Source organism: Rattus norvegicus, chromosome 5, assembly GCF_021556685.1.
Source record: "Rattus norvegicus strain SHRSP/BbbUtx chromosome 5, alternate assembly SHRSP_T2T, whole genome shotgun sequence".
Lineage (NCBI taxonomy): Eukaryota > Metazoa > Chordata > Mammalia > Rodentia > Muridae > Rattus > Rattus norvegicus.
Window position 1 is genome coordinate 71,995,428 of NC_141538.1, and position 72,089 is coordinate 72,067,516.

The following is a 72,089-nucleotide window of genomic DNA, read 5'->3' on the forward strand; positions in this document are numbered from 1 at the left end:
CCACTGTGATCATTAACTGTACATCGAAGTGTTCTAGAAAGGGAGCTGAGCGCACTCTGTCCTCATCTGTGTTTCCTGATTGTGGATGTCATGTGACCACCTTCTTCAAGCTCCTTTTGCCTGGACTTCTTTGTCACTGTTGGGTTTACATAAGTTATTTTTGTCAGTGTAAATTATACAAACAACATGAAATGAACCCAAGGAAGTGGGGAAATAATCTGGATGGAATATTTAGCAGAATTCCTTATGTGTAATAAAGGAGCACAAAGAAGGGTTAGAGTGAGTCAGTGACAGCTGCTAATGAGGTAAACGTTGTACTCCATTCTTACAGAGTCTTATTTATTTTGAGACAAGGTAATGTGCATCCCAGTCTGGCCTCAAACTCACTCAAATTGCACAGAGAGTGACCTTGAATGTCTGAAGCTTCTGCTTTTACCTAAGGGCTGGGATTACAGGTGTGTGCACGTTACATTGCAAGCTTTAGAATTTTATTCTTTCTATCTGAAACTGCATGTGACCTATAGCTGAGGAGAGGCTTGTTTTCATAGTATAGCTGTTTCTCCCCAGATGACATGTGGAGTCAGATATGGTGCGAAGGGCTCTCTGCAGCATAAAGTTGGAATGTTATTCTGTGGCAGATGCAGCTTTCCGAATGCTGCAGTACCATTGATGGCATTACACAATCAGTTCATTTAGCTCGTGAGGAGTGTTCAAGGTCTTCAATACAAGATCTAAGGAAAACCACCACTAATACTAACTTGCTGAACCCTCAAATATTGAATATTTTGTGAAATAATATATATATGTATATATATTTATATTAGTTGGCTCTCAAAATAGCAGTGCCACTGACAATATCCTAAATGGCCATCTGGGCACAGCTCAGGCTGCACTATGACTGGGTAAATAGGATTGCTAGCAAGTAAACGAAAACCCAAACTCAGCGTTCCTCAGAAATCTTCTGAAGCAGGTTTCTGTTTGTCAAGAAAAGCCATTACTTCCCTTATCTGCCCTGAAACAGCCAACCACCAGAATGGGTATCGAGTTTCCAGTCAACTCAAGTCTCCAACAGATCAAAAAATGCCCACGCTAGTCCTCAGGCTGTTCTGACTCCCACCCCACCTCCCACCGCTCTAATTCCCAAGTCGTTCTGTTCTGGCACCTCTCTCTCTCTCTCTCTCTCTCTCTCTCTCTCTCTCTCTCTCTCTCTCTCTCTCCTTCCCTCTCCCTCTCTGTCTTTATGACATGCTTCTCTGTGTAGCTTTGGCTGTCCTAGAATTTGCTCTATAGACCAAGCTGACCTTACACTCCCAGATTCTTCCCTGGCTCTACCTCTGAAGTGCTAGGACTAAAGGTGTGCCATCACCACACAGCTCACCCCTGTTAGGATTTGTCTCAGCTCCACCCCAGTAACCTGGCAATAGCCAGGTGTGCCTGACTCACTATAAAGGGGGCTGTACACCCCTCCTCTCTCTTGCCTTCTAGCTCTAACTCTGTCCTCTCCTCCCTTCTTCCCTTTCTCCCCATTCCCCTCCACCTTCTCTCTCCTCTTGCTCATGGTCGCCCTCTACTTCTCTGCCCTCCTGCTCCTTCTTCTCCTCTTTCTTTCTGTGTCTCTAATACCCTCTCAACTCCTGTTCCCATATCCTGAATAAACTTTATTCTATACTATACCTGCTGGTCCCTCAGAGAAGGAATTCCTCAGCATGGGCCCACAGCACCCCCTTTCCCACTCCTTACCACATATCCATCAAACATATTCCCCCCATATCTCTCTCTCTCTCTCTCTCTCTCTCTCTCTCTCTCTCTCTCTCTCTCTCTCTCTCTCTCTCTCTTTTGGTTCTTTTTCTCGGAGCTGGGGACCGAACCCAGGGTCTTGCGCTTCCTAGGTAAGCACTCTACCACTGAGCTAAATCCCCAGCCCTCTCTCTCTTTTTATAAACACAATAATCCCTTCTTAAAATTGATGAGGCTTTGGTTTTTCTGCTATTCTCTCTAGCCACTCTCTGAGACACAGCCCCAGTCCTTTGATTCCCCAGTAAAACTTTCTTTCTACCCACTGAGTAGTCTAGTTTGGTCGTTTCACTAAATCCTGGCTTACACACACAGAAATAATAATAATTTGTTCATATTAACCAGTGTTTGGTCATTTTTACTAGGTGTTTGACATGGAGGTATGTCAAAAGGTCTATCATAAAAGGAATATATGTCAGCAAAAGTGTATAAAGAGTTAAATGAATATGTAAATGGTGATAAGAAGATAGATGGAGATGTAATATATAAGTCCATTAGGAATACCAACTTTGAAGTTCAGATGGCACATTAAATGCTTCCTTTGAATATTTGTTCTTTAATTCACCTATTCATTAGCAAAATTTTCAAGTACTTCCTTTTGTCATCAGTTGGTGCTTGGCTACAGTCCTGCAAGAGATGGAAATCTGAAGAAAAGCGAAAGTAGAAATATAGTTTGAGAAAAAATAAAAGGCATTTTCATAAAATGAAGTCAAGGTTAATAAAAATGTTCATCAAAGATGTTTACGGAAGAGAGATCTCATACCTGACACAGTAATTGAAGAACCAACCTGCCTCTAGCCTAGTCTTAAAAGCCATCTGACATTAAAGACAAACTAGGTCTGTTTATGATTAAACTTCTGTTTTCTAAGTTGCACCTGTAACTTTAACCATAAATGTTTTTCTACTGCCTGTTCCAGGAATGGCAATCATGTCATTGTTTCAAAAAGTTGTTTATAACCATCTTGCAATACTACCTTTGTTTCAAAAGCTTATAAGACCACCTAGACTACCTGTTGTTTTGACTACCTTGTTATGCCCACCTTGCAACCCTGTCTTTTGTTTCAGGTCATTGGAAATGACTTGTTATGTCTATGTTCTGCTCCTGTAACCTCGCCTATTTTGCCCCCCAAATCTCCCATTTGGAAGATGCTCTACCTTTGAGCTATAAAAACCTTGTCTTCCTCACATCCAATGCTGACCTCTTGAACCCTGCCTTTGGAGGAGGCAGCCTGTGTACACAAATTTTAAAACGCTTACTTTAATTGTTTGCTTTAATTAACTTGACCATGATGATTTGGGTTGGTGGTCTTTCTCCTCCCACCTTTGGGTTTAACAAAACAAACACTACGGTTATATAGAAAGAACAGAGACTGACTACTACCAAGTCTTGGAGTTTAATTTTAAAAAATGAAGCTAGAATTTGAACAGGAGATATTTTGACTGTGAAGGCCTACAAAATTGTATACACATAGTAGAAGTGTAACTGTCTATCTTGTGGAAAAATATCTGTGTAGAGTCTATCTTAGATCTGGTGAGAACTAAGTTATGTAACAGAAAGAAAACAACTGGTAGAGGGAGAGATCGGTCTGATATTGATTTAAAGAACAAACAAACAAACAAAAAACCCAAAGAAACTCAGTAAGGGGTCATCATGACAGAATAACAATTAAGAGAAGATCAGGAAGAGACACTAGCATCCTGGTAAACGGAAAGAGTACTTGACATAGCAAAGAGGGACTACACAGGGAGTGCTGCCTGGAAGCCAGCAAAGAAGGACATTGTGGAAAGATAAATTAAAAAATGGGTAGAATCACTAGATTTTGTTACTAATGCATAAATATATTTTCATAAAAGAAGGTACCAGACTTCTTTAGTAATTACTAAGGTTTTAGGAATAGCTATACGAGAGAATGTGAGAACCTATAAGTCAGAGTCTGCAAGCAAAACAAAGACCATAGATGTTCTTCTTAAACATGAGCCCCACCTAGTAAGGTCATTTGATTATCCCCTTTGTGCCTGGATCTGACCAAAGAATCAAAATAAGGAAGTCATGCCAAAACCCAAACAAACAAAAAACAACAACAACAAAACAAAAACAAAGATGAAAAAAATGAAAAAAGTTTTTAAAACAATAGCATCATTGAAATGATAATGCACAGGTAGGTCTAAGCACAGCCTTTAAGTGAAAGAATGCAATTGCTGAGAACTGGAAAGGTGGCAGAACTCACCATGTTCAGCAACCTGAGGGTCCTACTATCCTTTAGGCCACCTTTGTATTTAAATGAAATGAGGGCAGGACCACTCCAAGGTATGGTTGAGAAGGTTTTTAACTGTAGATATGAGGGAGGACAGTCAGAGACATCTGCAAGACTACAGAGGGGGAAAACAGTGACCTGAACATGGCCAGTAGACTGAACCCACCCCTAATTGGAGGGGGTAGAAGAGAGGAGGAGACACAGGTGAGAGAAGGGATCAAGAAAGCCAAGGGAACCAACAGGACTAAGAAGGGAGAAGAGAACAACACATGGCCAAAATGGCAGGTTTTCCTAGGAAAGAGAAGCTGGGGGAAGGGAAGCTAAATCAATGGACTGGAGAGGTTTAATGGGGGCTTGGTGAGAAGAACTGAGTGGGGCCCTAGGTACCAAACACCTAGCTAGCAGCATGCACTTTGGTATGCTAATGGACACCTCAGTTAGCCAACTGACAGTGTTCCTGTTCTTTCCCACATGACTGAAAGTCTACACACTCTTCAGGGGTCTGCAGTTTGAAGCATTCCTAAGCCCAGGGTAAAGACACACGAACACTGGCGTTTATACTATCTCCTCTGTAGTCTGTTACCAGCTGTCTCCTCTCCAAATTAGGGAGTATCACTGGGTTTGTGCCTTTCATTCTCTTCTTGTGACATTGAAGGCAAAGCTATAAAACTTTCACCTGTTAGTGATTTCTCAAGTGCCTCTGGAATGCACCAAGGCTGAAACTGATGAGATCACAACCTTTGTGAGCAATTTTAATACAGTTCTGATGGAAGTAAGCATCCCAATGTCCTTATGCAGAAAAAGTCTATTCAGACACAGACAGATATCCAAGTTTCTCTTCTGTATGTTGACTTAGATTCCTTCATCCATAGGAAAAGTGGATCGTGTCATTTTCAGGAAAATGGTTGGAATACGAGGTCATCTTGTTAAGTAAAATAAAAGACTTAGAAAGACAAATACTATGTCTTCTCTTTTATCAGAGGGTCTCAGCTTGTGGGTTGCAAATAACCCTTTCACAGGGGTTGCATATCAGAGATCCTGCAATCAGATATTTACTTCACAATTCATAACAGTAGCAAAATTACAGTTATTAAGGAATTTTATATGTAACAAAATAATTTTATGGTTGGGGAATCACCTCAACATGAGGTTGTATTAAAGGGTCACAGCATTAGGAAGGTTTTGAACCACTATTTTATATGCTTATATTTGGAATCTAGATTTAAAAAAATAAGAAAGTTCTCAGACTATTTAGAAAGAAGGAGGTTAACACCAGTGAAGAGGGATAGACATTAAAGGAGGGGTGATGTGAGCAAAGGAAACACAGTATACATGTAAGAACATGCCACTATGAAACCCATCATTTTATATGATAGAGCATAATAAAAAAGTGCACTTAAATGCTTATATACTTGTACATTCTTATGCATTTGACTTAAGGATATTACCTAGCCATTAATCTATTAAAGTAGTCAACATATTAATAATGTCTGTCTTAATATTAAATTTTTATTCCCCACTAGGTTATACAATTTGGAAAAATCCACAGATTTTAAATTTGTGTAAAAATCAAAATTCTTTATTCATAAAAAACTGATCAAAGGAATATAGTAGAGCTTAAGGTAAAAATGTATAATTCAACAGAGCCAATATAAATAAATGAAGTCGTTGGAGTTCAAGAGTAATAAGAATTATAGCAGACAAAATATCTTTATTAAAGTGATGTTAGCTAATTTCACAGGACAAATTGACTGATACCATAGGAAGGCAGGTAGTACACTATTATAGATAAATGTACTGTTTCTTAAACAAAATTCCCTAAAACTTGGCTAAAGTTGGATAACACTTTCAAAACAAAAGATTGACACTTGGTCATTTAAAACTGGTTCCAAATTGCTGTAAAGTCAAGAGGACAATGTTAAAATACATATCCATAGTGCTATGATTTAGACCTCTCCCCTTAATGTTCACATTCTAAAATCCTACATCCAAAGCAATAGATTAGCAGGGGGAGCCTTTCAGACAGTTGATTAGGGATTTACCTTTATAAATTAAGCCTGGCAAAGCCTGTACCATTCTAGTGGGTCTCAACCTTCCTAATGCTTTGACTCTTTAAGATAGTTCCTCATGTTGTGGTGACCCCCAACCATAAAATTATTTTTGTGAATATTTCATAACTGTAATTTTGCTGATGTTATATGAATTATAATGTAAATATCTATGCAGCATATTTAATATATAATTCCTTCGAAAGGATCATTCAGTACTAATCGGGTTGTGATCCACAAGTTGAAAACCACTGCTCTGGAAAGTAAGGACACCTCTAAGCATGAACTAGGAAGTAGACTTCACCACCCATTGACTCTGCTAGTAAGCAGGACTTAATACTACTGTCTGCATTAGTTCCTGTCTCCAGGTTCCTGCCCTGATGTCATTGATGATTAACTATAATACAGAAATATAAGTGAAATTAACTCTACTGCCCCAAGTTGCTTTTTGTCATAGTGTTTCAAAACATCAATAAATAAAAAAATCTAAAAGATAATCACCTACAACAGAAGCCCCTTTAAAAAGCTAAGCCCCAGCAGTCCACCTGCAATGGCCTGTGTTCCCAAACTTCCTTTATTCCTTGGGGACTCCACAGACCCTAAGACAACTCAGTCTTGTTCTCTCTCCCTATCCTTTTGTGTCAGCCTGCAATACCCGGGGTACTCTTTAGGTGAGAACCTGCCGGCCAATGCTTGCCTGGAGGTTCTCAGGTTCAGGAATGTGATCTTCACTTTCCTCCCTGTACACCACTGTAAATTTCCCAGTCTCATTCTCAGTCCTGTAGCAGACCATCTGCAGGGGCCTGCCTTCCTTCTCTGACTTGAGTTCCTGGAGAATCAACAAATCTTCCTGAAAGACCAAGCTTTCCTCCTTCATGAGATGCTCTCACTGCCCATAACTCCCCCACCGCCCACCAAGCCCCATCCCCAAGCCCATCCTAGTCCTTCCAAACACCTAGAAACACTTTCTCCCCAGGACCCCTAGTGGTCCCACCTGGCAGGGCATAAGAAGCACACTTAATACATTCTAAGATCCAGAAAAGGCAACAGAAATCAAGGAACAGAAAAACCAGGTGACAAAGACAACACCTAGAATTACAATCATCCCAAACCCAGGTGTCTAGACACCAGCATCAAAACACAGTGAAAAAAACAAAAAACAAAAAACAAAAAACAGTGAATAACAGCTAGAACAAGAGGTCATTACCAGAACCCAGCTACCATACTACAGTAGGCCATGAGAAATGTTTAAGCGAAGTACATGACCAGGACTTACAACTATTATGAATATGGTCAAAGATCTTTAAGAGAAATTAATAAACTAATTTTATTAATTAATGAAGTCTATAAAAATGAAAGCCAAGTGAAATGAAAGGAAGAAAAAAGCTCAAGACAGGAGAACGGAAGTACAATCATTAAGGAAACTCGAACTGAGGGAAATCTGGAAATGAAAAACTCAAGCAGGAACTTTAGAGGCAAGCTTTACCAGCAGAATACAAGAAACGTATTCTCAGGTATTGAAAACAGGATAGAAAAACATAGATTCCTCGGTCAATGAAAATGTTAAATCTAAAAATAAATAAATAAATAAACCCTCCTGACACAATCCAGGATAGTATGAAAAGATAAATCCAAGAATAATAGAAATAGAGGATGGAAATGAAACACAGATCAAAGGCACAGAAAACATTTTCAACAAAGTCATAGAAGAAAAATTCTCTAACTTAAATAGAAGGAGATGCTTGTCAAGGTACAAGAAGCATAAAAACACCAAATAGATTAGACTAAAACAAAAGTCCCCTAAGCACACAATAGTCAAAACACTAAATGTACAGAATAAAGAAAGAATATTAAAAGCTGCAGGGGAAAAAGATCAAGTAACATATAAAGGCAGACCTATTAGAATTGCATGACTTCTCAATGGAGACTCTGAAAGCTAGAAGGGCATGGACAGATGCGCTGCAGACTCTAAGAGACCACAAACACCAGCCCAGACTACTATACCCAACAAAACTTTCGTTCAACATAGATGGAAAAAATAAGGTATTCCATGATGAAGCTAAGTGTAAGCATTATCTATCTACTAATTTAGCTCAACCATGTCATTGCTGCTCTAACTACAGTACCCAGAAACTGGAAGCATCCTAAATGTCCATCAACAAAGTAATGAATAGAGTGGTTTGTTTACATAATGGAATATTAATTAGTGTTAAAACAATAATGAATTTGGCAGGTAAATGAAGCTAGACAAAATCATCCTGAGTGAAGTAACTCAGACCCAAATAGGAAATATGGTATGTGTTTGCTTATAAGTGGACGTACCTGTTAAGTCCCCAATAAAGAAGCTATGATCCATATAACCACAGAGGTTAGGTATAGCATAAGGGACTAGGTGGGAGGAAAGTTCTCTGGAAAAGAGCAGGTAATTGTATTTTATGGATGGATGGGGTGGAGAGGTACTGCAACAGGAGAATCCAACGAGCAGGAAGTGAGAAGAGGGCCATAAAGGAGGGGATTACAGGATGGCACACTAAACCAAAGGGCCATCAGTGAGAAGACATGGACATTCAATATAATACAGGCTTCTTATACACATATGTTTAAGATATCTAAATTGGAATCACCTAGTAATGGGGAAGACAAAGCACCGATTAGACATCTCTCAAATGAAACCTCTAACGCTGGTAATGGAGTTTTCCACCCAAGGTACTGTATAGAAACACCCAAACAACATGGGCTATTGGTTTCTCTCAGCTGTTGTTGAGTCCCAAATGCCAAAGACAGAACCTACATGACGCACCCAACACAGAGAAGTCAAGCTAGTGCCTACCTAGACCCTTCACCCCTACTGAATAGTATTCATAGTACGGGAAGGCACTGCACACTACCAGATCAGAAAGGTAAACACCAACCCAATCTCAAATTCTCGTGTCTACAGTAGTGACCTGCCTCTAAAATAAGCTGGTACAACAGTGGCACAAAAGTTTCGGGAGTCACCAACCACTCCCTGATTGAAATTAATGCCCGCTCCATGACCAACACTGCCTGGGAAGCCAAGAACCTGAGGCTATGTAGTAAATGGATCAAGGGGGAAACCAAATATTACTGTTTTGCTAAAGCAATATAGCAATAACAAGACTCCTAACAACAGTGAAGCTTCTTCCTACAGTAGATGGGAACACATGGAGACCCACAACTGCATAATGTGTAGAGTAAGGCCTTAGACACTCAGCCCTAAATGGGATGTCTCCATCAAATCCCTCGCCTTATGGGTCAGTGAACTCTGCAGAAGAGGAGGCAGAAAGATCATAAGAGCTAGTGGAGATGGAAGACAGCAGGCAAACAAGGTCCCCTAGACACAGCAGGACTGATGCACAGATGCACTCACAGAGACAGTGAGGGGCACTCACAGTGGCGGCATGCATAGGACCCACACAGTTCTAAGACAATACTGAGAGGGGAAATGGAAGCAATCCTCCATCCCAAACCAGAAGCTTATCCAACTGACAACTGCTCTTAGAGCAAATATTTCTTCCAGTGAAGTCTGAGTATACAAACCACACTTAAGGGTAGTTCCACTGCCTAGCAATAGACAGCCAACACGAAACAAATTTAATGGTATTTTTAGAGAGTTTTTGCCCCACACTGCTTTGTCTGGACATTTCTGTTTAACCTTAAAAATCTTTTGCTTAAGTATGATGGTTTCTGCTTTTGTTTTTATGTTTTGTGTATCTGTGTGCAAATGTCTCATTGTGCTTCTAATGCTCTTTTATCCTGTTTAGGACAAATCCTATTGGTTTTTTTTTAATCTTATTTCATCACCACCACCACCACCACCACCATTATCATCATCATCATCATCATTTTAGATGCCTGTTTACATTCTAATAAGAGAAAAGAAAGAGTGTGGATTTGGGTGAGTGGAGGACATCAAGAAGTTGGGGGAAGAGAAACTAATCGGGATATACAGTATGAAAAATTATATTTTCAATTGAAACAAAGTTAAGTCCTTCCCTACTTAGTATTGATGCTCAAATATAAATCACCCCAACACGGTTGTTGTTTAAAAAGTATACACGTTGTTAATGGGAATCTGTTCTAACTAGCAATGTAAAATTATCAGTTGTAGAGAATAGTCTAAGAGCACATGCTCTGTAGTTAGGCTGCCTGGAACAAAAATCTGTCACTTACAAGTCGTTTAACCCAATGACTCAATGAACTCGATCTGTACAAAAGGAAACAAAACTCATAGGGAAACACTAGGATCCCACGTTTGTTGAGGAATATTTTTGACAGCCTTTGAAACACAGCTACCCAATCCATAGAACTCTGTAAATACGAACTGCCATTAAGAAGCTTCAGCAACATTTCGTAAACCAGTAAGTCAGCCATTGCGTATAATTACACAGGTTTTCGGCATAAGGAATCGTACAGACATCTGCTACCCAACTCCACGTATTGCAGGCATATGGTCCCCTCTGGAAACTGGACCTGTTTTGTGTTTTTGTTTTTTCAAAGCCGGCGCCTTTCATTCAATTAATTACAACCTCCACTTTCCAGAAATCTCTGTAGTCCGTAGAAAAAGAAGCTTCAGAAGATTTTTCTGGCCAGTGTTAGTTTCCACACAGTAATCTCCGAGCGGGGAAAAAAAAAAAAAGCGCAGACTTGGAGGAGGCGGAGCCTGCGGACCTTAGCCAAGGGCCCGGGACCCGCGGCCTGAGAGGGCCAGAAAGTGGGCGTGGACGGTAACGAGCGAGGCCCAGACCAGGAAGAGGTGCTGCCCGGAGCATGCCTGACGCGATGTCAGCACGACCTAACTGCATTTTCACTTTCCAAGCTCACAACGGTATAGTCCCCTACTTTCCAATATTTAAATTATTATGTACTGTCTGTGTGTCGTTTCTGTGTTTTCCCTTGGGGCAAAAGATGAAACTCTTCAGTCAGGCAGATACAAGGCACCAACAGAGAGCAGACGCGTCGGAGGTGGGGTCCTTTGCTCGCGCCGAAATTCAAAGAAACAGTTCCGGCACGGTTGTTGGCTACGGCGGATGCTGTGGCCGGGATGTTGGCGTTCTCCCGGTAGCTCCCGAATACAGGTCGGGTGACCTCGCTGCCCGCCTCCGCGTCGAGTCGGAACTTTGCTGGTACCCCTGGCCGGCCACTTGGTGGTTGGTGCGTAGTGCGGCCCTTGGCCGGGCCTGGTGCCAGGCGGGAGTTGGGGCACTGGGGAGGGCAAGATCCTCAAGAAGGGACTTCAAACGATAATTAGGGATGTTGATTGTTGTTCATCCGTAAGGTGAATCGAGAAAGGCTTGGGGAAGCGAGAGAACACGGAATTTTAAAGCGAGTCTGTAGAATGGATTCACTTCGTCCTTAAGGTCCATCCACTAACTACCCGGATTCTGAGAATCGAGCGTTCACAAGAGTTAAGGTCGAATGTAGGCAGAAAGCACAGCGGAACTGAGGATGAGTTGCAAAGACGGATGAATGCCGACTAATGTCATCTTTTATTGCCATGAAGGAAAAGGAAGGAGAGGATGGGTGTTGAGTGCTATTTAGGGAGATCCAGAAGGAGTCATGTAAGGTGACATTTATGCAAAGTCGTGTGCAGTAAATAGTATCCAGTCCAGTGGTATCTGTGGCAAGGAGAATGAAATGCAAAATAATCAGTAGTCTCTGTTAACTACAGTATTATTAAAGTGCAACACGAGCCTAGGAAGTGGACAGGAGTGATAAAGGTGATTTTCAGGTTAAATATTCAGCTTCCTGGCAATGACAACGGTTGGATGTTTTAAAATCCCAGCCAGCTGATTTTAGGAGAAAAAGTAGTTTGGCAGATGTATTTTTACTTTACATTATTGTGCATCCTGTCATATTTATGTGATTTGGGTTTTTTTTTTATTATTATTAACATTCTACTTACATGATGTTATTTCTATTTTATACAGACCTGGCCTGTAGCTTGCTGCCTAACAGGCTTAACCCAAGACAGTATAAAAAATGTATGTTAAATCAATCATTCTCGAAGGATTCAAGTCCTATGCACAAAGGACTGAAGTCAATGGTTTTGACCCCCTCTTCAATGCGATCACTGGTTTGAATGGTAGTGGAAAATCCAATATATTGGATTCCATATGCTTTCTCCTAGGCATCTCCAACCTGTCTCAGGTAAAGTGTAAACTTTTTGACTTATGTGAAATTTGGCAAGAGAATCTGCTGATCTGTGGGGATTTTGGATTTTCTTCCTTTGCACATTTGTTCTTTTTGTGAATTATGTTGTGCTGTGGTACAGCCATTTAAGCAAACACTATTACTATTCCATGCTGTAGACAAAAAGATAGAAACAGAGGCCTTGCCTCAGGTTGGTCCTCTTAGCCCTGTTACTTCAGGTAGTCTCTGTCCTCAGTCTATACCTGCTCTTCTTGGAGGGACTCTAGCTGACCTTTCATGGAAACATGGCTCTGGCAGACTTTGCCCTTCTCACACATTCCCTTTGCCTTGCTAAAAACTGTTAGATTGCATTCCTGAAACTAGCTACCAAGGTCCAGCCACTTCCACCTCCTGAGGCTGACTACCAAGGTCCAGCTATCAAAGTATTGAAACCCAGCAGTCAAAAACCCCCCTTTGGCTCACCTAACTAACATGCCCAACCAAAATTAACCAATTCATTCTAACATGGGGGTGTTCCCTTTTCTGCTTATAAAGTGCCATTTGCCTGTGGACCACAGGGGTCTCCTGTCTGTCCAGAGGAAGTTGTTGTCTCTACCCCCAACTCCAGAACTCTCTCTTCCTGTCCCATTTCCCCTTTTTCCTCACTCTTCCTTTATCTCCTGTCTTTGGCTCTTATTCCCTTCCTTGCCCTTTGGGACAAATACTCTCTTATGTGCTGAGAAGATTGTCTTGGGGTGTGGTGAGCCAAGACTGGTCCTTTCCCTTGTGCTTATAGTGCCCTTTTAGCGTGAACTAATGGATGGGGTGTCGAGTAAAGTTCATAGACACTACTTCCTTGAGTTTTGAAATTAACTTTGGTTAGTAAAATTTCAGAACAGAAAGAAAGAACTGTTGAAAAGTACATACTATAAATTATTATCTGTAGTACTTGTTTTTCTTGCACACAGATGTGACTGCCTATTTTTACTTAACACTACAGAGTTTGGTTTTCCAGCGCAAGACACACATTGTTAATCCTACACTTGTACAATATGATGCTTTGTCAATGAACTTTCCTTTCCCTCTCTAATTACAGGTTCGGGCTTCAAATTTACAAGATCTGGTTTATAAAAACGGACAGGCTGGAATCACCAAAGCCTCTGTTTCAATCACTTTTGATAATTCTGACAAAAAGCAGAGTCCATTAGGATTTGAAGCTCATGATGAAATCACTGTAACAAGACAGGTGAGTAGTGTCAAAGATCTGGATGACTTATGTTGTATGACATTGTTTCTCAGGAGATTTACTCACCCCAGATGGGAAACTAGCAACAGACCAAAGTATGAGTGCCACTAAAGTTCAGCTTGGTAAACCATTGAATTGTACTAGGGTTACTTACAGGATTTGGGATGAGGAATTATTTAGAGGAATAGAAATGACTCAAAGACAGCTGCATCATCCATGGTGACAACTCATAAAGCTAGGAACAGAGAATACTGCACAGCCTACAGCAACTCCACAGATGAGAAGAGTATCTTTTCTAGTATCTGCTCTAGTTTAGACAAAACTCAGTGGGTCCAAAACTCTTCCAGGCAACTGGTCTGGTCTCAGTGGTGTTTATACCTTTTCTCTTCTCAAGAATCTTTTTTTGCACTTCAGCTTCCTTGGGGGAGTCAGCTTTTATTGCTTGCCCTCACAGGAAGGCACCTAGTGAATTTGGTTAGTTTCAGGGACATCCTGAAGCTTCCTGGAGTTGTTTGTTTACTTTTGTTCTGTTGAAACTTCCTTGGGGAATGGACCATTTCAATGTTGGAAGAAACTGTTTCATAACACTTTTTCCATAATAAAGCAATAACTCTCAACCTGGGGATCAAATGACCCTTTCACAGGGTCACCTAAGACCATGGGAAAACAATATTTACATTGCAATTCACAACAGTAGCAAAATAACAGTTATGAAGTAACAAAAATAATTTTATGGTTGGGGGGTCATCACAACTCCAGTACCTGTATTAAAGGGTAGCAGCATTAGTAAGGCTGAGGACCACTGAATTAAGAGGTTCTCTGCAAGACAGCTCAGCTGATCTCAGCATCTTTAAAGCAATTGCACTTTGCAACCAATCTTACTTTACAGTGTCTCTCAACAGTACTTCTTACATAAGCTTCATGGGAGTGGGCAGTGAGTCTGGTCAGCTCCAGAGATTTCCTGAAGGTTTTAAATGGCTTACTTCCTGAATCTTAAGGAGCTTTGCTATAGGATGGAATGTTTCACCTCCATTTAGATATAGCACCCTGAGTCTGATGAAGGAATGTTGTCCCTTGGAGGGACAACAACTTACAAACTTTTCAAATCTAAGGTGTTTGGCAGTATTGCTCAGTAAAAACTGCCTGGGCAGTTCTTAGGAATACTGACTAGAATCCATTAGAATATCTTTCCTGTAGAGTCTTGGACACCTGCATAATGTTTCTTAGGCAATAATGACATGTGTATTTGGCCCAAAGCTCTATCATCTTTAAGAGACGTGAAAGGGATCTTGAGAGTCTTCTCGCGGAAGCACTAAGCTATGATTAGAACTTAAGCTATGCCATGTTTAGCTTTCTTTGCTGTGAATGCCTCCTGTTATCTCAAATCTTGCATTCTATTCTGGTTTTGTAAAGAGGTTATTAAAAACTAATCTTAAATTCAGCAGAAGTCTAGGAATTTAAAAGTTTCATGCATTAATCTTGGTTCTCTTGAAACTTCCAAGATGAAATCTGATTTTCTGTATATTTCAATATTTAAGTTGTCTGCAGGTCTAAATATTTTAACCTTACCAGGGCTTTCATGGAACTTATTTCCAGTTCCTTCATTTGCCTAATCACACCAAGTATGTAGCAGCCTCTCTGTTCCCTCCCCTCATACACGTATAATTTTCTTTTAGTTCTATGGCCTTCGATTTAGAGTGACAAAAAGGCCTAGTGAAAACAGGTATGAACCAAACAGCATTGCTTCATTTAGGTTCTCCACTAGCTTCCTCAGGCTTTCATTTCAGTATGCATCATAGGATTTGAAACCACTCTGATTTTGTTATATGTGTTATTACTTAGCTTCATTATTGCTATTTCTTTTAACATTATTAAGGACCTTTCATAAGTCCATAATTGTTTTTCTCATATCAATGTTGTCAGCTTCTCAATTTTGTTTTTATTTTATTAATTCTATTTTTAAAAATAGAATTTATGTAATGTTAATTATATAATTAATTCATCATATAATTAATGTGTAAAACTAATTCTAAAATTTATACTAATTTTTTGAATTGTGTTAAATTTCACCTTTTTATCTTAGTTTGTTAATATAGGCTCTTTATTTTATCAAGCTTCTGATTTTATTTGTTTGGCTAGATTAGGACAGAATTCACTTCTTTATTGAGTTTTTAGGTTGCCATAAACAGCTACTTTTTGGGGATTGTCTATATCCATATATCTTTCTCTATTTCGGTTATGAGACTTTAATTCTTAATAGATATTTTTGAACAAATTCCTTGTTTTATTTAAGGATACACTTCCCAACCTACTAATCCTGAAAAGAAAGTAAATTAACTTTATTAAGCGTTTACTAATTACTGACGTGTGCTGGAGATTGTTAAATGCAGTGAGCTAAGTCTTTCAGACACCAGGAGAAGCAATAGTCGTACCCTAAATGGCAGTTGTGGAATTACTGTAAAATGTAAACAAGACAAGCTCTAGAATGTCGTGATGAACCCAAGCTGAAGCACCATTTCTCTCTCTCTCTCTCTCTCGTTCTTTCTCTGAAGTCATCAAGTGTCACTTTAATGACCTTTAGAGTTTTGTCACGAATTCATACCAAACTGCCTATGTCACTAACTTTGAGTACTTTTGTTCTCCTTGGAAAGACAATAATTAACTTCTAAGTGTGGTCAATTTCAGAACGTGGTCAGGAAAGAAAAATGCATTGTGTACATACTGGAAAAATAATGTTAGATGGGAACTGAGATACTGAGTCCAATGCAGGTCAGGAGGCTTATGCATAATTACATTAATTAGTTAGTGAGAGCACCTGAGGTTTGACTGTGTCATGTCTACTATTATTCCAGTTTGGGGTGCCATTAGTTATACAGAATAGTGCAAATTAATAGACTAATTTAGTATTTTGGTACAAAGTGTTCCTGTATCTTTAAAGTTTGTGAAATGCTTCCTTTTTAGGTGGTTATTGGTGGCAGAAATAAATACTTAATCAATGGAGTGAATGCCAACAACACCAGAGTCCAGGATCTCTTTTGTTCTGTGGGCCTGAACGTGAATAACCCTCACTTTCTCATCATGCAGGTATCTTGTTGGCATCATTTTGTGTTTTCTGAGTACTTTTATTACCTGCTATATTTACTTTATTATATAAGAGAACTTTGGAATTTTTCTTTATATCATTTTATTTGCATATTCTGAATTTTTGATATTATGTTTTGTTTGTAGTTTTTTTTTTTTATAAGTGAAGCCACTGTGTACTAAGTTAGGGGGAAAAGTCATGTGTCAGAATTTTATAGTTGACAAAATCACTACCACCTCTAAAACCAACCCATAAAAAAAGTTAAGAAAGATTTTTCATTGTAGGCTTCAAGGTGTCTTGCCCATTATTTACCAGCTCTACTACTGTGTTCCTGATGTGAGGCTGGGACACCACATTGTAGCAGCATGGCAGAGTAAAGCTGCTCACTTCTTGGGATCCAAGAAACCGAGAGAGACAGATGTTCCTTTAAAACCCAGTTTCTCTAGTGAGGCTGCCACCTTCCCTAGTTTCTAGCCTTCCAACATTCCAATGATAACTGCCTCAATGACAAAACTATTGATTAGGTCAGTGTTCTTACGATCCAATCATGTCCCTGCAGCCCGCCCCTGTATGTTTCATTGATGATGATACCTTTAACTCATGAACCTGGTGGGGGAGTTCTTGATATCAAAACCATAGAATTGTTATCCTGGTTTACATGATCCATTTTAAAACATTTTATTATTTCAAGAATAAAGTGAAAACTGTCCTCCTAAGACTTAAGCAGATGTGAAATAATATATTGTTAATAAATACATAAAACACGGTGTTATTTTCTCTGGTTCAAAGCAGGAGTCAGCCAGGATCCTGATGGGACCATGTGTTTACCTACTTTAGTTGCTCTAAGGAACGTAACAGCATAGACTGGGTGCTTTCTAAACAACAGAATTTTTTTGTTTATTTTGTTGGTTCATGACTGTCATTGCAGGACAGTGAACATGTCACAGGTGTATCCAGGGGAAGAGATGAGGGATGAAGTATGGCTGAACTCACTTTTTATTATGTGTTTAGTCAACAAACCACTGAATATCATTAATCTCTTCACTAAACAACTGTCACTAAGTCCCACCTCCCAACCTTGTCCCTTTGGTGATTGAGTCCCTAACATGAATTATGAGGGACATATGCAAACTATCTAAAATAAAAATAGATTCACTGTAATCTGGCCTCAAAGCTAACACCTTACTATCAAGTGCCTCTGCATCGTGACTTGTAATCTGAGGCCTGAGGAGATTGGTTTTGGAAATTAATGCAGTTGATGATTTTCTGCCACTGAGCCAGATCTAATTTCACGTTCAGACCTGGAATCAGGTGGTCCACTTTCTGAAGATATATTTGCAGGGTTTAAAAAAAAATCAAGAAATACTTAATAAGCCCATGTCTGTTTTAAAATCTCATCCTTCTCCATTTGTATTACTGATCTTCTCAGACATGTCCTGAGTTAACCTATATCATTTAATAACTTAATTTGTGTCACACCGATGAGCAACAGCCATTTCCACTTAAACAGTGAATATCCAACATTTTCTATGGCTCATTGAAGTTATTAAATTTGCTGTTTTCTTTTTAGGGCAGAATTACGAAAGTATTAAATATGAAACCACCAGAGGTAAGAATACCGAGAAGGATTAGAAGGGAGCTTCATGTTTAGCACTGTGTCCATAGTTAAAACATCTTGACTGTATAAAGCAGCCTAGCTAACTATGTTGGAATGAATTACTAAGGAAAAACCAGATAGAAAAACAGTACATATGAAGTTAGTTTCTTTTCTAGCATACATTATGTGAAATAAAGAAATTTTAAGTTACCTTGAAACTAGTTGATATAATCAAGTGAATCTTTTATTTTTACTCTTGCTATTGAAAAGAGTTAAAGAGATTGTAATTGACCTTACTACTGTATATAAGGTCAAGTTTACTTTCCCTCAGGTGCAAGTTTAGTGAAAAATTGTTAAAACTGGCTAACATGTACAAATTACAATGGGTTCACAAAAAAAGAAAATCGTTTAGAACAGTGGTTCTCAACATGTGGGTAGCAACCCCTTTCAGTGGTAGAATGACGCTTTCACAGGGGTCACATAATCAGATACTTTATGTAATATTTATGTTACTGTTCATCATAGTAGCAACATTTAGTTATGAAACAGCGGTGAAAATAATTTTATGGTTGTGTGTCACCACACATGAGTAACTGTATTAAGAGGTCATAGCTTTAGGAAGATTGAGAAAGACTGTTCTAGAGATTGGCACTGAAGAATAGAAGCTGTTTTTAAAGGTGCTGGCATGCATTTTCACTGCTTTGTTTAGTCATTAGACATGGTGTCAGACACTGCATAGAGAAAGGAAGTGTAGAGAAAGTTACTTGTCATAACTCTTAGTGCTGCAGTCAGTAAGCAAATATTCCATGCTTCAGCCTTGGAATAAAATAGTGAAGTTCAATGTAAAACAGTTGTAAGAGCAAACTTAAAAAATAGAAGCTGAGTGGGGCTACTTTTTTTTCTTTAATTGCCTTTTTTTTTAAGTATAGAATAGAGTTTATTCAGGGCATAGGGAGGGGAGTCAAGAGGGTAGTAGAGGCAGAGAAAGGTAGAGACAGAGTCTAATTGCCTTTGTATACTTATATTTGAAGGAAAATAAGAGTCAGCAGCTTGAATTTTAGTGATAAACATTGGTAAATTAGTGTAGAAGAAGGCTTGATTCAGGAACAAGAGTGAAGCTATAAATATTTCTTTTAATTAAATGTCATTGACATACATATTTTAATCTGGTTAACTTATGATATACTATATATGTAATATATATATAATATATTTTATATATATATGTGTGTGTGTGTGTGTGTGTATGTTACATAGTAAAGTTATGTTGAGGTCAATGTATTGTTATAATTAATTTTAAATTCCAATGAGACGTTGCTTTGAATTCTTAATACAATTGTTGTTTCAGATATTATCCATGATCGAAGAAGCTGCTGGAACCAGGATGTATGAGTACAAAAAAATAGCTGCCCAGAAAACTATAGAAAAAAAGGAGGCTAAGCTGAAAGAAATAAAAACGGTAATTGAAAAAGACATGAAATAGTTTTGGAGAAGAATCTTGATTTGAAGTTTTATGCTGTGAATCAAGAAAATGTTTTACTTTTCAGTTGTTTTCCATGTCTTACAAAACAGACACCTAGATGTGTTTTGTGTTGGCACCTGATTTACTGAAAATAGTGGCTTTCTTTTGTATTCTAGATACTGGAAGAAGAGATTACGCCAACAATTCAAAAATTAAAAGAGGTAATACTAATTCTTTGATATATAGTTGGAACTGTTCTCAGAATCAGTGAAAGTACTTGTTATACAAATACTGATAAAATGTCTACCACTTGAGAATTTTTCTGTGAGATGAAATGCATTCAAATTAGTACTCTAATCCAGCCTTCTCCTTGCAGTGGATGTGTATTTCTTCTATTAAATCATAATGATATTGGAGAATAGTCTTCATAATCTTAGAAATGTTAATGACAGCTTTTAATACTTTATTGAAGAATAGCAAATCCACTTTTACTGGATACTTAGTATTGACTAGAACATTTTAAAAGATAGAATTCTTAACCTTGATCTTTTCAGAGTGAATTCCTAGTATGATAGTAGCTATCACAGTAATTATCACAGTTCATTTATAACATCTTATGGTAGGATTGTGTTCTTTCTATATATTTGCAACCCCAAGCATCTTAAAACTTGGCAGTATTGGAATGTTTGTAGAACACATTGTTTTTACCCATCTAAGACTTATTAACTGCTTGATAAAATTTAGTATTCTTTAACTTTATTGTGTAGGTGATTTGGGAAGACCGAAAAATTGGCAAATTATAAATTAGAAGTTTAAGCCTAACCTTCAGATCCCTCTTTTGTCATATTCTTTCTAAATCTGTGGCAGGGGGTGGCAGTGAAGCTACTATGAATTTTTCTCTACCTTCAGCTTACAGTTTAGTTGCTGCGTTGCTTCTGTGGGTCCTTATGTGAATCAGCTTCTCTAATGTGGGGCACGTGGTTGTAGTACTTGGCCATTCTGTAGGAATCCTAGGAACACTATTGCCAATATGTTTAATAGTGTGCCCTGATGTCTATATGCACTTTGTAGACTGCTGTCACCAGTATATGAAGCGTAAAACACATTTCCTTGTTAAATGGACTGCTTGTTCATGTTTTAAACACACACACACGCACACAAGGCCTTGTAGAATTCTCTACAGACAGTATAATGTTATCTTAAAAGCCAGAGTTTTGAGGTTATACTTTCTAAATGCTTTAGATAACGTCTTTAACGATAAACAAAAGTCAGATCATATAAAGAGAAATTGATCCAAGTTTGCTGTAGTGAAAATTTCCCCACATTTGCTTTAAAAGTATGAATTTGAATCACTCCTTATGGTGACTTTTCTTTCAGGAAAGATCTTCTTACTTGGAGTACCAGAAAGTGATGCGTGAGATCGAGCATCTGAGCCGTTTATATATTGCCTATCAGTTTTTGCTGGCTGAAGATACCAAGGAACGCTCAGCTGGGGAGCTAAAGGAAATGCAGGATAAAATATTAAAGCTTCAAGAAGTACTGTCAGAGAATGAAAAAAAGATAAAGGCTCTCAATTGTGAAATAGAAGAATTGGAGAAGAGAAAAGATAAGGTCAGAACAAATTAGATAAACACTGGAAAAAGTAAACCATGCCTTTAGGATTCACTGGGCAGTGTTTTACACATTCTTTTGTTAATCAAAAAAGCAATGATAAGTTTGTAAACCGTAAGCACATCTTAAAATCCACGGGGGGAAAAAGGTAGCATGATGTGTTAATTGGTGTGAATTGTGTGTGTTGATTGTAGGAAACTGGAGGCATTCTCCGATCTTTAGAGGATGCTTTTGCAGAAGCTCAGCGAGTTAATACTAAGTCTCAAAGTGCATTTGACCTCAAGAAGAAAAACCTAGCCAGTGAAGAAACCAAGCGCAAAGAGCTAGAGAAAAACATGGCTGAGGTAAGCAGATAACGTTTATTTCCAATGATGTTCATTTGTCTATAGTGTTCATATTTAATGTCAGCTACAGGGTAAGTTTAGTTGTTTGTGCCAGGAATACAAAATTGGGAAAAAATAATTGAAAAAAAAAATCTCTGCCTTTTGGGTCCATTTGAGGAAATGCTAAAGGAAGTAACTAGATAGTTGTTGTACAGTGGTAAGTGATGTGGATAAAAAAGAAAGTGGGGATAAAAAAGAGGTATGAAGAAAGCCCTGCCCATAAGTGTTCTGAAAGCCAAGCGAGATCCTGACTACACTACAGAGAATACATGCATGAGGCTGAGTGAGTTCTTCCGCATTGAGGCTAGGCTCTAACTTCCTAGCACACGCTACTCAAACACCCTTTGTAGCTGAGGATGATCTTGAACTTCTGGTCTCCTGACAATACCTCACAATTGTAGGATTATAGGGATACACTGTTATGCCTAGTTTATGTTTGTTTCCTTCATGCTAAGCAGAACTCCACCAACAAAGGTGTGTCTAGTAACCCCCATCTCCCCTGCTCATTTTGTTTATATTTTTTAGAGGCTCTTACTTTGTAGTCCAGGCTGTTCTGGAATTCCCTGTGTACTGAACACTGATGGGATTCTACAGTAGCCTCATGCTTACTGCGATTATAGGTGTGATCTATCATGCCCAGTGAATAAAAATAATTCTTAAGAAAAGGATAGACATAGCTGGGGATTTAGCTCAGTGGTAGAGCACTTACCTAGGAAGCGCAAGGCCCTGGGTTCGGTCCCCAGCTCCGAAAAAAAGAACCAAAAAAAAAAAAAAAAAAAAAAGAAAAGGATAGACATAATAACTGACTGGTAATATCGGAGAATTTGGAGGGGCTTGGTTTACTTGGAATAACTAATACAATACATTGAATAATTAATAAGATAGACACTGGTAGTAAAAACCCAGTGGTGATGGATAGAGTAACTCAGATTTCTAATCCCAGCACTCAGGAGGCTAAGGTACCAGCTTCAGGCCAACTTTGGTTTCAATATGAGACCCTGTCTTTAAAAAAAAAAAGGAGGGGGAAAGAAACATTGATGATTCAGAAACTGATGGGAGAAGGTGAGAATAGGATAGACATGAGTGTTCATTTTGAGTAGACAGCCCATCCAAGGGCTGGTCAAGGCAGATCCTTCATTAAACTAGAAGTTAAGTGTCTGATCTCAAAGGTGGTGTTCGTGATAGAGCACAGGAGTGTTTCAGGGATGCTCCCACTGGGTGATGGAAAGTAGACATTGCTTTAACGTCATGAGAACAAAACATTTTTTCACCCTGTCCTATCAGATACTGTTATAGGTAAAATAATTGTAAATACAAGCAATGGAAAGATTTTAAATAAAATGTCAAAGCAGGTTGAGTATGTTTTAACAGTTCTATTTGTGGTACCCAACTGCAGAAATTATTGATTTTATGTTTGTTGGTTTTTTAAATTGGGTTTATTAAGGCTTAAATGTGTGGTTCTCTGCCTTGGCTTTGGCTCATTTCCCCCTTACTTTTGCGTGGTCCTTTAGCTTCAGCACAGGGTTACAGGAGTATTCCATTTCTTCTCTTTTTTGTTTCCTTTTCTGTGTCCTTTATTCTTGATATTTAAATGTTTGCATGCCCCAGGCTAGTGTGTAGACATCTTCATGTTCTATTCATATTGTTTCTTAGGAGAACTCTCACACTCCTGTATCTCTAAGTATAGTCAGTTTCAATGCTTTTAAATCAAAGCTGGGCTTAAATTTTTCCATGAACTCTAAATTTGACTACGTACCGGTTGTCTGGTTAGGAACTCTTGAGAAGAAGTTTGGTAAGACAGACAGGAAACAGACATACACCAGATACTTGTGGCTGGGCAAGTTTATCAGTTAGAGAAGGTCAGCAGCAGTTTAGCGATTGTGAGCTGCTTTCCTCAGGCTCAGGAAAGTCTCCCCAGGGAGTTAAGACTTCTCTGTCACAGCTGTAGGCACAGGACCTCAGAAAGCTGCCTGCCCTGGACTTTAAACGCCACGGTTCTTTGAACATCAGTTGCTGAGGAGAACTGAAATACCTACCAATCTCTTCCTAACTCGGGATGCTACGCTACCAATAAATTCTACAGCCATTCTTTGGGACAATACCAGAAAGAGGAAATTTCAGTTAGTCCAGGGCCAGCTAAAAAATTGTTTTGTGTTCTTGCCCGTGGCCCAGAAAAATCCCCTTGGCAAAGCTAGTACATTTTCTTTGCCTAAGGCTAGCCCCTACTCTAGAGGAGATTTGTCTCCCCATAGGTTGTTACACCATACCAGAAACACACTGCAGCATTGTTGAGCCTCAGCCAGAACTCATGTAACTAGGCCCAGGAGAACCACTGCCACATGCAAGACGACAGGAATGGTCAGACCTGCCTAGAGCACTGACCTGGCTCAAACCCTGGTGCTCCACGATCTGTTCAAGGGCTGACTTCAGAGCTTCCTCTGCTTGTGTTTCAACAAGAGGTGTTGGCAATTGTAGATGGAAAAACCATAGCTCTCGTGTGTGTGTGTGTGTGTGTGTGTGTGTGTGTGTGTGTGTGTGTGTGTGTGTGTTTGAGATGGTAAGACAGGGTTTCTCTCTTAAGCCTATTTGTCCTCAAATGGCCTGGAACTCTTTCTTTTCCTCCCAAATTCTGTGATTATACAGCCATCCCACGTAGTCACATCTCTCATCTTAAGGGAATAAAAGGTAATTCATTTTGATTTTTCTTGAGTGACCGTGGCCTGAGAACACAGATTTAGGCTAACCATTCCATTTCCCTATGTGGAAACAATTTACAGAACAAAGTCATGACAAATATAAATATATTGGTGAGCACAGCAGAGAGGCGGGTACAGTGAGACGAGGGAGCTGTTCTGTAAACCCGAGATAGTATCTGAAGGCATTCTTAACTCTTGGATTGCAGAAGTTAGTGTTTTGCTAAGTTAATAGCTTCTAAGAGGTTTCAAATTATTGTCACATAGTGTTAGTTCAGATACAGAATGGGACAAAGCATGGCTGTTTTAGAGGGCTAAAACTAGTCCAAGTTAAAGCATTTAGTCTCCAAAACTACAAAACTGCTCTCCATAGTATTGAAATTCCACTTGGTATATCAGTCTCTGCAGAAACTAGGTCCTTCCAGGACTTTTCACAGCCAGCTGCAGCTACTTTTCAGGAATTTTCATTCACACAATCACTTTGGCTAATAAGTCTACAGCAATTCTGTTGTCTTTAATGCAGTTCTTGAGGAATTGAAGGAGTCTACAGGGCTGCCAGGACCTTCCATGACAGTGTTAAAAATCAGCTGCTATGATCTGCCATAGTATTATGTCATTCTTTTAAGAACACTGACTCATTTGTATTATCATAACACACATAAACAGTGGTTTTACCTCTGGGTAGGTTCCTAGTGTTCATAGCATAGAGCTGTAGGCTCCTGACCTAGTGGTTCATCATAGTTTTAGGAGTTAGACCCTGAGATACCCCTGGCATAATTAGTGTACAAGATTCCGTCATGGGCCAGCTCTTAGGGGATGATATTTTGGCCATTCCAAGGATTGTGCAGGCTCTAGTCAAAATGCATGTACGTTCTATTATGCATGTCAAACTGACAGGGTTTTAAAAGCAGTGCATATACCCTAACTTGTTCAGTGCTTCTAATGACCCCTTAAAACTGGCAAAACTGGCATCTTACCTAAGAGGATCAAAAGGTATTGGACATAGGTTTCATAATAGGTTCCACCAATGCAAACACTTTTATTTAGACTGGATCTAGGATACTTCCTGGATATTTTGTCCAAGTGGTGTTAGCAGTCAGCCTGTGGGATAGTGTAGTCCCCATTACCTAAAGGCCTTTCTAGTAAGAGGCCGTATTGTGCTCAGGCATTGTAACAGTGCTTTGTAGCTAAGAACGACCTTGCACTTGCTGAGATTCTAAGTGTGTTTCACCATTCCTGGTTTATGTGGTCCTGGGGATCAGTGTATTAGGTTTTCAGTTAATACAGTTATGTCTGTGTGATCATGATTTTGTTGGATAACCTATTGGGCCATGGGACATTTATGTAACATGAAGTAAGTCTGTCCTGTTGTAGCATGAATCCTTACCCGTGAGGTAACATACCCACTCAGACAGAAATAGCATTCTCTTCCATAGCATCCAAAATAACAATGTAAATAAATAATACGTTCTGCAGTGGGAACCAAGGTCACTAACACCCAAATGTCCCAAAGGGTCCCCGGCTCAAACAGAAGCACTCGATCACTGCAGTCATCCTACTATCTGATGTCATCATCTTAATTTTCTCCCTGAAAAGTGATTCATTTCTGTTTGTCCCTTGTCTTGATAGGAGTAACTATGTCAGTGTCTTAGTCTCTTTTCCTGTTGCTCTTTATAGAATATCTTGAGAAAGCAACCCAAAGGAGAAAATTGTTGGAGGGAAGTTAGAGCAGCAAGAAGTTGAATTGGCTGCCCCCATTGGACACAGTCATAAAGCAAATGGTGCTGAATGCTCGTGCTCACCTCATTTTCTCCTCTGTACAGTTCAGAATACCAGCCCAGGGAATGGTGCCACCCTTGGTGGGTGGGCATTCCCACCTCAGTTAACCTAATCAAGGTACTCTTGCACAGGCATGTCCACAGCCTATCTCCTAGGTGATTCTAATTCTCATCAGGTTGCTAATTGAGATGAAAAAAATCAAACAGCCAATTGGGCCTACAGTACCCCCTTTATCAACCAGATACCTTAGCTGGGTTGCATAAATCTTTCTTAGCCTTTCCCTATCTTTCTTCTAGATTGTCTGTCTTTCTTAAGTCTTGTACTGTGCATTACTTCCCTCCCAGATGGCTCAGAGCCTGACAACCTACTTCTTAAGAATTCTAACACTTGGAATATGAAATTACATATCTTTCCCCAAAATTTGATCTTAGGCAAACTCCCACATGTAAACCCCCATACCCCATCAGATGTGTGTAGCGAGCTCATTAACATCTAGAGAGAGTAACCAAGGCCAGTTTACTATGTCTTTCTCCCTCAGTTGTCAACCATGTATTTGTGTCCACAAATAGAGACTAGTGATTCGGGCTACAGCCACTGTGGGTTTTTCAGTAAACCAAACTGTATCCCTGTGAAGCATTCTCATTCACTTCACTTGTTACCACACTGGTTATATCAACATCACTCAGCAAGTTATGGGAATCAGATCTGTATCATGTATAGGTGGTAATTATGTAGAAGCCTGGGTTATATTGTGGGCTGTTTCCACATGACCTTGGAAAGTTGTCATGGGTGGATAGAGTCTGTTCATTTGCCCTGCAGCTGAGGGATACCAGGAAGCATCCTGATCAAGGGTCACTGGAATGAAATGGGATGTACCCAGTGTGATGAGAAAGGCTGTGTTAAAGCATTATAGGATATCATATTTCTTAGGGGGAGACAGAATTAGAATACAGGCTTAGAAGTTACATTGTTAGCACATTCTCCATCTAAACAGGGAATAAACTAGGTCAATGAAAGCCATCTGAGGAATAGTCCTTTAGTTATATTTTTATTTTCCAACTACTTACTATTTTTACCTGAGAGATTAACATAGTATGTAAACTTAACCACATCCACTATAGAAGTCATAAATTTTTCCCACGAATGCTGAATTTTCACATCAGTTAATGGCACCGCTATTCTCCTTGTTATTCAGGCCAGAAAGCCTACAGTTGTGTGTGAGCTCACATCCATCACCGCAAGCTCATTTGAGCTATTACCTCCCATTAGGGGTATTGCAGCACTGGCTTAGGATTGCCTGGCTTTTACTCTAGCCACTCTATAGTTCGTTCTCTACAGAAACTAAAGTGTAATCTGCTTATATCAAAATTTATTTCAAAGTCAATGCTGATTAGATAAATGTTTCTCATAGCCTCCTGTGTGCTTTATACTATGACTTCTGTCTCCTTTTATATTCTTGCTCTAAGGGCTCCAACCACTGTTCCTCAAAGCCCTGTCACCAAGTACAATGCAACTATTTATATGCTCACTCTCTGTCCATTCTTCTCAAATGTCTTGTCATCCAGGTTTTCTTTATTCCTAAAATAGTGACTTCCACTGCTTGATGCCTCCTCACTTTGCTTTATTTCATCATGTTTTCTACCATAGAATATAAACTCCTTACACATATGGTTTTAATGTATGTATTTAATATCTTGGGACAGTATCTAGTGTATAGTAAACAGTAGTAAATATTAGATGAATCACAATCAAGGTGTTCAAAATACCTGACCACCTTCATGCAAATAAGAACTTCTCCTGTCATTGTTGGTATCTAGTCTGATATCAGATACCTGATAGATATTACTTAAAAGGTGTTAGGTATTAGGAATACTTTGTAATGCTTGAATCTTCATGCTACGTTATAAAAAATATGTATTCTTCATTCTAAAACTTTTAAGTGTGACTTAGGGAGACTCATTTTACTTTTATAGATTTCAGAACTGATTTTTAAGTTTTCTTAAGACATTTCTTTAAATATATAGTAACTTTATCCCATTTTCTCCTTGATTTTACTATCCCATTTGGAATAAAAATACTGAATTATGTAGGTGTAACATCCCCCAAACAGCCTGTTTCAAAGTGAGAATTCAATATTTACAGTTAGGACAGTTAAAGTACTTTTTTACTATGCCCACTCAAAGTTATAAAGTCTAGTAACAAAGTAAGTTGAAAGTTGTTTTCTAAAATACCCTTTCACTTTGACATTCTTCTTAAAGGACTCTAAAGCATTAGCAGCAAAGGAAAAGGAAGTTAAGAAGCTAACCGACGGACTGCACGGCCTTCAAGAAGCAAGCAATAAAGATGCGGAAGCTCTGGCCGCCGCCCAGCAGCACTTCAATGCAGTGTCTGCTGGCTTGTCCAGTAATGAAGATGGAGCAGAGGCAACTCTGGCCGGGCAGATGATGGCCTGTAAGAACGACATCAGCAAAGCGCAGACCGGGGCCAAGCAGGTAAGCACAGGCGCTAAGCGTGCTGTGGTCAGTAAAGCGCAGACCGGGGCCAAGCAGGTAAGCACAGGCGCTAAGCGCACTGTGGCAGGCAACCGCTGCTGTGTGAAAATCTGTGACTGAAGAGCGGTGATGCCGTAGGTCCTTTGCTCAGCCTGTAGCACTGCTTGCTTTTTATGCGGTGAAGGGCCACTTTGAAATATGTGCTTGGAAACGTGAGTTTATTAATTACTCCTAATCACTTAAAAATGAATTTTCAACTTCATTGAGAATTGACGGGCATAAAGTTTATAAGAACTCAATACTGTAAAAGTTTTAAATTACTGCTTTTAATTAACAGTAAAAACTATAATCACCTTTCAGTTTTAGGGCAGGGATACCCTGAGGATAAAAGTACGGCTTTAAGAAGGAGTGTTCACTTGTATAAATTCATAAGGGTAAAAATTGTCACCTTTGAACATCAGATTTGTGGCACTGAATTTCTGTCAGTTTAGCTTCTTTCTGTAGTGTCTTATTTCTCATCACTCAATGCAACTTCTTTGCTGTGGAGAGACAGGATTCACAAAGGCAGTTGAATAAAGTTAAAACAGGCATGAGATGAAAAGGAAGAGAACAAAAATAGTGATGTGCCCCTGTCTGGTGTCTGGTTAACTAGCTCCTGGAGTCATTCTTTCAGAAACTTTCTCAACTTCCTTAATATGCTATAGTAACTTCACTTTATGCTAAAGTATTAATTCATTTATATTAATATTTTTAAGACAAAAGAATAATGTTTTAATATCCATCTAGGATACTATGCAATTTTATTTTCAGTTCCGATGTCTCTTAGTTGAATCTGTTTGAATCTCGGTTTAATGACTACCGCTGTTGTTGCGTCACCCCTCACAGGCTCAGATGAAGTTGAAACATGCCCAACAGGAACTGAAGAATAAACAAGCAGAAGTTAGGAAGATGGATAGTGGGTACAAGAAGGATCAAGAAGCTTTTGAAGCTGTGAAAAAAGTTAAAGAAAAACTTGAAACCGAAATGAAGAAGCTAAATTACGAAGGTTTGTCTTAAATGTCCTTAAGGTTAAATCTTTAGGAGGGTTTTATGCATAGAAACTAAAAAAGGAAATGAGTATGCATTACTTCACCTGATCATTAGAGAATTATTCATAAATGCAGCCATAAAATTATCTAAAATAATCCTGTACATTTTGATAATTTCTTATTTGATCATTTGAGTGTTTAAAATTGGTATTTGTCTGTTTTCACTTAGTAGGCATTAATATCACATGTTGTTTGATGTTGGAAACATGCCCATTTGATACTTGATAGGAATTTTATGGTAAACAACCTTTTATTTAATACTAGCTAGAAGTTTACATTTTGCTGCTTGGAGTACTTCATAGAGGTCGAGGCTGTACTTTTCTTAAGTGGTAGTGTTTTTCAGACCTAGTTTCAAGCTGCTTATGATATTTACTCCTCAGACAACAAAGAGGAAAGGCTTTTGGAAAAGCACAGGCAGGTGTCTCGTGACATCAGTAATCTAAAAGGAACCTACGAAGCTCTCTTGGCCAAGTTTCCCAATCTTCGATTTGCATACAAGTAAGAGATTTAAACCTTATATGTTAAGACTAATTAAAAATATTAATTGATTAATTTAAGTATATGAAATGTTGGGTGGAGGGTTCTTGTGAAAATAACAGATACTAGTATCACTAATTTTAAATCGAATGGAGTGATTTCGTCTCAGTTCAAACTACCTTCACAGTTATTCTGCCATTACTCTTGCATCTTCTGGCTTGTTTTACTACACAGGACTTGTCAGACATTCATTTTCCATGTTTTCAGGGGCAATATTGAACATTGAACCCTGGGTGTCAGGCACGTGAGGGAAGTCCCCACCTACTGAGGCAGATTTAGAATTATTTGTGAGAGATTAGAACACAGAGTTGCTCTAATGTGGCTCCATGGTTGAGAGCACACACTGCTTGCTCTTTTGGAGGACCCAAGTTCAGTTTCCATCACCCACATCACCCACCCTTAACGCCAACTCTTGGGGATCCAACACCCTCTTGTGGCCGCCACAAGAAACTGCACTTTACCTTCCACAGGGACACCAGTGTGCATATAATTAAAGACAAACAATAAGTCTGTGTTAATTTACTGAAATATTTTAGTTGCTATTTAGAAAATAGCTGACATTTTCTAACTATTCTAATTCATTTGTTTGGAGCTCTTAACTAGGATAGTACAATATTTATCTAACATTAATTTTTGGTAACTTCTCTGTTTTTAGGGACCCAGAGAAGAACTGGAATCGAAATTGTGTAAAAGGACTTGTAGCTTCTCTGATAAATGTGAAAGATAATTCTACAGCCACAGCTCTGGAATTGGTGGCTGGAGAACGACTCTACAATGTTGTAGTAGACACAGAGGTAAATGGATTTTAATTAAAGAAAATTTAAGATTAATACTCTGACTTAAAAAAAGAATCACGTAATGCTGGAAAAGTTGTGTGCTTTTGTAGCTCTCCAAGCTACTTAATCTTTTTAGTTAATTTTCTGACAAATTTAATTCTTATTTATTTTCTATTTTGCTGTGCATATTTATATTTGCATTTGTAAAATAATCTGTCAGTTTTTATTACAGTAACATTTCTGTGTGTGTTATTTGCTTGCACACACAGTGTATATGTGTGTGTACACAGAAGCCAGGAGAAGGCATCCTCCGTAAACATTGTATTTCCAGATGCAGTTCCCTTTCTGATTGTAGACTTGCACCCCTTTACCTGCTTCTGTGCGCTTGCTCCTCCTCACCACACCTCGCCTCCTGTTCTAGCTACATCAGCTTTTCCTTTTAAGATGCTGTATGCAGATGGCATTGTACAGTAATTTTTCTGACATACATCACTGAGCAAAACACTGATCAAATTCATTTACATGCCCACAAAAACATCTTTAGTAAGGTTGAATTATAATTATTTTATATACTTTGAAAATCTACCTTGGGAAAAACACACCACGGATATATTTATTTGATAATGTATTCCTAAACTTGTATACATTCCATTATAGTGTTTTTTTCTTACAATTTAATATGTCTGTTTTAGGTTACTGGTAAGAAACTATTAGAAAAGGGGGAATTGAAGCGTCGATACACAATAATTCCTCTCAATAAGATTTCAGCCAGATGTATTGCTCCTGAAACTCTGAGGGTCGCTCAGAATCTTGTAAGTCTTATTGTCTTAATTAAATGTTTATCTCTTCTTTTAGCTTTAGGAAATAGTAATTTTAAGGGATATACTCAGGTAGAATTCTGGTCAACTGATAAGATGGCCCCTATTGTAATGTATCTGCTAATAAGAAAATAGATGTGTATAAGGAAATACATTTTTATTTTACCATACGTTTTTATTATTTTTTAAAAGAATTAGTTTTATTATTATTTGTTTTATTTAAGGATGTGTATGAATATATGCTCATGTCCTTGGATGGCCTGGAGCAGGGGTTATAAGCTGCCTGACTGGGTACTGAGAACGGAACTGTCCTAGAGGAACAGCTAGTATTCTGAACAGCCTTCTCTCTAGTGCCCCATTTTGGGTGTTGAACACTGACTAAAAACATGAAGCTGGGCTGGAAAGATGCCTCAGCTGTTGAGAGAACTGGCTGTTCTTCCTGAGGATCCAGGTTCCATTCCCAGTACCTACGTGGCACCTCATAACTGTCTTTAACTCGAATTTCAGGGGGGTTTACCACACTCATACAGGTATACATGCAGGAAAACACCAACTCACTTAAAGTCATTTTAAAGAAGAAGCCAAATATGTCTTCAACAAAACGAGCTTATTAGAGAGTAGCTTTATAAGGGTTTGAGTTTGAGTTATGTGAAACCCAGAAATGGCATTGGTAGTTAAGACACTAAGCAGATAGTCAGTGTCTTTAGTATTATTGAGAACATTTCAATCAAATAATTTCAAAATGCCCTTGTAGTTGAAAGTGCTTTTTAGTTTCGTGGTGAGTTGGAATTTCAAACACCTTCAAGAACGCTTTGTCTTAGAGTTTGTAGCGAGGTCTGTTAATGGTGTCTGCTGGATCAAAAGAAGTTCTGAACATGGTGCTATTATTGTTGTTTTGCTCTTGTCATAACGATGCTAAGTTTCTGAGAACATGGGAAAGTGCATGAAGAGACTGTGATTGCAGTGGAAGACTAGGGCTTTGCCTGTTCTTTTATCCTTTCGGTTAGTCATTGCATTTATTTTTGGTTTTTGAAAGTGGCTATAGTTCATTTGAATAAAAAAGCATTCACTGAAACAAATTACTAATAATTGAAACCAAATATTCTGTAACTATGCTGATAGAGAGATTACTTTCATTAATAGTTGTATTTATATAGGCCATTTAGATGTGCAAACTTGGTATTGCCTTCTTGAAAGAAACTTACAGTGCTTAGGAGTTTGTGTTTTGTGGGGGATTTTGCTGTTGTTTTTCTTCCAATACAAAGTTTTTCTGTGTAGCCCTAGCTATCTTGGAACTTGTTCTGTAGACCAGGCTGGCCTCAAACTCAAAGATCCACCTGCCTTTGCCTTCCAAGGGCTGGAATTAAAGGGGTGAGCTACCCCCACCCTAGCGCTTAGTATTTAAACTGTTTCAGTTGGTGATAGGTCTTCCAGTGTTAAAATTTACTGTAAATAAACAAATTATCACTAGGACTGTGTAATTTATATATTATTGCAGTTTTTACTAGTTTATATTTCAAAGAAATGTGTCCTGTGATACATATTTTGTTTCCCTGTAGGTTGGTCCTAACAATGTTCATGTAGCTCTTTCCTTGGTTGACTACAAACCAGAACTTCAGAAAGCGATGGAATTTGTCTTCGGAACAACATTTGTTTGTAACAATATGGATAATGCCAAAAAAGTAGCCTTTGATAAAAGAATAATGACCAGAACTGTAACCCTTGGGGGTGATGTATTTGATCCTCATGGAACATTGAGTGGAGGTATGTTGTGTTAACAATTCTGTGGTAAATAGTTTGTGCCTCTGAGGCTGTTTCTCTATCTCCCAGTTGCTTTTTAAAGGACAGAATAGTGTCAAAGCCCTTAAATGGCTTATGATCCATTATCATGAATCAACTCAGTAGCTCATTCCTCTAAAGTCATTCCTGTTTGTTCTTGGTCCAAGAAGGCTGGCCACACTCACTCCAACAAGGCCAGAGCTCCTAATAGTGCCACTCCCTGGGCCAAGCAGATACAAACCATCACAGATAGTGGTGGACATAGGGGCTTGCTTCTGCATACTTTCTGCTCAGTTGCAGTCACAAAGGTTTTTTTACTTTGTAAAATCTTAGCCTTATTACCCATTTTCCCAAGAAATTGAATAACTCACTTTGCAGTGTGCTGTTATCCATGTTGAATCTTGAAAATGGTGCCTTAATGAATTGAAAGTAATGATTATTCTCTAATACTCTGGCCTAATAATATAATAACAATGAATAATTATTCTGTACCAGAAAATATTGAAAACAGTGTTACCCCAAGTACAGTATCCACTAGCCACATGTGACTTCACAATTGATAAAATGAAAGTAATTGTTTTTACTTGCACTAGCTGCTTTTCAGGGTCCTAAAACAAATAGTGAACTCGTAATTGGATAATACATGTATAGTGAATTTTATAAAGCCCCAGTCTGTGAGCCTTATGAATATATAAATATAAGTCTGTATATTGTGAATTTATGAATACATAAATAATCCTTAACTTTAAGATAGGAATATAATATCAGTATATTAATCAGAATATCTCTGATACGTAGTGGCAGAAATTAAAAACCACTAGTTAAGTAACTTAGTAATTTGCACAAGTTTGGAGTTAGAATCCCAGAAGTCTGGTTGTAGCTTGTATTCTTCACCTAATTTAATATCTCTTCAAATGTTCATTTGAAAGCCTTGCTGTCGTTTATGTATATGATGATGCATGTGTGTTTATGTGTGTGGTTGTCCTCAGAAGGCAGAATCTGGCATCAGATCTCCTGGAGCATGTAGGTAGTTGTGAGCTCTCCAGTGTGGGTGCTAAGAACTAAACTCTGCTTCTGTGCATGAGCAGGAAATACTCTTAATCCCTGAGCCATTTCTCCAGCCCAAGACTTAGCGTCTGTGTAGGCCAGTTGTATTAATTAAGTGATCAAGTATCCCACTTCTAAAACATCATCAATGAGTACTGTCTGCATAGGAGATAATAATGTAAAGCAGAAGACAGTCTTGAGAGTTTGTTTCAGATGTGCTTGGAGTTTCTGTTTAAGCAGTGCCATGTGTATGATACTGTATTTATTAGCTCTAATGGCATCCTTCCATCCAACTACAGAGCTTCCTTGTTAGCATAGTATTTCAAACTGTCACTGCTAGATGGGTATCTTTGCCTGTACAGTATGTAAAGGCAGTTTATTCTGATGATTTTCCTGCATCTCGAGAGTCTCAGGCCAAGTTATAAGGTAGCTCTGTTGGCTTGAGCTCGTTTATCTCATACATATTACATTTACACAGGTCATTTGACTCTGCTGCCTGGTCTCGTACCGTAACTCCTTCTGAAGAATTCCTCTGCTCAGCATGTTTTCCTTAGGGCAAATGGTAAATTATATACTAACGCTCAAGGGTTAGGTTTTATTTTCATTGGACAGAACAAATCACATGGCCAAGTTCAGTGTCTGGAGTGAAAACTTTGCCTTAGCAAGATAGATCCCATAGACAGAACAGTTATTTTGATCAGTAAACTACCACCACGTCTACCAAGGATTGCTTTTTATCAGTTACGTGTTTATTAAGACTTGGGTATTGGAGTAGACTCCTTCTCATCATAAGTTCACTGCAGGGTTTGCTGTTTCATCATTTCTAGTATAATTCTTTGAGAAAAGAATGTTTACTAAGGATATGGTTACTTCGTATCCAAATCCTCTGTTAACTCAATCCAGGTGCTAGGTCCCAGGCGGCTTCTATTTTAACCAAGTTTCAAGAACTCAAAGATGTTCAAGCTGAGCTGAGGACAAAGGAGAAAGAACTGCAGGCTCTGGAAGAGGAATTGGCTGGTCTTAAAAATGTCGCTGAAAAGTAAGTCTGTATTGGATTAAGCTATACATGTTCTGCATGATGGAAATTTATTGGAATTTGACTATCTGATTATTTTTAATGTTAGAATATATTTTGAGTTTAATTTTTTTACCCACTTTTTTTTTCTGATTTAAAAGGCTATCTTTGTTAAAGAAATTACCAGAGTCTAATTAAATACAAAAGAAATCCTCTTCTTGAGGAAATGTGTGGTGATGTTGACCAGCTGGGCGTGGCGGGGCGTGCACTGATATACGGGCACGCTCCATCCTGAGATCTTAGAGTTTGTTTGCTCAGTGTGGTGTAGCCTTCGGTGGTTGTCAGCCTGAATGAGCGGTACTTGGCTCCCCTTCAGATACTCAGGTCACTGTGTTGCCAGAGGCACAGGCAGATCAGTTCATGTCGGAAAGTAAGCAGAAAGGCATTTTATTCTTTTATTTAACACACCGTGTAGCAGGTTTTGGTGGTTCTGCCCACCCCTCCTACCCACAAAGTCCTCATCTCCATCTCCCTCATCAATTTGATTGTAATTTCCGTAATTTCATTTTTAATGACTGAATACAATCCTACTGTGAATATGAATTGCACAGGTGAACATGTAAGTGGTTTTATTGTTCAATACTTTGCAACCAGGTGATGAGCCAGGTCATGAGTAGAAGTATAGCATTGACAAAAAGGCTTACTACGCATGCTTAAGGTGAATCCCGTGACTTCTTAGACTATCTGTTTCACCATAAAAAGTGGGTAACATTATTATTACTGACTTTTGAAAATGGGAAGTAATTAGTAGGTAACCAGATTTAGGCAATTTTTTTTTTATTTAGGCAGTATTTATGTATTGTTTATATATTATGAATTGACATTAACTTTATTTTTCTAGTAGTGATTGTATAGATACAGGTATATTAAAATATTTACATAAACTTAATTTATTCAAAGATCACTTCTAGTGCTTTGTACAATTCAGGCTTGTTTAGAAACAGTTGTTTGGTGTCGTGATCATTTACAGTTTACCCTGAGTGATAGCTTTCCATGGTCACCATTGTCATCACATTCTGTTTGATTCACATGAGGTTACTTTAGCGTATTGCGTCCAGTAAGACCTTCACGCGAGTGCATGTCTCAGACACCAAGGGCACTTATACACTTGTCTTCTCAAGGTATCGCCAACTGAAACAGCAGTGGGAGATGAAGACAGAGGAGGGAGATTTGTTGCAAACCAAACTTCAGCAAAGCTCTTACCATAAGCAGCAAGAAGAATTAGATGCCCTTAAAAAAACCATTGGTAAGATGAAACGCACTGTGCCTGATCTCTTTGTGCTGCTTACATTTGTTTTAATTCAGAAGACTGATTCTCTAGCGCATGGGTGTTTTTCTGTACGACAATTCAAGCATGGGACTTCTGAGTCTTGGGTCGTGATCATCCTCATTTTTATTATGCATCGCCAAAACTGTCCCCTACTTTTTTTTTTTTTTTTTTAAAGAATATTCACCAACATCAGTATGGAAAAGATCTCATTTCTTTAAATCTTTTTCTAGACACTTTAGGATTTTCCAATCTTACAGTTGTGAGAAGGTGACATGAATATTTACACTAGTATTTAATTTGAACTTTGTTCATCATTAAAGTTTAGGATCTTTTTGTATGTTTATCAGATCTTTGGGTTTCTATTCTTGTAAGCTTCCTATTTGGTCATTTTTTCCTATAACTTGTTTTCTCCCGTTGTTGACATCCAGAATGTTCAATACAGTTCATTTTATAGCTACGTTTGCGTTGCTACCTTACTTGGCAACATGAAGAGTAGGTCCTAAAATTGAGATTAACTAAAATCTCATGCAATAACCACCTTTATTCAGAGCATCAGACAACTTATACTCTGAGGATATTCTTGAAGGTTTAGTAAGGTCATGTGAACAAAAGTCACTTGAGTTTGGACTGTATATAGTTAAGAGGACGAGGTCACATTAGTTTAAGCTGTATACTGTCGTGAGGACAAATTCTTACTTGGCAACATTGTTCTGACTAATAATGATAAGATGATGGGTAATCTAAAGTAAACCCCTTTCCTATTGCTACACCTAGGAGATTCATGAAAGCACATTCCAATGACAGCCAGTGTCATGGAGAACAAGGATTACAAGAATTGTTTACTTGGAGGTTTCTCACAAGGTCTTAGAAATCTCACACACAACATCATTTATGGACTGTGTTCACACATTTTTCTATGCAAATTCCTGGGGCTCCATATTTTTTAAGAAGCTTTTTTTTTCCTCCTTTCATTATAATTTAATTATATATAGCTGCTTGTTTTATTTTTGTCATTGATTATGACAAAAGTCTACATGTGCATTTCTCTGGTAATGTGTCTCTTCTGCACTGAAAAGCAGTAGAAAACTGTCCAGTGCTAGCTTCTGGAATTATATTTGTACCATGATCCTAGCTCTGACAGATGTCACACATGACAGGAGTATGTCCATTCTTCCTGTTTACTTTAATTTAAACATGTTGTCCTGGTTCTTCTCTATTGTCATGGAAGGCTACATGATTGGGCATAGGTAGGCAGAATCAGTGTAAGCTAGGAATAGCTAAGTCATGGAAATAGTGTTAACATAGTGTTGATTTGAACTGTAAGGTAGGAAGTGTAATTCAGTTCAGTAGTCTAGCATAGGCTTTGTTAATGCAAGGTTGAGTTTTATCCGTATCATTTTAAAAACAAAACCATGCCTCTGCCTCCCCACATACAAACTAATCTTTCAGAAGAAATAACTTCAGAGATTGTTAGATAACTCAAATACTGCTTTTAATAGGATTTATGTTTTATTATGCCAGTTCCAAAACATCACTAAAATGATTTAAAATATTCAAACTCTAACTTTTAATTTTTCAAAACATTTCCTAAATTGATTTGATTTATAAGCTTTTGTCTGTGTTATTAAGTTAGCCATGTTTAACTACCTTGTGATTCAGAGGAAAGTGAGGAGACATTAAAAAACACAAAAGAAATCCAAAAGAAAGCGGAAGAAAAATATGAGGCATTGGAGAATAAAATGAAAAATGCAGAAGCTGAAAGAGAGAAAGAACTGAAGGATGCTCAGAAAAAACTGGATTGTGCCAAAACAAAGGCTGATGCATCTAGCAAGAAAATGAAAGAAAAGCAACAGGTAAGGCCTTACTTAGCAAGCTTTTAAAATCGGTATATATATACATATATATGTATGTATGTATGTATGTATGTATGTATGTATGTATGTATGTATATGTGTATGTATGTCATGGGCTGGCCACTCATCAGTGTTGATTCTAAAATTAAAACAATTTATATAAATTGTAAATTATGCATCTTACAAGCCACTGTTCTGTAAATTCTGCAATTGAGTCAAGCAAATCTTGATGTTGTGTGTGTCTTTGATCAGAGGATTAACAGATTGATGTTCCTGTTTATCATTACCTTGTGGATATGCAATGTTAGATATTAAAGTATGCTATATTAACAAGGTGTCATAAGGTTGTAGACTGATCTCTAATATTTTTTGCATGGTGACAGAACTGGGATTTGGATGTGTTTATGTCTCCAAAGACTATATTCTAAATTTTACAAACTTTCAACCCAGCTTAAAATTCTTTCATTAAATATCTTCACAATAATTCGCCAGTGAACTAAAAATCTATATTAGAAAACAAAATCAAGATACAAAGGCTTTTGCACACTGAAAAATGTTGTCACCAAAGCTCACTACTTCATGTTATAAAATTTTATAACTTCTATAGTATAATTACAGGTAAACGAAATAAACTATGCAGTTTTCTAAGGTCAAAATTTTAAAAGGGATTATTAGCTTCTGTTTTCTTTTTCTGAGATAACAGCTTGGCCTGTTTATAGTTTAATACTAAACAGTCATACTTAAATATAAGTGCTGTTAATCTCTGTGTGGAACTAAATTACTCGTCAGCAGTTAACCTTCAATGTGTGTTTCTGTAGGAGGTTGAAGCTATCACTCTGGAGCTAGAGGAGCTCAAAAGAGAGCATGCATCTAACGAACAGCAGCTTGATGCTGTGAATGAAGCCATCAAAGCCTATGAAGGGCAGATTGAAATAATGGCAGCTGAGGTGGCCAAAAACAAGGTAAGAAGAAATTTTACTGCATTCATAGAAGTTTGGGTTTAAGAAGCACACAGAAGATAGCCTGGTGTGTGTGTGGGGGGGGGGGGGGGAGTGGGGTCCTGAGAGGCCAACCCCCAGGGCTGTAGCTCCTGGGAGAGTGTAGGTCCCTTTGATTTCAGAGAAAGAGGGAGGTCCCTTGTCAAGTGGTTGCTGAGTATTCCACAGAAATGCCTTTTAGGTGAGCTGTGGGTCTCAGGCTGGCCAGAATTGAAGACTAGGGGTAGGGAGGGAGCTTGTAGTGTGAGGAAGAAAGGCAGGCATCTGGTTATTGACGTAGCGGATTGGGGGAAGTTGGAGAGGAGTTAAGATGTACCCATTATCAGAGTGAGGGATGTGTCAGGGTCGCACTCTTTCTCTTACAATCTCATAACCTAAGCCTGGAAGTCTCTTAAGAGAATTAGTGAGAATTAGGTCCCTGTTGTTTTCCTGGAATTGGTCACATGGGAGTCTGTTACAGTTTCAGATTCAGAAGCTCTTGGTGTGAGGTTTCCATATTCTGCACGGCAGCTTTGATGCTGTGGGTGGGCCTGGCTCCTAACCCAAAATTTAATGCTCATCTACTTATGAAATGTTGAATTAACATGATTGATTTAGTGCTCTATGTCTTCATTTATAATCAGAGCATGAAGTGAAATGGGAATTCCAGAAAGTTATAAAATCACAGCAGATTTTCATTCTGAATTGACTCAAATCCATGAGGGAAAAGGAACAGAGTTTTAAAAAAAAATTGTTAGGGTGAAAGGATTGATCACTAGAGGTAAAGAGAATTCTAAGGTGCATAAGAACAATAGGAAGAAGCAGGTGTTACCCCAGGACTGAGGTGATTGATCCACAGATACAGCCTTGGAGCCCCTCTTTACTCCCCAGGCTGAGGACCCGAGCTCTGACTGCAGAGCTGTGACTCATTTGGTTTGCCAGACAAAGCTATCTGCAGAGAGGCTGTGTATGTGGCTCCTGAGAAACAGATTTCTGTGAGGACTTCCTTTGGGTGATATCCAGCCTGGAGCCATGTAACGTCCCATGGTAGGACATATGTGGTACTGTCCCCTGGACTTGGTAAGCTACCTTTGAGACAAGCACACTGAAACCAGCAGGCACAGCTCTGCCCTCCTACAGTGTCTCTATAGTGGTGTACACTGTAAAGCAGCAATCGTGTTGCAGTTGATAAGGAGAAAAGGACAGTCCTCAGAAGCGGGACTGTGAAGGCTGAGTCATACACGCTTGTTCTTAACCTGTTGTAATCATTTTAAATAGTCTTTTGTAGTACTTCTACACCTGCATCTCTAGTATGACCTCCATTTTTCAAGTGCTTGTGTGTTTAGCTGAGATGCTGTTGTTATAAGAGGCATGAGTTTTGTGTTAACTAAATGCATATTTACAGAGGTCTTCCATCCACATAGGAACTTCATAGTAAAGAGCATTTTACCTTTGCCATGTACTTGTGTCCTGTTGCTTTTCCCTTAAGAGTGGTTGCTTTTTTAAATTATTATTTTATTTTTCATTTTACACCCCAATTACAGCCCCCTTCCTCCTCTCTTCCCACTCCCACTCTTACAAATCACTTCCCCCATTGTTCCCTCCCCTTCTCTTTTATACCACCCAACCCTGAAACAACTAGTTCCAGCAGGTTTAGACACATTCTCTCACACTGAGGCCCAGCCAGGCAGTACAGGTAGGTAATCCAATAGCAGGAAACAGACTAAGACAGCCCCGGTTCCCACATGAAGACCAAGTAGCACATTTGCCACAAATGTGTAAGGAGTCTAGGTCTAGTTCCTACACGCTCCCTGATTGGTGGCCCAGGCCCTGTGACCCCCATGATCCTAGTTTAGTTGACTCTGTATGTCTTCTCGCTCACTTATATCCCTGATTTTTCCACAAGACTCCCCGAGCTCCTCCTGATGTCTGGCTGCGGGTCTCTGCTTGTGCCTCCATCTGCTGCTGGGTGAAGCCTCTCAGGAGACAGTTGTGCCAGGTTCCTGACTGCAAACATAGCAGAGCATCATTCACCATGTTGGTTGGCTCTCACATGGGATGGGTCTTGAGTTGAGGCAGTCAGTGGTTGGCTGTTCCTTCAGTCTCTTTGTCCATGCACATCTTGTAGGTTGAAGGTTTTGTGGATGGATTCATGTCACCCTCCTTCCTCCTACCTCCCTATAAGAGGTGGCCACTTCTATCTCCTTCTGGTTGGAATCTCAGCTTGAGTCACCCCATATGCTCCCTGTATCCTCCTCCATCCCAGGAGAGCTAGTCACTGGACATGCCCATCAGTGGTTTCTGTGAGAATGATTGCTTCTTCATGTAGCCTGTGGTATTTTCGAAAGTGTGTGCTTCGCTCTTGACATTATTTCTGATTACATTCCATTTTGCTAACACATTATTACATACTACATTAGTAGCAGAATAACAATTTTTAACGATTCATTTTCTGACTAAGAATTTATAATTTGTCTCAACTTTATAGTTCATGTTGATTGGATGTTTTGCACAGTGTATGTTCAATTTTCCTTTCTTGCCTCCAAGGAAATTTTAATTTTTGTTGTTCTGGTTTCCTTTATTTTGCTTTTCTTAATCTTAATTTCTTCCTTTGTCTTATACTATGCACTATCAACATCATGTTATTCTTCTTTTAATAGGAAACTGTAAGATAGATGAGTTAGTTTTTAAAGGTTGTTCAGTCAAGCTTTACCTTAAAAATTATTTCCTTTTGCTGATAGAGCAGATAAGCACACTCCCTGGGAGCTAAGGAGAGAAATTAACTTCCTACTAACTAACTGGCTTGAGACAAACAAGATTAAAACTCCATTTCTGCTCAGTCTGAAGTGATAGGGCTCATGTGTATTTTCTCCCAGTGCAGAAAACACTGGCAGCTGCATCTGCAGTAGTGCTCCTTTTCAATCAGCCTGGGTCTTCATATGCCTGCCTCTGTCACAGATACTTAGAGTTGATAAGACTGGGTATTAGTTCCCCTTTAATGTATCAGAATTTCACTCATTTTTTCTTCAAAAGGTTTTAAGAGCTAAAATATCTTTAGATTTTAAGATAAGCCTTGATTTTTTTCACTCGTGTAAAAGACCATTAATGAACATGTCTAGGGATTATAAAGAAATTAAATCAATCTGAGCACATGTAACAATCCGAGGTGTAGAAGAACATTGTTGCTCTGTTATATTCTGTTATTTCTCTAATGTGCCCCTCCCCAATCTAAATTATTATTGATGTTTACTTAGGAAATCATTTCTTAGAGTCTTTTGGCAGATTATTGTACTTGACTTTGTCTTAGTTTTCTTCCCCCTAATGTAAGTATACGAAGAGCTATGGGTTCTCTCCTTTTGTCTCATGGAAAGACTGTCCTGTGAGTTTGGGATCTTATCTTTACTACAAGGACCTTCCAAATCCAGGATAAAGAAAAGGGGCTTGAGGGAGTTGGTAGGAGATGAAACCACCCTGTAATTAGTCTTTTGAAAGTTAGGTAGCCTCCTCTTAGGTAGCCTCCACTTAGGTAGCCTCCTCTTAGATCTAGCAGATGGCCCTGAGAGTCAGGATAAGAAATTTTTCTTTGCACCAAGTCTGTTGGTTTCAACAAAATGGGTTCCCCGTGTTTCTTTTGACCCCTGTGTTCACATCAAATGCTATGACATTCTGTTACAGGTCAAACTCCTATCACCTTATATTTGCAGAAGGGAAACTTCCTAGGTCAGGTTATCTTACCTTGAGCCCTTATCTTTGCCCTTCCTCTTGTTCTTTAGGGATCTCTCAGTTTATCTTCTTGTTAGGTAACTGCTCAGAACTATACTTTTTAAACCGAGAGACATAGTAGGTCAGAGTTTGTAGTCACTCCTCCCAGACTTTCATTCCCCTACACTACATGTAGTAAATGTCTTGTTTATAACATGGATTGAATATCAGCCCAATTCTTTTGGTGGTAATCTGAAGTTTACCTCATGCTTGGATTCACGACTCATTTTACTCTGGGTTTAAAATGTCAAGAGTTATATAACCATTAAATGGAGTCATATTGACATGCTTTCCAAGTCTGTCAGACACACTTGAAGCAGAATTAAAATTCTTACTCATTACCTTAATTATATTCATTATTTTTTCTTTCTGTTGTTAATTTAGGAATCAGTTAATAAAGCTCAAAATGAGCTGATGAAGCAAAAAGAAATAATAACAGCCCAGGACAACATAATTAAAGATAAATGTGCGGAAGTGGCAAAACACAATTTGCAAAACAATGATTCTCAGCTTAAAATTAAGGAGTTAGACCACAGCATAAGCAAACACAAGCGGGAAGCTGACGACGCTGCTGCGAAGGTACGGTTATGTTTAGTTTTACAACCTGGATAATCAGGCTTTTGTTTCTGAGCTGCTGAACAATTCTAGGAACTAGGAAACAAATGGCTACAAATAGGCTACCAATGACAGAAGTATAGCCTAAGGTATGTTTGAGTTTACAGCAGTGATCACTGCTGTCACTACCAGTCGTTTTCAATAATAGCCCAAATGATTTGTTTTTAAATTTAATTGACACATTTATTCCTCTCTATAAGATGTATTTCTGTAATATTTAATGGTATCCAATGTGATTGGTAATCTTATTCATATTTACTGATAAAATGTATTATTAGTAATAATAATATACACTATCTTATTACAAGTTGAATTTGAAGAACTCACAAATGTGTGTGTGTGTGTGTGTGTGTGTGTGTGTGTGTGTGTGTGTCTCATTGTAAAGACATTGGTTTTTCAGAGATGCAAATGATTTTGTACAGTGCAAAGCTATCCTCAGTTTTTAGTTGCACTTGAGATGTCTTCCTTTGCTAGACATTTTAAAGACTGTGGTTGCCTTTGTAATAAATTATTCCATCAGACACTGTACTGAAGCTACAGGGATAGGTAACACATCCATCCAGCACCTTCAGAGACCTCAGAGTCATCAGTAGCCAGACTGTAGTTGAAAGTTTACTTTGTGTTTTAGATCTACCACACAGTTGAAGTAAATAGATTTGACAAGGACTGCACTCTACTGGTAAGAAGGAAACTCAGGCAGTGTAGAGGAAAGCCACTAAGGATTATAATTCCAAATTTGAAGTACTTGTACTATATGAAACATTACAGTTTATCTTGCCAGAAGAGGTGAAAGTAGGGATAGTCAGCATTCAGGGCTTTGTTTTTCCTTAGGTTATAATTCTGAGAAATGATTATGTAGTCACAGTTAGGTTTTCATGACTTCATCAAATATTGTGGCTATTTCTAAGGAACTTAAGCTACACACAAATTACTTTTTGAAGCAATAGGTTGGATTAGGTAAAATCTGAATGACTCTCATCTGATTTAATTTTAATAGGGATGTTTTGAATATACAAATGAAGCATCTTCAATCTGGGAATCTTAAGTGCTTCAAAATTTAAACCATTTTGTGTGCCAACATGCCATGTGGAGAAAATCAACACCCGGTCTACTGGACCCGGTCAGAACCAAAGTCAAGACGCAGTAAAGATGTCATGGGAAATCATCTTCAGATTTCCTGTGAATGTTCTGTTTTGACTTAGATCCTATATCTGAGATATCTCACCATATATATGTGTGTGTGTGTGTGTGTGTGTGTGTGTGTGTATAAATTCCAAAATTGGAATAACAAAACCAAACCAAAACATTTCTGGACCAGAGTATCTTGGAACAAAAGACATTCAATTTGACTTTGTAATGATACTCATTTTTTCATTTATCCTGGCTAATGCTTGGTGGGAAGATGATTCTGTGCATTGTACTTCATAAGTCTGCAATCCCCAGAAAGGAATTCATCCTTACTGCTATTGAGAAGCCATCCACCCTTCCTTTTTCTGTGTCATTGTGATTTTTTTTCTTCCAAAATACTTGTTTTAAAACTAGTAAGCATTTAGGAAACTGGCTTGAAAATGTTTGTTTTGAATATAATTTTATTTCTTTCTTTTGCATGCGTGGCCAGGTATCCAAAATGTTGAATGATTATGACTGGATTAATGCTGAGAAACACCTCTTTGGCCAACCTAATAGTGCCTATGATTTCAAAACAAACAACCCCAAAGAAGCTGGCCAGAGACTTCAGAAGTTGCAAGAAGTAAAAGAGAAACTAGGGAGAAATGTCAACATGAGAGCTATGAATGTGCTGACAGAAGCGGAAGAGCGGGTGAGTGTCCTCCCTAGCAGCGTTGTCCATAGTGGAACAGCATAGCATCTGTGAGGTTTATGGCCTCTCTGCCTAATGTAGTAGGATCTTTCTATTTCTGTTTACCTGTTCCTCCGTTTTCTTTATTTCTTCTTTGTTTTTTGCTGTAGATTAGTTCACTTTCTGTTGTCTTGTATTGGCAGCTTTTGCTGTCTGCTATAAACATGTTTGCCTTACTTTGATGAGACATGACCAAGGAAGCTTTTATAAAAAGAAGCATTTAATTGGAGTTGCTTACAATTTCAGAGGTTCATTGTCATCATGATGGCAGCATGGCAATATGCAGACAGGGGCTGAAGCAGTAGCTGAGAGTTATACCGTGCTCTGTGTAGGAGGCAAGAAATTTCAAAGCCCATCCCCAGTGATCCACTTTCATCAACAAGGTCACACCTAATCCTTTTAGTACTTTACAATAGTTCCATCCCATGGTGACTAATGTTCAAATATATGGCCATTTTTATGTAAACCACTTACTCTTAGACTTGCCTTGTGAATATGGTTTGCTGCTGGTCTGTACCCTCACTCCTTATACCCTGAGGTCTGAGTTCTTCCTCTAGTGTTTATTAAAACCATTGTATAAGTAATGACTAAAACTGCTAAGTGGGTATTACCCACCATTTTACTATAATTCCAGCAGCATTTTCTTGCTTTTAACACTCTCAGTTCCTTGATAGTGTATCCATCTCCTCTTTCGTGACAAAAGGTTTACAGTCTAGGATGAGAATTTAGTATCACTTATTAATGAACCTGAGATGAAGTACTGTGAGGAAGTCGCCCTACTGAGAATCTCACAGGGAAAGAGCATTCTCAGGAACTGTATGCTTTATGTTTTTCTTTTAATTCAGCAAAATTCATTTTGTACTTTGTATTAGAGAATAAGATATGTATGGAATTGATACTAATTCAAAACATGGGACATATACATCATGGTCAAGAATTAAAAGTTTATTCCTGGCACTGATAAAACTGACAGATTTGTACTTAAGTTTTCATGTGACATTTTCCAGCTTGACTCAAATGCTACGAAGAAAAAGGACTATTACTGTAACCTAACTATTTTTAGGACTTAACAAATTCTTGGTTTTGGTAGTTGAATTTTTCTGTATGTGGTTACAGGAGAAGGGTTTACTTTTCTCATAGCTTTGTTTGTATTATAGTTCTGGTACATTGTATCTTTCTAGTAAATAGGATGAGACTTATTTGACTGACTAAACTCATGAATGAGAAAGAAATTTTGTATTTTACAAATAAATTGTCTATTTTCCTTTCAGTATAATGATTTGATGAAGAAGAAAAGAATTGTAGAAAATGACAAATCCAAAATCCTTGCAACTATAGAAGATCTTGACCAGAAGAAAAATCAGGCCCTAAATATTGCTTGGCAAAAGGTACTTGAATCCCAAAATGTAATCCCAAGGCGAGGATGAAGGATCACCTCAGCAGGTTACACTATGAAAGCGGCTAGCTCAGTGTGGCGTGAATGAGTCGAGTGTTCGCAACCTGACTCATGCCTTGTAGACGAGTGTTCGCAACCTGACTCATGCCTTGTAGACATTTTCAAATGTGCGTTGTCTTTTTGACTTTACTACAAGACCTAGATAAGTCTATGTCACATCGGCGTCTGCCATGACTGTTACTTTCAAAGGGAATACCGCTTACTCTGTCTGCTCTTTGAGACTACACCCTTTACAACACTAAAAGCAGCACGTCACACTTTGACAGGAGACTTAGAAATGAGAACCTTCTAAGGACTGTTTTACCATCCATTGTTTTTCTTGCCATTTCTAAAACATTTCTATATTCCAAATCTATATATCTCAAACTATAATGCCAAAATACAGGTTTGAGTATAGTTACAGTGTAATGATGATGATGATTTGCAAGTTCTGTAAATTGACACTTCAAAATAAATAGCGAGACTTTAGAAAATTATCTTTTTTATTGACATATAGTAACTGTACATGTTTAAAGTATGTGCAGTGACATTTTAGTATATGTAGTGTATAATAATGAGACACAGGCATTCAACATACTTCAAACTTCTAAGAACATCAAAATCCTGTTTTCAAACCATTTTAATTTATTCATTAATTGCAGTCAACAATGGTTATCCTGTGATACAAAGCAGAATTAAGTCCTCTCATCTAAAGGCACATCTGCACCTATTGGCCGCCTTCTTTCTAGTCCTTCCCTGGGCAGTCCTTACCAGGCTCCTCATGGCTCTTTTCCTCTAAAGCTTTACCCTTCATATCGGCAGTAGTTAACTTTTCTCATTGCTGTGACAAAAAAAGGGGTTCTTTTGGTTCACATTTTGGGGATATACTCCATCACAGCAGGGAAGGCTGGAGGCAGGAGTAGCGGGCCACTGATCACATTGTTCCCCAGTTAGTTTGCTCAGTCTTTAGTTCAGTCTGTACAATATCACTCATTCAGGATAGGCTTTCTTGTCTCTGTTAAAGCTCTCTACAAGTGACCTTAAAGATACGACCAGGGAGTTGCCTCTAAGTGACTGTAAATCTTGTCAGTTTGTCAGGCAAGACTACAACATAAAATAATATGCAATATTTGTATTTCTGTGCTGAATATTTCATTTAGCATAATCTTTAGCAGAATGTTACATCTTTTGCGGCTAGTTAATATTCTACACTGTATGTGTATCAGTTATATCACATTTTCATTATATACTTATTTATTAATAGGCCCCTATGTTGGTTTCATATTTGACTCTTTCTGCATTTTTGACGGCATCATAATTTTTTTCCTATCAACTATATTACTTGAGTGAGATGGTAGATCATTATAGTTTTGATTTATATTAGTGATGTTGATAATTTTTCCTTTCCTTTTTGGCTTTTGTATAACTGTTTTGAAGTAATTTCTATTCAGGTCATTTACCCATTTTTAAATCAGGTTTTGTTCCTAAGTTTAAGTTACATGTACATTTCATGTAGTAATGCTTTGTAAGTTTATAGATCTCCCATTGTTCAGATTGTTTTTCCTCATTGTTGACTGTTCTTAGTTTTAGTTTTTTAATGTCATATTCTAAATGTCTTTGTCTCTTCCCAGTTTTGATTTAAAGTCTATTAGAGCTGATCTAAGTGTGTCTCCGCTGCTCACTTTCCGTTTCTGCTTGCATGTTCCTATTCATTTTCAGTCCTTGTTTACATATTTTATGGGTAAACTTGAGCTTCTTCTAGGCATTGTACTATTGTATCTAGCTGTTGCCTTTATCACTCAGTCTGTATCTTAAAGAAATCTACCCTTTTACCTCAGAGGTGTTAGTGATGAAGATACACTATCTCATTGTGTTAAACAGTTCCATTTTCAGAGCTTCTTCATTTCTCTCTTCCTTTCTTGGTCATCTTTGTGGTTTGGTAATTTTCTGTGTTGGTAGAATTTTCTTCTTTTATTTAACGATCATCTGCGTCTGTTCCACTGTATTATAACTTTTGTTTCCTGCATCATATTCAGTGTGGAGTACCTAAAGCAGGACCATTTGGGTGCTGACAAGTCCTGCAGTCTGTTTTACCTCAGAAACGTTTCCTTTTTTCCTGATGGAAGGTTTGCTGGCTAGCTGTGTCTTAATTGATAGGAGTTTTTGTTTTGTTTTTATGAATTTGATTATCATTCCATATTAGCAAAATTGAAATAATTTCATGTATTTTATCTGAGTATACAATAAAATAAAAAAGTATTAAAGTAGCAAAAAAACCTATGGACTCTACACAGATTTGTGGAGACTAAATATCCAGCTACTGAATCATGAATGGGTCATTACTAGACTTAAAGGAACTTTTCAACCTAGAATTGAATGAGATAAACATGCCAAAATGTAAGGGACAGAATAAAAGCAGTGCTGTGATGGAAACTGACCTAACAGTGCAGCTCAGGGCCTTAGAGAAACGAGCAGCCAAAGGCTAAATCCGTGGATGGAATGTTAATGTTAGGGCAGAAATTAATGAATTAATAGGAAATATAACAGGGAGGAAGAGTTAATACCACAGATAACAGTGTAATTCAGAAATTCATCAGGGCCTATTTTAATAAAATATATTAAATTAGAAAATTAAAAGAAAGGAGCTTCTAGATTCATACTCATGACCTTACTTCTGTTGTGAAGAAACACTGTAACTGCAGCAGTTTATAAAAGGAAGTATTCTGTCAGGGGCTTACAGTTTTAGAAGGTTCATGACCATCATGGTAGGAGGAAGCACAGTGGCGCCCAGGCAGTCATGGCAGTAGCGAAGTAGCCGACAGTTTATATCCCGATGTGCAGGTAGGAAGCAGAGAGACTTGGCCTGGTATGGGCTTTTGACACCTGAAAGCCAACCTCCAGTAACATACTTCTCCTCTAACAAGGCCATACCCCTTTATCCCTTCCAAACAGTCAACTGAGGACCTAATGTATGAGCCCATGGGAACTATTCTCATTCTAACCACCATACCCACCGAATTAAACCAAGATGAGATGGAAACCCAAACATATAACAAGTAATAGAACTGAAGAAGTAATAAAGTCTTGCTTGACATTTGTTGACTGCGGTTTGCTCTTTCCTAATTCTCAAGATTCACCAATGTAACTTATGTCTGTGGAATATTCAGTATCTAAGTCATCATTCCTCTTCCATATTCAACAGTAACCTACTGTGTTAGAAGCTGTTAATATAAGCAAATATAGCTTTTTGGCTGAAATAATCTAAGTTCTCTAGTCCATATTTAGGAATAAGCTACATCTTTAAGTTATTTGTAGAATGTCTATCATTACTTACATAATACCTAGGATAATTTCATGACCTGATGGAATCATTGCCAAATCTCACCTAATCTTTAAAGAACTAATACCAGTTCTTCTTAAATTATTCTATAAAATCAAAAAGAATGGAATGCTGCCAAACCATCATTTCCAGTCCTGTGAAAGACTCACACACACACAAACACACGCACTCTCAAGAAAAGAGATAATCATAGTTCAACCTTTTCATATGCAGAAACTTGACTCATTTATAAAGCATATAAAATTAATACTGGGTTGTAGAAAAATACCCCCTAATGGTTCAGATTTAGTACAAATGAGACTCTATTTTGCAAAATGAATTTGCTCTTTCCTGATTGCCAAGGTTTTTGTAGTGCCACTGATGTTTACTGAATAATCAGCATGGGTCATCATTCTTTATTTTCTCAATTTTGAACACTAACTTAATGTGATAGAAGGTATTGGTACTCACATAGATATACTTCTTTTGGCTAAGATAAAATGTGTTCCTTAGTTATGTCCATATTCAGAAATACTGCTTGACCCTAGGAGATTTTTTTAATATATTTACTCGTGTATTTTGTGTGCTTGCCCCTGAATCTGAAGATTTCCCTAGAGAACATGGCTGTTAAATCCTGGAAGATACACATTTGACAAGGGGCAGTGCTAGTTTCTTTGTGGTTTGCTCACATTTGTCTTCTGGCTGTAAAAGTTATTGGCCATGTTCGTAAGACAGATGGCAAAATGCTGATCAGGTGTATGTGAATGTGCATTGATCACCCCGTTTGGCCTGCTGTAGCAATTCAGACAGGTCAAATGGCTTCCCCAAATTCTCTTCCCAACAATGCAGTGGATCTCTTGAGTTGCATGTAAATATCCTAACAATTGGAAAATATTCTGATGCTTTAATGTGATTTTTTTAATCTAGGTGAACAAAGACTTTGGCTCTATTTTTTCTACCCTTTTGCCTGGTGCCAATGCTATGCTTGCACCACCAGAAGGGCAGACAGTTTTAGATGGTCTGGAGTTCAAGGTTGCCTTAGGAAATACATGGAAAGAAAACCTAACTGAGCTTAGTGGTGGTCAGAGGTACGTAATCCCCTTACAATTTATAATTTCTCATGGTTATTTTATTATATTTCATAATTTTATTTACTTTGTAATTCTGTTTCAGTTTTGATTTGGTTGGCTGCCTTTGAAGAATTTCTGAAGCCCAATTATGGGGCTACAGATTTGGTTAAAATATTTGTTTAAATTGGCAAATGATAACCACTGTAGCTAAGAATTGAATGTAGTTCAATGTGTGCAAACAAACAAAAACCCAGCCAGATAACTAAATAAAATCTAGGAGCAACAACTTGATAAATGTTTAAAATTGAGCAAGCTTTGTAGGGCCCTGACTACCTGAAAGGAAAAATGGAAATGTTAGCCCCGTGTTTACCCATGTTACTCCCTCCTGACAATTAGCAAGGGTTAACAACTAGAATTTAATAGCCTCACTACCTGAAAGACACATGGTCTGTAGTTTGAGGAAGCAGCAGAGAAGTTAACGTTAGTTCTGCGTGTTCCTAAACTGAACACTGTTTTAGACAAACCTTAGAAAACCGAACAGTCAGCCCTGACATCAATTTTATCACAAAAAGAACACTACCTCCTTAACGAAATAGACACTAAACATAGTGTTCAATATTTAATAAGAATTATAAGACACTATGTGGGATGGCTGACATCTGTATTATCAGGACTCCGAGGGCACAATTTTGAGTACATCTTGGTGTACAAGATGTGAGCTGAGTCTGGGCTACACAGCAAAACTGATTTTAAAATAATAATAATATTCATAAGTTTGCAAGAGAAAATTCTAAGTGTGGTGACCTAGAGAAGAATCATTCTTTCAAAGAAGCTGGCGTGGTGAGATTAGTAAGTGTGAAATTTAGATTAACATTTTTTCAGGAACTACAATGGAAAATGCTAACAAACAGATAAAACCCTTTAAAAATAATGAAGTGAAAATATAGAGATAAAACATAAGTGTAATATAAAGTTCCCAAGATTAATGAATTAGACAACATAAAATGAAGAAGAGGTAAGCTGTATACCAGTCATATCTAGTCAAGCTCAACTGAGGAGGGGGAAAATCCCTCAACATCAGTTTGCTGTCCTGTGGAAGCTGCCTGACACATAGGGAATTCGTGTTCTAAAATTAAAGGAAAACGGGACAGATCTACTTAAATGATGACATCAGGTCTCTCACATATGTTGAATTCTGTAAAGACAGTCATTTGAGCTAGTGGTAAGATTAGCTCATAGACACACAAGACTTACAAGATTACTGGAAACCCATGTATATGTTAGAAAACTTTCAGAGGCAGCCAGCAAAAAACAAACAAACAAACCCACATAGCATAGAGGTAAGAATGATTTGAGACTTTAGACTTCTTATCCCAAACTGCCAGCTAGAAGTTTTAGAGCATTTAGAAAGTGCTAAATGGGTCAACCTAGATTTCTGAGTCTAAGAGAAACATTTATATTGAAGCCAATAGACTTTATCCAACAGAAGCCAAAAGACATTCATAATTTAGAAAATTATAAAAAAAATTGATACCTGTGGGGTTTTTATGAAGTTGTTTGTAATCTTTTGAGTAGAAATATAATCTAATTTATCTGTATATGCATATATAGCACAGACATATATGGTGTATATATTATATGTATGGGTACATGTATAATAACATTTTTTAAAGGGGTAACTAAGTTGATATTGTTTCCTTAATAAATCTATAGCCAGTCTCTCACCTGACACCTAGGCTCTAAATAAGCAATTGAGGTAGGGATAAATGTCACTTGTTATAAAGTAATATGATCTGGAGCTGTCAGGAGAGCTAACTCCTAGTTATCGCTGGCTGCTTTTCTAGAAGACATAGATTTAATTGCCAGTACCCACATGATGACTCACAACCTTCTATAACTCCAGTTGCAGGCGTGGCGTGTGAGGGCAGTAGGCAGGTATGTAGTGCACAAACACATGCAGGCATATTAATAAAAGAGTAATTTTTAAGTAGTAACTTGATCTTTAGTATAAATGCCACATGTAATAAGAGTATTAAAGTTGTCTCAGGAAAGTAATAACCTTGTAAAGAGAAGTTTAGAATCTAGGATGAATCTACTACTTACAATGCCAAGGACATCGCAGATTTGCTTTAGTGTTTTGGTCCAGTGTCTTATAAGTGCTTATGGCTTACGTCCTCCGCCATTTTCTCAGGTCTCTGGTGGCTCTCTCACTAATATTGTCCATGCTCCTCTTCAAACCTGCTCCAATTTATATCTTGGACGAGGTGGATGCGGCCTTAGATCTTTCTCATACCCAGAACATCGGACAGATGCTGCGAACTCACTTCACACATTCTCAAGTAAGGACCACTCCAAAAGCTCTCAGTAGAAGGAAACAGTTTCTTTTGGTTTGTTTTATGAACTAAGACTTTATTAGTAATCGTCATTAAGTTAGATATTCGCGATTGCGGCTATAGCTCAGTACTGTGCAAATTATCAAGTGGGGATCAGTCCCCCTTGAAGGAAAGAACCCGACGTCATCATCAACACTGTTGGTTTTAGCGTGATGAAGAGTACAACTTAATTGTCTTCTTTAGCTGTTTGCTACAAGAGTGCCACTCAAGGGGCTGGTTAAGGGCACTGACTGCTCTTCCAGAGGTCCTGAGTTCAATTCCCAGCAACCACATGGTGGCTCAGAACCATCTGTAATGGGATCTGATGCCCTCTTCTGGTGTGTCTGAAGACAGCTACAGTGTACTCAGATACATAAAATATATAAATAAATCTTAAAAAAAAAAAAAAGAATGCCACTCAAATACAACTGCTTCAAGAATGTACTTAAGACATCAAAAAATGTGGCATAAAATGGGGGTTAACTTGGCTAAACATCGAGAAAATCCCTTAAAGCTAAAAAGAGAGGTTTTTTTTGTTGTTGTTTGGTTGTTTTGTTTTGTTTTTATTGCTACAAGAGCCATACTTCCAATGTGACTGAATAAGACACTGTGTTACACAGTTGTGGGGTCTCTGCTCAGTCCTGTCACTCTGGAATAATTAATGTCTCATGGCAGCTCCTGTGGGGCCTTTCCTCGTTACATGAAGGTGAGGTCTGCATGGGAAGAGAACTGTACAAACCTGCAATCCACTTTCGTATTATTAAATTTATCACAGAAAATTATTTCACTAAGGATTAGAGCCAGCAATAAAATAGGGAATGCCAACCACGAAAGTCAGCTCTGGGAAGTAATAGCCCTAAGGAATGAAACACTGAGGCTGACGGTACAGAACTTCTAAGATAAAAGAACATCACTATTCATGGGGGACAGAGTGCCACAGCTGTCTTCAGCTGTTACTTGAGAATGGGCTTGTTTAAGGAAGAGAGCACAGTGATCTCCAGATAATTTTTTTTTTATTAAAATACAGTTACATCATTTTCTCTTTTTTCTTAATTCTCCTCTCTTTAACCCCCAACCTTGTTCTCTAAAATTCATGGCCTCTTTAGTTAGACATACACCAAAAACATATCTATTTCTAAGTATATAAATATAATTTTCTTGGTCCATATAATGTTACTTGTATGTGAAGGCTCTATTAGAAGAGGGGAGCATTGTCAGTCCAGATGGGAAAGTTTACATTTACACAGACAGCCCACCAGAGTTTACCATTTACCTTGCTGTTTTCCCTGTGCCCACTACCATCCCATGGTCTGATTCCAGTTTTTTGCTTTTGTGTTCCATTCAATTCTTAAATCGTCTTTAGAGAGTGAATATTCTTTAAGAATATTTTCTGTAATGCTTTCTCTTTCTTTTTCCTTAAGTTCATTGTGGTATCCCTCAAAGAAGGTATGTTCAACAATGCAAACGTTCTCTTCAAAACCAAGTTTGTGGATGGTGTTTCTACAGTAGCCAGATTTACACAGAGTCAAAATGGGAGGATTCCAAAGGAGGCAAAGGCCAAGGGCAAAGGACCCAGCTGAGTGCATGCCAGAAGTTCAGAGTGCGGGCGTCTCACCTTGACCTTTTACACATGAACGTTTTCAAGGATTTGGGATCTAAAGTTGTTTATATAATAATGTTAACATTATTTCCATAAGTAATTTTTGTAGCACCGGTAAAAGAGCAGATTCCTCTTTTTTTACCTAGTGTGATTATGGTCCAATTATTGTAGTTGTGATTGCATATTTTTCTTACAAAAATCTTTTTTATGTATTAAAGAACCTGAGGTACATCGAGTTGGTAAATTCTGTATGCAAATGCCAAAATACAAAGAAACAGATGAAGTTATAGGATAAATATAGCTGATAGTCAGCTTTTAACTAGTTTAATTTCTAAGGACAGTATTAATGAGTCTTCTTTTGCTTATAAAATCATTCGAATACAGAGTATTTATAAAGAAAGTCACTGGGCCAACAAAGGGGGAACATAGCAATTATGCATACACAAAGCTATTTGAGGTCGGTCCTTGTAGGGATGCAATGCCAGATCCTTGGATGGGAAATGGACCTGGAAACAATTTTTCACTGTAATGATGTTGGACTATCATGTTTATGCATGTTTAATAATTGATCTCACAAGCTTGAAATTTGCATGTTTTTTATCTTTGAGTATTTTAGTAGAAACCTGGGAAGAAATGTGTTACATAGTATTATACCTAGATTGCTCTATCTGAAGTCCTGTAATATTTTTTAAGATTTTTATCAGACTCTCATAGTCTAATCAATAATTTTTTGGACCTAGCAGATTAAATGAAAAGTATATTTTATAAGAGTCTGATAAACCTAAATAAGTCTGCCTTTTCTACCAAGAAAGTCTCCAAAGCTTGATGATTGCTGAAATTCTTGGTGCCTTCGGCTTGTCCAGGTTGAAAGTAAACTCCTTTAGAAAGCAGGAGGGGGCCAGTACACACCCTGAGAGCCTGCAGCTCGTACTGTCTCTACAGACATTTCCACGTCAGCACAGTCATGCTCGTAGTTTTCAGAGCTCTAATGTGACCTGATCTGATTTAATGATTGTGGCCCTATTTCTTCCTGATACTTAGCCTTCAGTGTTTTGCTGTTCTACTTTCTTTGATGCACCATACAGGCCCTGAGTTGGACATTTCTCAAACTTCATTTGCCATATATATCTGTGATGTTACATAGACCTTAAGTAATTTGTACCCTTGGACATTTTGGAAATTATTTCATCTGGAGGGAAGAGACAGTAAGCTGTAATATTCACTGAGCGATAGTAAAGATCACAGATAATGAACCTACACAATGTTTTGTTTTCCAAGGTCTTATAAACTGTTGGTCAAAACAGTTGTGTTTATTACACTGTCACTGATACAGTATTCTAATTTGATCACAATCTAATCAATGCCAGCTGCTAATATTTTGTATTAGGCAGTTATAAAACAGCATTGAATTCCTGTCTTAACAAACTACTTTGTTTGATTTCCTTTGTGTATAAATTATTTCCTTGTATGCATTTCTGTTTTGTGTTCTTTTGTTTTTGTATTATATATAGTTTCACTCTTGAAATTTTTGTGCATATATTAAATTTCTTTGAGGCATATTAAATGTTTGCAATACTGGCTTATTTCTATACAGAAATTGTTATATATGTCTATATATTATTATATTATGTTATACATAATTGTTATATTATGTCTATATAGAAGTTGTTAAATACTAACATTTCGTATATTCATAAGAAGGTGATTAACAGGGTTGGGGATTTAGCTCAGTGGTGGAGCGCTTGCCTAGCAAGCGCAAGGCCCTGGGTTCGGTCCTCAGCTCCGAAAAAAAAAAAAAAAGAAGGTGGATTAACTAACATTAATAACTTAAGCCAAACACTTCTTGCTTATGTGTGTATTTTCTTATTTAGTCCTCACATAACTCAGTAAGGTAAACTTTACTAGAATTCTGTTACTGAGGAAACTGAACAGAGGTTATGTAAATCGCACACAGAAATAGCACTTAGTGGTATCAGATTTGGGGGATACCTCTTTTATTTTCCTAATACCGTATATCCGTGGACTTTTCCACTGTGCCCCAGTTCCCAAATATCCATTCAGAGGCTTAATAAATGCCTAAGCCATGAGCTAAGCTCATTCCCTAACTAACTCAACTTATTATCCCATTTATTCTAACCTGGGTTCAGCTACCTGACTGATTTCCTCTCCTCCACTGTCCTTCAAAAACTCCAGTCTCTCCCTGCTGAAGCGGTGCCTTCTAATCCTGCCTTACCTTGGCTATTAGATTTTATTGACAGGTGATCCTTCCACACAGTGCACAGGTGTTTATCCCTACAATACTGTGTTGAAACCCGGGAAAGGCAACTTATACAAGAAAATATCTGAGGCAAGTGGTTCCAGAGAATGTAGAGTTCATGACTGTCATTGCTGAGAACATGACTGCAAGTGGGCAGACATGACATTGGAGTAGAAGCTATGAGCTCACATTTGGATGAGCAGCAACTTTGCCAGTTTTTAAATAGACTATTAGAAGGCTACTATGTTTTATACTTTATATCACCAAGGAGGAAACAGTGCCTCCTGGGTCTGCTCTGATTCTGACAGGCAGCAGATTGAACAATTGGGAATACTATTTAACCTTTCTACCAAGTGACAGTTTTAAGGACACAACAAGAAAAGGCGCAGTAAAAAGTAAAGCAGCTTTAACACAGGACAAGGTAGTACTCACAATGCAGATCCCTAAGGCAAGACATGCAGTCTATAGCAGCCACTTCACTACCTTCTGAAGAACACTGGTGTGTGCATAACCAGACCCTTGTAGAGTAGGAGCCTCTAACCATGAGCTATAAAATGATCACATAACCCTAAAATCCATGGTTAGCTCTGTTTTGCCAGATCCACCAACACACTTGGGAGCAACAGTACATTTTAAGATGAAGTTGGTGCATTAAATATAAATCCCTTCATTGAACCCAAGATTCCCAGATAATCCACCATTGCCATTGCTGACATGAACCCATGATTTGAGCGGACAAGAGGAGAAAGCATGAGTCACAGATGACAACACTGCTGTGGATTAAGTTTAAAGCAAAAGTACCATAGGTCTGAACACCCTGAAAGATGGTGGCAAGTGAGAAGTCCAATGGGTAGATTTAAATGTTGCAGTTGGCCTTGTACTTTGTGTGGAAACCAGACCAAACATTAAAAATATATGAAGACTCATAGGCAATGGTGAATGGCTTGTCTGGTTATGGAGACTAGAAGAGAAGTAGTGACCAAATGAATACAATCAATCCTCAGACAAAGGTATGCAGAATGAAGTATGTGGGAAGATAGAGGAATGGTGACACGCTTGAAAAGAATTCTACCACTGGAGAATCTCTACCAGGGAAGAGGCACCAAATAGCTAAATGGTCAGTGAGGTGAGCAACCGTCAGCAAGGTTGTGCTTCCTGCCTTCCAAGCATGGGTATAGAGGTGCAGAGTGTATGTTACAGTTCATTGTGCTGCTGACAGCTGGCTAGAATGGAGATAGTGGCTCAGCTTGTGGAAGGGGCCTTGGATTGGAAACCAGCTAATGTGGCTGGTGTTTGTTGGTATTCTACAGAGTTTATTCAGTAAAGTTTGCTATGACCTTTTGGAAACTTTGCAGATTGTACATAAATTTGATTGGGATAGTAGTAGGTTTGGTTAAAGGATTACTGCTTGCCACCGTTGTTGGAAGTACCATTGGTTAGGAGTCTTCAACTGCCTTCTGTTTCAGGTTTTGTTTTAGCTCCCAAGAATTTCTTTGCCCCGATGTATCTCGGCATGGTAGGGAGAATCTGCATCTAACAAGTGATAGATAAAAATGGACCCAAGAAACAAGACCATTTTAATGCCTGACTAGACTTCAAAACTAATCAGAAGAGATGAGGGACAGACACTGTATACTAATAATAAATAAACAAACAAACAAACAAACACAATCTACCAAGAGGATATTGCAGTTCTTAACATCTATGCACCAAGCACAAGGGCACCCACATTCATAAATGAAACTACTACAGCTTAAATCACATAGAGACCTTCACAGAGTACTGAAGTCCCCTACTTTCACTAATAGACAGGTCATCGAGACAAAAACAAAATAAATGCTGGAGTTAAATTGTGTCACAAACCAAATGGACCTAACATATTACAGAGCATTTCACCTAAACAGAAAAGAGTATGCCTTTCTCACCACCTCACAGAACTTTTTCAAAATTAACCACATACTCAGACACAAAGCAAATCTCAACAGATAGGAGAAAATTGAAATGACACCCTACATCCTGTCTGACCACCAAAGATTAAAGCTGGATATCAGCAACAACAGAAGCTTACAAACTCATGAAAACTGAACACCTCTCTGCTGAATGAAAAATGGATCAAAACAGAAATTAAGAAATTTAAAACTTTAGAGTAAAATGAAAACACAAAAGAACAAAGTATAGGGCACAAGGCAATTTGAAAAGGAAAGTTCATAATGTTAGTGTCTACATAAAAAACTTTAGAGACCTTATAATAGTAAAACACCTAACAGAGAACTCTACAACAAAAAGAACAACACACACACACACACACACACACACACACACACACACACACGAGTAGATGTCAAGAAAATAAACTCAGGGATAAAATCAGTAAAATAGAAACAAACACAATGTTACAGAGTTAGTTCTTTGATAATAGGATTTACAAACCCTTAGCCAAATTAACTAAAGGCAGAAAGAAAATATCCAGATTAACAAAATTAGAGATGGGGTAGGGGGAGGACATACTGAGATACTGCAGAAATACAGAGAATCATAAAGACGAACTTTAAAAACCAGTACTCCACAAAATTGGAAAATCTAAATGAAATCAATAATTATCTTAATGCATACCACTTACCAAAGGTAAGTCAAGATCAGATAAGCTATAATCTCTAGTAAAATAGAAGCTGTAATTAAAAGTCTCCCAACCAACAAAAGCAAAGGGCCAGATGGTTTAGCACAGATGTTCAAAGCAGAATAAATGCCAGTATACCTCAGATTATTTCACAAAACAGAAAGAAGGAGCATTGCCTAATTCTTTTACAAAGCCGGTTACTCTGACAGCAAAACGATAGCCCCAACAAGACCAATTGCCCTCAGGAACAGACATAATAATGCTCAATAAAATACCTGCAAACTGAATAAAAGAACACATCAAAAAGGCTATTCACCATGATCAATTAGGCTTTATTCCAAAGACCCAGGGGAAGAGTCAACGTATGTAAATTGATTAACATGTGAACCATATGATGGAATTAAAAGACAAAAAACTGCACCATTTCATTAGATGAAGAAAAGGCTATTGAAAAAAATTCAAGCAACTGCCCTTCATGATTAGAGTTCTGGAGAGATAAGGGATACAGGGACATACAAAATAACAAAGACAGTTTACAGCAACCCTTTGGCCAACACCGATTTAAATGGAGAGACTCAAAGCCATTCCACTAGAATTAAGAAGGAGACAGGTTGTCCATTTTATCCTATCCATTAGAGTACTTGAAGTCTTACCTAGAACAATAAGAAAACTGAAGGAAATGATCCTAAAATTTCTACTAGGAAACTCCTACAATTGGTAAATACTTTCAGCAATGTAACAGGATACAAAATTAATACAAAAATCAGCCTTCCTATATATAAAGAATGAACAGACAGAAGGAAAACAGAATTTCTGACAGTAGCTCCAAAACTCATTAAGTATTATAGGGTAACTCTAACCAAGCAAGTGAAAGACTTGGATAATAAAACCCTTCAGATGTTGAAGGAAAAAAAAAAATGGTAACAAGATGGAAAGGTCTACCATTCTCATGGAATGGTAAGATTGATATAATAATAACAACAACAAAAAAATAACAAAAGCAGTCTACAGATTCAATGCAATCCCTATAAAAATTCCAACACAATTTTTACAGATATTGAAAGACAATTCTTAACTTTATATGAAAATATAAAAAATTTGGGATACAGCAACCATGAATGGTAGAGCACCAGGCCCAATTTCAAGTAGTACTGTGAAGCTAGAGTAATAACACAAAAGTAGACATGTTGATGACATCGAGTCAGACCTAGATATGAATCAGCACACCCGCTTTTCTATAAAGAGTCAGAGATACGCACTGGAAATAAGAAAGCATCAAAAACCAGTCCTCGGTCAAGTGGCTGCATGCAAAAGAATCCAAATTTATAGATTCAGTCCAAACTAGATCCATCCCATCACTGCACAAAACTCACGTCCAAATGGATCAAATACCTCAATATAATGTCAGCTACATTGAATCTCATAGACGAGAAAGTGGAGACTAGTATGGGACTTACTGGCATAGAAAGGACAGAGCAACATTAGCACAGACAATAAGAAAAAAACAATAAATAGGAAGCTTATGAAACCGAGAAACTTCTGTATGGCAAAGGACACCACCAACCAGATACACTGACTCTATTAGAAGAGAAAATGGAAAAGAACCTTGAATACAGCGGCATAAAGGAGTATTTCCTGAACAGAACACCAATGGCTTATGCCCTAAGATCAACGATCGACAAACAGGACCTCATAAAATTGAAAAGCTTCTGTAAGGCAAGGGATACTGTCAATAGAACAAAGTGACAACCCACAGTTTGGGAAAAGATCTTTACCAACCCTACATCCAAGAGAGGGCTCATATCCAATATATACAAAGAACTCAAGAAGTTACACTCCAGAGAATCAAATAACCCTATTAAGAATGGAGTACAGAACTAAACAGAATTCTCAACTGAGGAATCTTACATAGATGAGAAGCACCTAAAGAAATCCTCAACATCCTTAGTCAACAGGGAAATGCAAAGCAAAACATCCCTGAGATTCCACCTCACACAAGCTCAGAATGGCTAAGATAAAAAACTCAGGTGACAACAGATGCTGGTGAGGATGTGGAGAAAGAGGAACCCTCCTCCATCTTTTGTGGGATTGCAAGCTGGTACAATCACTCTGGAAATCAGTTTGGCGGTTCCTCAGAAAATTGGACATAGTACTACCTGAGGACCCAGCTATACCTCTCTTGGGCATATAACCCAAAAGATTCTCCAACATATAACAAAGACACGTTCTGCACTATGTTCATAGCAGCCTTGTTTATAATAGTCAGAAGCTGGAAAGAACCTAGATGTCTTTCAGCAGAGGAATGGATACAGAAAATGCAGTATGTTTACACAATGGAGTACTACTCAGCCATTAAAAACAATGACTTCATGGAATTCTTAGGCAAATGGATAAAATTAGAAAATATCCTGAGTGAGGTATCCTATCCCAAAAGAACACACATGATACGCACTCATTGATAAGTGGATATTAGCCCAGAAGCTCAGAATACACAATATACAATTCACAAACCATGTGAAGCTCAAAAAGAAGGAAGACCAAAGTGTGAATGCCTCAGTCCTATTTAGAAAGGGGAACAAAATAATCACAGGAGGTTGAGGGTGGGCGGGACTAGGGAGAAAGCGAGGAAGGGGAGGAGAAAAAGGGGGAGCAGTATCAGGTGTGGAAGGAGATGGGGGAGATGTACAGAGGATCAGGAAATTGAACAGAGGTATGTAGCAATGGGGGATGGGGAACTTGGGGTACCCAACAGAAAGTCCCAGATGCCAGGAAAGCAAGAGGCTTCCCAGACCCAATGGGGGTGACATTAGCTGAAATATCCAACAAAGGGAAGAGAGAACTTGTAGAGACCATATCCAGAGGTTAGGAAAGGCCCCCAGTTGCAGGCTGGGGCCACCCACCCTTCTCAAAATTTTAACCCAGAATTGCTCCTGTCTAAAGGAAATTCAGGGCCAAAGAGTGGAGCAGAGACTGAAGGAAAGACCATTCAGAGACTACCCCACATGGGAATCCATCCCATAGGCAGCCACCAAACTATTGCTGATGCCAAGAAGTGATTGCTGACAGGAGCCTGATGTGGATGTCTGCTAAGATACTCTGCCAGAGTCTTACCAATACAGACGAGGATGCTTGCAGCCTGACCAGGGAGACCCCAATGGTTAGGGGAAGGACTAAAGGAGCTGAAGGGATTTGCAATCCCATAGGAAGAACAATATCATCAACCAACCAGACCCCCTAGAGCTCTCAGGGACTACACTACCAACCAAAGAGTACACATGGAGGGACCCATGGCTCCAGCTGCATATGTAGCAGAGGATTGCCTTGTCTGACATCAAAGGAGGGGAAGCCCTTGGTTCTGTGAAGGTTTTATCCCCAATGCTTGGGCAGTGGGGCAGGAGTGGATGTGTGGGTGGGGGAACACCCTTTTGGAGGCGGGGGAGGGAGTTGTGATAGGGGTTTTCAAAGAGGAAACCAGAGAGGGGGATAACATTTGAAATGTAAATAAAGAAAATAACCAATGAATAAAAGTGACAGGCCACAAAGGGAATGAGCAAAGTCTGGTCTTCCTAATACACTCTCCAGTACTGGAATTTTCTAGCTCAAAAGCAACTCTAAAGAGTAGACTGGAGCTCTCTTTAGTACTTCATGAAATTTGATTTTTCCTGTAGTATTCAGTCCTCTTTCCTTTCAACTCTTCCACAGAGATCATTCCTGAGGAAACTCTTCAATAGATGACTGGCAATCCAAACTCATTGCTTGCGTTGGCTCCTGAAGAAATTAGTTTATACTCCATTTAATTATTTGTGTTTCATATATATTAGTCTGTTGACTTCGTTTGAAATTGCCCATCGAGTTATAGTTATATTGTAGTCATCTTGTTCTCCAGTGTAGACAAACATTTAGGACTGAAAGAAATATCGGTGGCTATCTGCCCAGTTCTCTTCTGATGTGCTGAGGTGGTTTTTCTCTATGGTATTCTGCCCCTCAACCTGTGTTTGAAGTTTTCAGAGGTACCTAGTTTAGTCAGTCAAGTACAACCCTCATACTTACTGCCTTTTCTGATGCTGCTCTGAAACCTGCCTGATGTGTCTCCTATACATTTACCTTTGTTTATTAATTAATTTCCATATGACAGCTTCAAAAAATAAAAGCGTGTGTCACATCTTCCACTGAGTCTTCATGACACTGAGTAAATCCAGTTTCCTCAACCATTACTCTCAGGACTCAACATTTTTTTTATTTTTTATTTTTTTTAGGATCCAACATTTTAAACATCTTATTCCACCTCCTCTGTGAACTTTCTAGAATACTTTAGCACAGGGACACATATTGATTATTTAGATATTCTGGTATTGACTTTCATGAAAAAGTCTAATTTTAAAACAAAAAATACATAAAGTAATTAGAAAGATAATACCTTGAGTTATCTAGTCCTCTGTAAGACTACATAGTTTCCCAGTCTTTCTTCAACATAATGACTTGCCCATAAGTCAAGCAGGGAATGCTAGTCTCCTTGTAGGACTTGAATGACTTAATGGTATTGCTACTTTCTGCAATGATTTGACCAATCCAGGGCATTTTCACTTTTCTTTCCTTTACTTAAAAGTTAATGGTTCCTATTCTGACTGGCATCACTAATGAGAGTGTGGGGTTTGGTATTCCGCACTCTGCTTCAAGGACAGCAAAAGGGTGAACAAGCTGCCAGTTTGACTGGCATTTCAGGCAGATGACTGAATCAATGCATCTCTTGCACACGGCTCATTGAAAATTATAATTGTGCATTTAAAAATGTATACAAGCCACATTCTATATTGAGAGCATGTGTTTTGTGGATCAAGTTACACATGACAGAAAACAAACATCCTTACCCTGCTCAGAAAATGAGGCCTCTACAATAAAGCTCATAATTTTTCTTGAGAATGAAAAGTGTTCACTTTAGAGAGAAATTTTAATTATTAAAGTCTGTATTTAACTAAGGCCCATAGAGGACTGTGGACTGTGATCCACACACTCTTTGATATCTTAACTGGCAGTTTGGTTTGGAAAATGGAATGATATGAGACTTATGTTATTAAGAAGGAAATCTCATTAATTCCCAGTTCCTAATTTACTTTAGAAATCATTAATGTTGAAAAGATTAGTTGGGAGGAAGATTGATGAGTTTAGTTTTCGCAGGGAACAGCAAGGTTGTAAAGAGAAGTCAAGTGTGATTTATCATTTTTATATTGTTTGTACTTTGTGTCTTAATGAACAAGTTGACATTTGATGCACTCAATTTTTATTATTTTATAGCTCACTAAGAGAATAAACTTTGGTAGAGTTTCCATCTTTGCTGAGATTTAATGGCATAATTTGTGTGAGCAAAGACATGAATCTTAGAAATCTAAATCCTAAGTCTGCCCTATTGCCTACGTGTTTAGATTTATATTATTATTATTATTATTATTATTATTATTAGCCAAATTACACTTATCTGTAAATTGAGAACAGTGATAGTAGTCACTTATTTCACTTGCTCGTATTAAATGAGATAGTATACCCACTCATGGTAAGTGTTCTCAGGTGGTAGCTGCTCATTATAATTTCAATGGAGTCTAAGTTAAAAATGGTGCAATTAATGTTCTTTGAATATCAGAGTGAAATAACTAACTTGAGTTCATGAATTCCCAGAAAGTAGTGCCAAATGTATCTAAGTATATTAATTTTCAATTTCATGTCCTCCTACCACTTACCTCAAAACACAATAGAGTGTCTGGTGAGGAGAGGATTTTGAAGAGAAGATTTTGATAATTCTGTTAGCGAAATATGCAATATATTTTTCTTTTCAGCCTCAGAGAGGAAACCTGTAAGCAGTATATACTATTATTTTTTGACATGAGGTAATAACCACAGGGATAAAATGAATGTTGTGCCAAATATGTTCAAGATTCAGTATTATCTCCCACCCCTGTCTTTTTCTGTATTATGACTGTCATTTTTTAATACAGTTTTATGTATATGTGTTACACATACTATGCAATTTAATCCTCACACTGACTTACACTGTTATTTTGTCTAATCTATTATTATTTGGCCTAGTTTAATTTGGCTAATCTAAATCAAGGGGTAGAAAATCGAGGGAATTTTTCATAGACCACTATTCTGGTGAATAGTCAGTCACACTATACCTTGGATTCATTTCTGCTCAGCCACGACCCATAGAAGGAAGGAGTATTCCATTCCAGGTTGCTTTGTTTACGTTTAGACCTGACAGAGCTGGAAAAATGTCATTCCTGGGTAACACCGCAGAGGTCACAATGAGGAGTGGTATGAGCTGTTATATGTGTGCCCACAGAGAGCACACCACCTCCAGGATTTCACAGATTCCCTTGATTTGTTCTCTCCTCTTAACCTCCCTCACCAACATACATATAGTATCATGAAATGGTGCACACAAAACCCACTCTGAGAGGCCCCAGTTTGTCCAATTGGTACAAATCTCCCAGCTTCTTCTTGAAGGAACCCATTTGCTGGGCTATCTTCTAGGCATGGCTGTGCTTCCACAGAGAAGCTGGAGAAACCGACCTGGGTAACAGAAGCCTTGCCTTAGGCTATGTGCAGGTCCTGCTTCTTTCAGAGTCATCGTATTCTTTGGACTTTATCCTATCAACACGCCTACGATAGAAACTTTGCTGGCAGCAGGGCCTTTGGCTGTTTGAGTTCACCTGGGTTTTCTCTGCTGACGACTTTCTAGAACTCATGGACCCCAATGTTCAACTCATAAGTCAAAAGTAATAGCCTATTTCCTCCTTACCATGTTGCCTCGTAAATAAATTGTAGAATTTCAGTTAGGAAATAAACAAAGTTAAAGTAGCGGCTTCATAGCCAAACAGAAACATTTAATCAATTTTAGAGGCACCTGGTAAATTTATAAACATAATCTACAAAGCAACTTGGACTTCTAGCATGGGCTGTCAGTATGGATCTTTTGTATTAAATTTAAAATGCTTCTATTCAAAGGCACCAAGAGATACACAAAGGTCTCACGGGAGAAATTCTGTTGACAGAAAATGATATATTATGGGAATAATATCTTCTTGAAGGAAAAAAAAGGACCTAAGGTACCTTCGATGGTTTCTTATCTGAGGCACTGAGATCTCAATTGTGAAAGATATTTCACTTGGGAGCATGAAAAGAAAGCATCCCAGAGGCTCCAGTGAGTTCAAAAGAAAGGTCACCGGCTGAGACTATCAAGGTGAATGATGCTTGTATGATGCCCAAGGCCCAGGCTGAGGACCAGAGGGACCCGATTTCAAGGATAATGTAAAAGCTTATCCAGTGACCTGGATGTCAGTGGGGACATCAAGTAAATCAGACACAATTAGTTCAGCACCCAGTGCGTGGTGAGGGAATTGAAGGAGAGACAGATGTGTTTGCCGGTGGCCCCGTGGGCAGTAGTTTATGCTGAAGTTTACATTGCAGCATTCCAAGTTCTCTCCTGGAGCCTTCATTACGACTCTGCTGCTGACCTGTGACTGGGATGCTTGACGACTGCAAAGGCAACCTTGGTGAGGGATGCTCTACTTGGTTCAGGCTGGACTCATCGTGAAGTTTCTGTGTTAGAAATAGAAAATATAAGGTCATAACTGTCCCGCTTTTCAGTTAAAGTCATTATAAAGCAGACAGGGTTATTCCACATCACAGCAGGGCTGGAAACCTGTGTCTTTTCATTTCCACCGTGGTATTACTTGCCCGTGCATGCACCACTCAATAAAAACAAAAGTCATAAAGAAACACAGAAGAAGTGTGTTATAAAAGAAGATATCCAAGGGCTGACTGAACATGCTGGCAGATTTTTTCCCGTTGTTGGCTACTAGTGTTGCTGATGTATTTTTTTGTTTGTTTGTTTTAAAAGACATCTATTAGTGTTCCAAAATATTCTAATTTAAACCACACAATATCATTGGGAGGTAGTATATTCAACTTAGGAATGATGAAGCCAGGGCTTTATGAGGTTAAATAATTCTATCCAAAAGACAACGGTAATTACCAAATTATTTTCCAATCGTCGTCTCTTTTCATTACAAAGTCCACGGTGGTCTCCCGAGTATTTAAAACAAGTTTTGCAAATAGATATGTTCTGGCCTTCACCCTACTGCTTCACTAATCAATTCGCCGGAGAACTCTGAATTTGAAATATGACTTCAGAGATATTTATTGATCGAGGAAATGGTTTTCAGGCATTTATACTTTGGCATGGGCCAGTGCTTTCATTGAGTGTCAGCTACTGCCACCTTTGGCCAGTAGTCATTCCCAAGAACATTAATCCACAGAACAATGATTCTGTTTGTACTGCTACGGAGGCATTTTCTGTAATTAACCCAAACCAACAGGCTAATGATTTATAAATGTACAAAAGAGCAAATATAGATCGCCAAACTGGATAGCTAACTGCAGAATCCAGTGGAGACTGATGGTCCAGATGGCAACAGATTTTGTTTGCTTGTTTAACCAACATTTATTTTCTTAGTTTTAGAAGCTGGCAACTTCTGAGGCTCCTCTCTGGCTTGTAGATGGCTGTCTTAAAAGTCGAAATCTTGGGGCTGGGGATTTAGCTCAGTGGTAGAGCGCTTACCTAGGAAGCGCAAGGCCCTGGGTTCGGTCCCCAGCTCCGGAAAAAAAAGAACCAAAAAAAAAAAAAAGTCGAAATCTTTAATGCCCTAATTTCCATTTTTTACTTGTTTATTGGATATCTTATTTATTTACATTCCAAATATAATCCCCTTTCTTCCTTCTCCCATTGCCCCTCCTCCTGCTTCTATGAAGATGCTCCCACTCCTGCCCACCCACTCCCACCGCAACACACTGGCATTCCCCTACACTGGGGAAACGTGACTTCACAGGACCAAGGGCTTCTCCTCCTAATGAACCAGACAATGTCATCCTCTGCTACTTATGTGACTGGAGCCATGGGTCCATCCATGTGTAAAAAATGGTTGGTGGTTTAGTCCCTGGGAGCTCTCGGAGGGGAGGGGAAGGTGTCTTGTTGATTGATGTTGTTGTTCTTCCTGCGTGGTTGCAAACCCCTTTGGCTCCTTCAGTCCTTTCTCTAACTTCTCCATTGTGGTCCAGGTGCTCATTCCCATGCTTAGCTGCAAGCATCCTCATCTGTATCAGTAGGGCTCTGGCAGAGCCTCTCAGGACACATCCATATCAGGCTCCTGTCAGAAAGCACTTCTTGGCATCAGCAAGAGTGACTGGGTTTGGAGGCTACATATGGGATGGATCCTCAGGTGAGGCAGTCTCTGGATGACCTTTTCTTCAGTCTCTGCTCCACTCTTTATCTCCATATTTCCTCCCATGAGTATTTTCTTCTCCCTTCTAAGAAGGAATGAAGCATTCACATTTTGGTCTTCCTTCTTGAGATTCATATAGCCTGTGAATTGTTTCTTGTAGTCCAAGCTTTGGAGCTAATACCCACTTTTTAGTGAGTTCATGCCATGTGTGTTTTTTGTGACTGTTAATTCAGGATGATATTTTCTAGTTCCATCCATTTACCTAAGAAATTTGTGTAGTCATTGTTTTTAATAACTGAGAAATACTCCATTGTGTAAATGTACCACGTGTTCTGTATCCATTCCTCTGTTGAAGGGCATCTGGGTTCTTTCCAGCTTCTGGCTACTATAAATAAGGCTGCGATGAACATAGTGGAGCACGTGTCTTTATTATATGTTGGGGCATCTTTTGGGTATATGCCCAAGAGAGGTATAGCTGGATCCTCAGGTAGTGCAATGTCCAATTTTATGAAGAACCTCCAGACTGATTTCCAGAATGGTTGTACCAGCTTGCAATCCCACCAAAAAAGGAGGAGTGTTCCTCTTACTCCATATCCTCACCAGCATCTGCTGTCACCTGAGTTTCTGATCTCAGCCATTCTCACTGGTGTGAGGTGGAATGTCACGGTGTTTTTGATTTGCATTTCCCTGTTGACTAAGGATGTTGAACATTTCTTTAAGTGCTTTTCATCCATTCAGTATTCCTCAGTTGAGAATTCTTTATTTACTTCTGCACCCAATTTTTTAATATGATTATTTGATTCTTTGGAGTCTAACTTCTTGAGTTTTATGTATGTGAGTGTGAGTGAGTGTGTGTGTGTGTGTGTGTGTGTGTGTGTGTGTGTGTGTGTGTGTGTGTATTAGATATTAGCCCTCTAGCACATGTAGGATTGGTAAAGATCTTTTCCCAATTTGTTTGTTACTGTTTTGTGCTATTGACAGTGTCCTTTGCTTTACAGAAGCTTTGCAGTTTTATGAAGTCCCATTGGTCAATTGTTGATCTTAGAGTATAAGCCATTGGTGTTTTGTTTAGGAAATTTTTCCCTGTGCTTATGTGTTCAAGGCTTTCCCCCAACTTTTCTTCTATTAGTTTCAGTGTATCTAGTTTTATGTGGAGATCTGTGATCCACATGGACTTGAGCTTCTCACAAGGATAAGAATGGTTCAATTTGCCTTCTTCTACATGTTGACCTTCAGTTGAACCAGCACCATTTGTTGAAAATGCTATCTTTTTTCCATTAGATAATTGTAGCTCCTTTGTCAAAAATCAAGTGACCATAGGTGTGTGAGTTCATTTCTGGATCTTCAATTATATTCCATTGATCTACCTGCCTGTCTCTGTACCAATATCATGCAGTTTTTATCACTATTGCTCTGTAATACAGCTTTAGGTCAGGGATTCCCCCAGGAGTTCTTTAATTGTTCAGAACAGTTGCTGCTATCCTGGTTTTTTGTTTGTTTGTTTGTTTGTTGTTGTTGTTCTTGTTTTTTTTTTGTTTTTGTTGTTGTTTTTGTTGTTCCAAATGAATTTTCAAATTGTTCTTTGTAACCCTGAAGAATTGAGTTGAAATTTTGATGTGGACTGCATTGAATCTGTAGATTGCTTTTGGCAAAATGGCCATTTTTACTATATTAATCCTGCCAATCCATGAGCATGGGAGGTCTTTCCATCTTCTGAGGTCTTCTTCAATTTCTTTCTTCAGATACTTGAAGTTCTTGTCATACAAATCTTTCACTTGCTTGGTTAGAGTCACACCAAGGTATTTTATATTATTTATGATTATTGTGAAGGGTATCGTTTCCCTAATTTCTTTCTTAGCCTGTTTATCCTTTGAATAGATTTGTCTGATTTAATTTTATATCCATCCCCTTTCTTGAAGTTGTTTATCAGGTTTAGAAGTTCTCTGGTAGAACTTTTGGGAACTTAAGTATACTATCTTATCATCTGCAAATAGTGATATTTTGACTTCTTCCTTTCCAATATATATCCTTTTGGCCTCTTTTTGTTGTCTAATTGTTTTGGCTAGGACTTCAAATACTATATTGAGTACATAGGGA

At 38.3% G+C, this 72,089-nt stretch overlaps 1 protein-coding gene across 2 annotated transcripts; it reads left to right on the forward strand.

The window, feature by feature from the left end:
* The first annotated feature begins 11,131 nt into the window (after nt 1-11,131).
* Smc2 (structural maintenance of chromosomes 2) lies at nt 11,132-57,407 on the forward strand. 2 transcript variants are annotated; one of them, XM_087549698.1, is made up of 25 exons: nt 11,132-11,193; nt 12,046-12,265; nt 13,344-13,493; nt 16,455-16,577; nt 18,146-18,184; nt 19,521-19,631; nt 19,811-19,855; nt 21,012-21,245; nt 21,440-21,589; nt 28,359-28,592; nt 29,478-29,637; nt 30,061-30,178; nt 30,873-31,011; nt 31,686-31,805; nt 33,371-33,575; nt 35,541-35,676; nt 36,834-36,958; nt 38,642-38,835; nt 39,654-39,797; nt 43,959-44,153; nt 45,808-46,008; nt 47,319-47,435; nt 51,729-51,889; nt 54,063-54,210; nt 55,665-57,407. In XM_087549698.1, exons 2-25 carry the CDS (start codon nt 12,098-12,100, stop codon nt 55,821-55,823), a joined length of 3,576 nt encoding a protein of 1,191 aa, XP_087405824.1. In that variant the 5' UTR covers nt 11,132-11,193; nt 12,046-12,097; the 3' UTR covers nt 55,824-57,407.
* The last annotated feature ends 14,682 nt before the right edge of the window (nt 57,408-72,089 follow it).

What these genes read in the sequence shown, in the direction of transcription:
- Smc2 (XM_087549698.1), top strand. Translation starts at nt 12,098, where the DNA reads ATGTATGTTAAATCAATCATTCTCGAAGGATTCAAGTCCTATGCACAA. An exon ending in CTCACTTTCTCATCATGCAG is followed by an intron (nt 16,578 to 18,145) that starts GTATCTTGTTGG and finishes TTTTCTTTTTAG; the next exon opens with GGCAGAATTACGAAAGTATT. An exon ending in AGCTGAAAGAAATAAAAACG is followed by an intron (nt 19,632 to 19,810) that starts GTAATTGAAAAA and finishes TTTGTATTCTAG; the next exon opens with ATACTGGAAGAAGAGATTAC.